The sequence below is a fragment of the Nipponia nippon genome, unplaced genomic scaffold (genome assembly GCF_047370975.1).
Source record: "Nipponia nippon isolate SJK-2023a ecotype South Korea unplaced genomic scaffold, ASM4737097v1 scaffold_5, whole genome shotgun sequence".
In the NCBI taxonomy this organism is placed as follows: domain Eukaryota; kingdom Metazoa; phylum Chordata; class Aves; order Pelecaniformes; family Threskiornithidae; genus Nipponia; species Nipponia nippon.
Genome location: NW_028262369.1, coordinates 67,783,261 through 67,855,349, shown reverse-complemented (window position 1 = coordinate 67,855,349; position 72,089 = coordinate 67,783,261). Strand labels below are relative to the sequence as shown.

General features: G+C 40.3%; 1 long non-coding RNA gene across 1 annotated transcript; it reads left to right on the top strand.

The window, feature by feature from the left end:
• Nucleotides 1–36,405: 36,405 nt before the first annotated feature.
• On the top strand, nucleotides 36,406–64,337 carry LOC148052302 (uncharacterized). The gene is made up of 4 exons (XR_015698938.1): nucleotides 36,406–36,479; nucleotides 46,107–46,240; nucleotides 55,577–55,695; nucleotides 63,195–64,337. It is a non-coding gene; the product is annotated as an uncharacterized LOC148052302 (long non-coding RNA).
• Nucleotides 64,338–72,089: the final 7,752 nt, after the last annotated feature.

Below are 72,089 nucleotides of genomic sequence, written 5' to 3'. Positions count from 1 at the left end.
AAGTGACATAAACAACCGTGTGGCTCAAATGTGCAATTATGTTCAATATATGCTGAGCTGACACACACGGAACATATTTTGCTGATTTTGCAGGCAATTAATAAATGCTCATGCAAAGCCGCTTGTGCAAAGAGCTGTAAATAATGCAACAGAGTCCATTTTTTGTTCAGCTTGTGCTTGCACTGAAGCACACTGCTAGTGAAGCTAAACAAAGACAATTTAACTTGTTCATTGCAAAATGTAATATAAGTGAAAGATAAAGGCCGTTCTGCTTACTAGTAGCTTACTGTTTTGCTATTTTCTCTCTCCTGCTGGGACACCTGTATATAATGTCACACTGTACTAAGAAAGTGTTAATACTGGATTGCTGGAGATTTTGAAGATTTATGTGAGTCTGGCATTTGGTCCCGATTTCTCTCGTAATGTTGCCATGATTCTGACAAAGAGAAGTTATCTGTGTTTGCACATGGAAACATTCATGTTGTTCTTTCCTACTGTGTGGTCTTTTTACTGTAAAATAAGACTATGTGTGACTGGCACTACGGTCTGCTTGTGCTGATTATAAAAGAGACAGTGTTCTTCCATTTCCTGAAATAATTTTTGAAAAGGCAGCATTCAAAAATGAATGAAGTCATGACTCACAAGGTTGAACCACAGCTACCCCATAAACCATAGCCATGTAGTATTTTGTAACAGAGGTCAGCCACAACTAAACACTTCCATACCAGTCATCTGGCGTGTTGTATCATTACAAGGAACAAATAAACACTCATACAGGCTCCTCTTTAAGCATCTGACTGTGAATATTGAGACTATCTAAACTCTGCTCCATTTCTTTAGCTGCACTGGCGTTAAGCTTGATTTTTCTAGCTGGGATGCATATTAAAGAGCTACTCTAGGTAGCAAAGGTGTCAGGAGGACACATTGCCTTCTTTTGGGGTCACTTTAATTATGCAGAGTAAAATGGGCCATCCTGATACCTCACTCCTTCTCCTTCTCCTTTTCCTTCTCCTTTTCCTTCATACACCTGTTCTGCACTGTGCTGAGGTTTAATGCTTTTCACTGCAGTGAAGAGTTTGGCAGTTTAAGGCTGCATATAATCCATTCATATGTCTCGACACACTAGTTATTCTCACCAGGCTGGTAGAGAGATAAAGAAGAGTAGCATAAAACTAGGATTGTACGTGTGTGCTACTGACATTTTCTTCCTAAAAACTCTGGAACCTTTGGGATCAACTGACCTTGAAGAAAAATCTTCCACCAGTGCCACAGCACAGTAAGTTTGCTTTGCTCTAGGCTGATAACTTCAGCTGTGTTTTCTGCATTGGCTCAGTAATGTCTATAAATCTTGCACGTTTTGCTGCTAGTGCAGGTCCAGGTGCTACTGCGGCTTTTGGTGTCACTACAGTTATTGCTGTTTCTTCGGTCCCTTTGGCACTTTGAGTTATTTCCTGAAGAACTTGAGAAGACTGATTTATGGGGCTTCTTGGCTTATGCGGAGAAACAAAGGAGGAGGAAGAAAGGGAGGAAGAAGCTGGGTTATGTGACCCAGATAGCTCTCTATGTGAAAAGAGTTAATGCAATTGCAGGAAAAACACCCTGATCCCAAGTCTTCCTTGATAATGAGAATTAAACCACAGTCCATAAATTGCCAAGATCTTCATTGTACTTTAACCTACAGAATTCTGTAGCTCTTTAGGGTGATAAAGCTGCTGCTTCTGCTATATGCCTCCTGAGCCCTGCCAGACTTGCCATCTGCAACACCACCGTCAGTGAGCAGATAATCAACAGTGTGATGTAGTGCATTGATCCCAGTAATATTAGCAGTCGTTACCATACGTAGCTGTCCTGACAGGGGGACCATCGTACATCGAGGAGTCAGTGATCCACAACACAGCCAACCCGAGTGGACCCTGGCCTGGGCTGTGCAGTGCTGTGCTGCACACGCAGTGTGACCTTCGGGCCTGTGCTGTGCCGCAGAAATCCCTCGGCCGCAGGGTAAACCCACGCAACTTACTGTAACAGAGGAGCCTGTGGCAGGTCGCGCTCGGTACCGCAATTACCCGACCTGTGTGGTCTTGCCTTTAGGAGTGCAGCAAGAAGTCATCGTGTGAACATCCTTTCTGTTTGGCAGTGGAAATAATGAATAGAGTTGTTTCCTTGTAAGAAAATCATATAATAAGTTGAATGACTGAAAGGGGAGAATCTTCTATGGACAGGATCTGCACGGTGTGCTACATGTAGATCAGAGGCCCCCTTGATGCTACACCACTCGGGGTTCCCACCATCTAAAGGGACATAAGATTATCTATGCTAATCTCTTCTTATAATGTTGGCTCTAATAAATAGCATTGTGAATTGTACTTTGCAAAACCTGAGTGACTTTCTTACTGCAATCATTTTGGACCAGCACCTGGTATTGCAGAACACCCTCACACTGTGGGATCAAGAGCAAGAAAATGGTGTTCAAATGAGATAACTTGAATATCATATATAGTTTTGTATGAACTAGTAATCTGCACCATGACTTGACACTATAAACCCTAGGTGTAGATATGTCCTGTGTATTATCAATAGCTACAAGTGAACAAGTATAATGGACTGAGCCAGGTTTTATTGAGTCCCGATTCATTAAGAGGCAGAGAGGCAGATAGGCGAAGGCAAGGAAGCAGGATAAGCCACGCAGGGTGTAATGCTCAAATTTAATACCAGGAAGCAGCTTCTGTGAAGATGAAAAGACAACATTCATCCTGACATTTCTCATGCTTTCTGGATTTTTTTTATACAGTGGCAGCCTGTGCTATCGGAGGCACAAAATGGATGGTCTGAGCAGAAAGGCTCTAACTAAAAGGGCCTCTGCTACTGCCCTGTTCTGCCCTGCTGGGTATGCACAATGTGGCATTGTATTAAACCCTCACAAAGTACCGTTGCCCTTCTAGGTTCAGGGCTTTTCTTGCAGACTTGTAAGATGGTATGCACACGAACAGTATTTGAACAATACAATTGTGCTGCTTATTACAGCAGTTATGTAAAGTAGTTTGCAGTCAAGCAATTAGACCAGGGCTGTGGACCAGATTTAAAGAATCAGTTTTGTCTCTGAATACTGAGGGGGACAGAGGAGAAACTTGTGAAGAAGGAAAATAGTGTTAAACTAATCCTAACCCAGTTTCTGGGTTCATTTTCTAATTGCCAAGTTCTTATTTGTAAAATACTTAGAAAAGTAGAAACAAAATTCAGTGTTTGATCTTCTTTCAGTCCCTGCCTTGTTTTATTTTCTCAGCACTATGGTGTGATGCTTCCTGTCTGATGGCCGGAGACAGGGATGAAAAACCTCTGATCTAGCTGTTTCTCAAACACAGCAACCACATCCAGTTCTTGAAAGTGTTTGCACTCCAATTCTGATATATTTATATCAGGAAATGGAGTCATCATATTTGTTTTGGTCATGGGCAAACTCTTTCAGCATTTTGGTGATATTTGTGTGAACACTTTCCTTAGCTTCTTTCTGTGGACCCCTACAAAGTAGTCCCTCACACTCTTAGAAGTTCACATGCCTCATACTGAAGATCAGCCCTGTAGACCTTTACCTGCCATCCTGGGTGAGCTTTCCTTTCAAGTAGTCTCTATGTCTTTTTCCATTAGGGAGGTATTCTTCTCCTTATTTTACTGAGGTATTTGCAGATATTGTGCCCCTTTGGTGGGCTGGTAGAGAAACAGGGCTTAACACGTGCTTTGGACACTGACCACACCTCTCTCTGGACACCTTTTTAAAAAAAAAAAAGATGGTAAACAGATATGGAAAGGTCAGAGGATAAAATTGTCAGTGACGTGATGATGTCACTTAGTGCTGTTGTTTTTTAGTGGGTAAAACAATACAGTGTCACCTTTAGATGCTTCTTTGATATACTAAACACCATCTTCTGTTAATTTCTGTGGGAACAAAGTGCATTCAGTATAATGTAGGTTTGGCATTGGAGTCAATGGGAATGATTTTTTTGACCTCAGTTTGCTCTGGACTGGGTCCATGGTGTCCAGCAGTGAATTTACGGTGCCATCTAAGCCCTGCAGAGTATGCATGAGTCATCTCCATGGTACTGAGGCAATCTCAGTAAATAAGAAGAGACAGCTTCCTTCTCAACAGGTGAACCAAATCCCCAAAGTAAATTTTTTTTTTTCCTAAGGAAGCAAAAGGTTAATTTGAAGTGCTCATGGCCTTCCATGAATCAACTGAAGTAATCCCATGCCTGAGTTTTAAAAGCATCCGTAAATTAGAAGGATGTAGTGTGCAGATCAAAAAGAGGGTTATCAAAGATTAATAAAAAGAGAGAGAGGAGAGAGGGAGAGAGACTCTGCTAGAAACTCTCTCATAACTCCAACTAACCTGGAGACTACAATTCACTTATTTGGGGTCCAGTTAGCACACACTGTACCATAAACCCCAGGGCAACAATACAAAAATATCAGAAGGGAGATGTATAAAAATAAGATATTTTGAGAATGTGGATAATAAAGTCTGTGAAAAATAAAATGGGGAATGAGTTGAATATAGGAGAATATATGGAGAAAAAAAAGGTAAAAATCTAAGAAAAAAGCCTCTCAGCTATTTTATCCCATTTGAACCCTGGTTATTTTTTAATGCCAGCTCTAACTGAAAGGGAAGTCATATAATGAAAAGAAGTGCCATTGGAAAAACAGGATTTTTCTGGAAAAGGCATTCATTAGGTGGAACAAAAAACTGATTTCTCAGGAAAAAAAATGGTCATGCAAAGGATAAAGGTCATATCACAGACAGAGTAGTCAAGACTCTGTGAAACCAACTTGTTTTGCGTTTTCAAATGGTGCTGGAAATTTCCCCTGGCCATATTAAAATGCAGGGGACTGTTTATGCCTCATAATTTTTAGCTATTAACTACTGTCCTTTACACCCCCCTATGCTACTATTAAACAGCGTGAATTAGTTTATACCATGCCGTCCAGGGGACTGGACAGTATTTAGGAGCTAGTGTGTAAGGCGAACAATGAATAGTGTCACAATGGAGATATTACAACAGTCCCCAGACTGGCAAGGCTTTAATCTTGCAAATTCTTGCATATGACTTGTTTGGTCCACTTGAGCAGAAGCCATGTTGTCTCATCAAGATGGAATCTTTCAGCGATAATAAAAAAAAAACAAACCAGAACCACAATTATTCTATTGAAATACTGCATTTCAATTACACTGTATGCTTGCCTCTGGTTAAAATTTTATTGAACTGAGCAATCTTTGGGAGCTCGTATTTTGCACAGTAATCTCTGTTGCCAAGCAGCAGTTGGAAGAGCAGGAGAAGATGGAGCATAAAACCAAAAGACTATGTAAAGGCAATTTCAAAACACTGCTGAAAGGTGAGAGAAATCTGATACCTAACTCATTGTTTTTTCATGGATAATTATTTATGGTTGAAAAGTGTGGGGAGAAAATATTAACATTTGAGTTGGAACAAGCATATCGAAACTTGCATCTCAGTGCCTGTAAAAGTGCCGACCTGCCAAGACTCCAGCTGCATCAGGGTCCTGGACAGATTGAGGGAGTGTCGGCAGCACTTAGCCCTCAGCTGCTACATGTAATGCCATGCCAAGGTGGAGCGGCTGTGTACTAAACATGAAATCTCTGTATTTCACATCACCACAAACAGGAGCAGAACAGTTTCATAAGAGGGAGAATAGCTGGCAAGAGGAACAGAACAAACTGCAAAGCTCTGCATATTTCATGGAGTCTCATTTTCAGTGCAAGTCCCAGTACATAATGCTCTGATGTATCATCTTATTGAGACTCTGGCTGTAACATGAGAGAGTACGTGATCTTGGGCTGTTTTATCACATACAGCAAGTGCTTTTTCAAGTGTTGGGTCTAAGCAAACAGATAAAGGGCTTGACCCTGAGAAGAGTCTTGTGTGTAAGCCCTCATTACTGGTACCCACCAGCAGCAGGAACTTGTGGTCTGTGTGCACCTGCAACACTGCAAGACCCTGGCCCATTTTCCCCTTTTATTCCAGCTTATCTGAGCTGTACTGGTTTGTCTGCTCCTCTGGGGTCGGAGCCTGTCTGTCCGTCTCCTATTACCTCTTAATTTCTCTAGAAAAGTAGATGGGCAGTATTTTAAATGCTATGTAGAACCTCTGTCTGCATAGCCTGCCCTAAACATTGTGTTTGTGTGTGTATAGGGCAAGCCAGTCAATAACCTGGTTCTGCATGTTTATCAGTCCCCCTAATAATGCTGGCATTTTGGGGCAGAGATTGCAAGGGATGCATTCAAGTCAGCAAATCTCCAGCCTAGTAGTTTTGCTTTATTTTCAGTGTATTTTGTAACTTATCACAGATGAAAACAATGCCATGATCCTTATCACTGGAAGTTCTTTCAGTGACCAAGAAAAGGATGGCTTCTCCCTCCTCCAAATCTATTAGTAAAGACCTGATCTAATGTCCGTGCAAATACGAATGAAGTGTCCTCTTGCCTAAATGAGCATTGGACTGAATCCTGAAAGGAGAGATAATCTCGTCTCAGACAGCAGTCTGTATAGGCATCTTTGCTTGTTTGCTGTTGAGCTTGCCTGCAAACTGCTAGAAAATCTGGACTGTTTAGTTCGACAGCCATAATTGTGCAGACTGAAGTAATGTTGGTGAGTCATCAGCTTGATTAGTGAATATGTATAGATTGTTTCCCTCTAATATAATGCTAATTTATTGCTGAGGCATCATATTTGATTGTTTTATGTGTTGATAATTAAAAATAGTGATTTGAATAAGAGACCTAGTGGTTCAATTAGAAAATTGTATTAGTAGCTGGGGAAAATATAAATACAATGCAGCACAATGGAGTTAACAGGTTAATTTTTAAAAATGCACTTGAATCTGTCATTTAGTTGTCCAAAACATGGTGAATAACAAATCAAAACAATTGTCCCTCATTGTTAATATCAAATAAAATTAAAGTCTAAAGCAACTTCTCATCACGGCTGTTCTGAAAGCTGTGAAACTGCTGTATTTCAACATTCCCATTCATGTTCTTTGGCTTCTAGAAATTCTTTCATTTCAGAAAACAACCAAAAACTGAAACATAAACCACTATCAACTTTGTGTTCCAAGAAAAAGCCATTTCAAAGTTTTATATCTACGTTAATTACCAGCTACCAGTTAAATAGCTAAACAGGCCAGCTCTAAATACACTGGGATTTCACTGCTGGTATTTTGAATCTGCAGTTAAATCACCCTTCACTCTGATTCCATGAGCCAACAAATATTACTCCTATTTTCTGCAGTAAGTCATGTTCCTAATTTCTTCTGAGCCTGCACTGAAGTTACATCCAGCATGGTATTAGAGGTCATGCTGTTACAGCCCAGATGTCAGAGCATGAAACAATTCCTGCTGTATTTTGGATATGATATAATAGCAAGATTCCACCTGCTGGAAAATATCTATTAGGACAGCAATGGTTCTGTTTATTCTTAGCCCAGGTTTTTAATTGTTCCTAAGCTTTTATTGATTTTTTTTCTCAGTGTTGTGTTTTGTTGCATAAATATATGCAGACCTCAATATGCATCTGGAGAGGTATTTGTTATTTATACTGCATGTGTTCACCAATCTAATTATAAAACTTCAGTCATCCAGCCAGGGAGCAGAAACAATCTTTCACCAGCTAGACGTCTATTTACACAACATGCTCCATGCATGGATAAAGCTGGGACTCTCTAAATGGGCACAGGCTGGATTATGCCTTAAAAGTACTTTGTACACCTACAGAAGATGCATAAACCATAAGCATCAGAGTTGTACGGGGATTGCTCTCCAAAACAGACCCTTCAGTCCATCCCACTTTCTTCAGACCTGATTTTGCTAGCTGAATTGTCCAACAGTTGCTGCTCATACAGCTTTTGTCCTGAAGGTAGATTTGGGATGAGAAAGGCATCTGCCAGTGCATGGGTTCTGTGGCACGTTTTGCAAAGGTAAGGATGCCAATCCCAGTGACCTAAAAATGCCCAGTATGGAAGGCTGGGGTAATATTTTCAAGGGAATGTTAATGTCATGAGAGCAGAAATGACATTGGCATGCAGTAGGATTATATCTTTTTTGAAAATGTGGCTTTTATGGTCAGATATTTAAACAACGTGTGTTTGATGCCAGGCTGCTTCTTAAAGATCTCATTTTACCTACAATTTTGCCTACGTGCCATTAAAAGTTTAGTTCTAAGGTGCCTAAAATTATGTCTGAAAATTACATATAAGTACCCTTGAGATTTTTACTCCACAAATCAAGCTAGTTTGCAAACCAGATTCTCATCTTTGGAAGTGTTAGTGGGGCCTTTTGTACAGGAAGGGCCTATTTTTGTTGCAGTTGTGATAACAATGAAATAGAAATTGAACAGGTGTGGTACAGCATAGAGAAAAGCCTTGATTTCACATCCCTAAATAGTTTCAATCAACAGGAACATTCAGCATCTTGCAGAATAATCTAATGCTTCCTAGTGCAAGTGTTGATGAATAACAGCTCACAAACTTGGAGTGACACATCTCCACTCTGATTATAATTGCCACTGACTGCCTTTGCAGAGTGAAGACCGTGTGCCTGTGTGTTTGCGCACCTGCTAAAGAAACCCAGGCTCTCGACAGTGGTGCACAGCTAAAGCTCTTCTTTAACTAAGGAGAGTTTAAATAGATCCCCATTCCACAGGCTGGAGGGCCAGTGACTGAGTGTTGCTGGGTAGGAACAAGACCCACCTGTCTTCATTGACTGCCCTAATCCTCCCTGTCTTCAACTGTAAGGATAATAGTAAGGATGCACACATAATAATTTTCTAATATGGGATAATTTAAAAATGTAAGTGAAAAACCTTAGAAACAGGCAGGCATTGTTTGCATTAATGTGTTGTTACCTTTGGAGTAGCTCTCTATCTCTAGTTAACATACATTGCATGCTTTTGTGTAGATTAATTCTCAATTTAATGTATGGTGTCTAGGTTGATGACACCTTTTTTCAATGAATAAACTAAGCACAAAGAGTTGTGCTGTTCTCCTATTCACCTTATGAACCACGTGTAAAATCGCAGTAGTCTTTATTGCTGAGTTAGCATTGGTTAAACTTCATTTTAGTTTGGGTTAAACATAGATTAGGTTAAACAGACAATCAGTCACAATCTTGGTCTAATGAATTAGCATTGAAGGTTTTTGGATTTTCAGGCATGGAGTGAAATCAAATCAGCTGAAATGAGGTTTATAGTTAGAAGAATGGCTATGGGAGGTAACAGCATAGGGCTTATTTTCTTGGAATTATTTTGATAACAAATCTGTGAAATGTACTATTTTTTTTTTTTTTTATTTCAAGCCCTGGAAAGTCTACTTTGAATCCAAAACCATGCTTGTACATTATTATCAGCTATATTAATTCTATGTTTAGAGTGAAAACCTATTTTTTATGGTGAGCTGGAATAGAGTTCAGCATGTTCTTTCATATCGTTAATAACTTTTCATTCTAACAGTTAAAGTTTCCAGTTAGGAATTTGCTTTGGGTGGAATATGAACAAAACCAGAATATTCTGAAATTAACTAAAAAAAAAAATTACAAGAGGAAGTAATTGAATCCTCAGAATGCTTCATTGCTTTGTGTCCTCCGGATTGGAATTTGTCTCTCCTTTTTAACCTTCTGCTGCATATTCTAACATAGAGTAAAAGATAGTGTTTTTAAAAGGTTAAAATAAAGGTTGTTGAAAAATAAAAACATTTACTTCTTGTAAAGTCAAAACACTACCATTCAAAAATTTTAAGAGGTTTATATCTGTCCTGAGCAAAGACTAGAAAGCAATTCACAGTAGGTGAATAATTTGAATAAGATTAGGTAGAAATTGGTTATTTTACCCAACATGACCATTCCATAGCCTGATTCAAAGGCTGTTCATTTAGCCTGGAAAGCTTGCCATGGTGGAATATATAAAGTATGCTGGATAACAGTTATTAATTTTGTTTGCTCTGGAAAAGAAAACAAGAGTAAATAATTACTCATTCTACCTTAATAAAACTAGCAATAAATCTATTAACTTCTATTTAAAAGTATACCAACAATCTTGAAAGTTCAAAGACAATCTTCTGTAAATTGTGCAAACACAACTTATCACAAGGTATTCTGCAGCTGAAATGCTGGGTCTTAGCTTACAACCATAAATCTAGAGATATCCCTTTTGTTATCATTTGCTCTTGCAACAGAAATAATTTGTTACATATTAAGCTCTAGCAAATTGCCTTGCTATCTTTGCTGTAGGATGAGTTCTTCCAAATTATGTGCACATGTAGGTTTGGAAAGGTTTACAATGATTGATGTGGTGCATTGTTTGTGCATCAATAAGCTGAGATTTCTACGTGTGATTGTTTTATAACAATTACCACAGATATTTTATGGACAGCTTTTCTTTCTGTTGTGAAATCTGGGCTGGAAAAAGAAGCAGCAGACTTTTAAACAGACCTTATGATTATGACTAAATAATCTTTTCACAGATATTTACATTTCAGCTTGCACCTGTCTCTCTCAGGAGAAACTAGTCTTTCTGGCTCTATTTTCTTTTTTTCTTTTCCAGTCTCTGGTCTCCCATTTGTATTTGCACCCCTCTTTCAGGGCAGGGGGTCACCTCGAGCAGAGAGGCCACGCAGACTTTCTGGGCTACAAAGGGGACCCATCCCGTGTTTACCCTTTGATGATGCCCTGTGGGCTTTCATACGGAATCACTCTCTCTCAGCTCCTAGCCGTGCGCTGCCAGAAATATTTAGCGTGCACACTTGTATCCTTTCTTCCAGGATACTTACTCACTTGTCACAAGACTGTCACACCCATCTCAAAGGAAAATATATGCCCTCGGGAGCAGGATTATCTCCTGAGTGAGGGAGCCCAGGTTTTGAAAGGGTGAGTCATTCCCATGCTGGCTCTGGCCACAGGATGTCAAGCTTGCTTTAGCATTTACAGGGAATGCAGATTCTTGCATAGCACCGGGCTTCACTGAAAAGGCTTGTTTTGTCTGTTTATTTTTTTATCAGCTTGCCAGCTTTAAAAGAAAGGGTTTTTTGGTCTTCTTTTTTTATGAATTCTTATAGACATATGTTGTCTCTGTGATCCTCCAAGATATTACAGTTTAGCTAGACCCTACGTTGCTGCAGGTATCCTATGCAAAGGGTCCTGGGCAGCACTGGCCCAGACACAGGTGGCCCCTCAGTTCTCCTGGAAATCAAATCTGCACTCTTAACCTGATTTCTCAAAATCAGAAGTAGATCAAAAGCCTTATACAGATAAATCTGCCTGAGCTTCAAGGGCAAAAATGTCCATTGAGTTCAGTGGGGACAGGATTAGGACCGAACGTTTGCCCATTCTGAAAACAAAATCGATGCCTGTAGGCTGGCTAGAAGAATATCACCATGTTTTGAGTGACATTGATTTTCTGCTGTGTGTACATGCAAAACCTGCATCTCTTGAGTAAGGAAGAGAGCATCATATTTATTTTATGCCTAGAGAGCAAGCCAACCTGCTGGCTCCTTAAGATGTGCATTACATTTATGCCTTCCTCTAGGAATTAATGAAACTTCAGGAATGATGATGAATGATATGGAGTGATTTATGAATGTCCATCACAGTTAGTCATTTTACTTGTTGAGGAGGTTTCCAGGGTTTATGAAGGCTGCTTTTGCAGGTTCGTTGCCTCTTATATATGAACGATAAATGTCCTGTTTCATGTTGGAAAAATGGCTTGATAAAAAAATAAAGGAAATGTCATAAGGAACATTTATAAACAACTTCAGTGTAAAGCTGTGATCTGATAATGGCCATTCAGAAAAAAGAGAAACGGCCATGCTGGAGAGAGAACAGTCCTTCAGAGAAGAGCGGTGATATATAATAAAAAACAGTGCTCATATTGTGGGTTGGAAACTTTCTGCTTGACCCTACTTGCTATAAAGCTTGATCCTTCAGTCTCTGATCTCTCACACTTGAAGTCAGTGGGAGTTTTTTGATCCTACAGTTAAGGATATTGCAGGGCTTTGCTGGAACTCATCTTTGGCTCTGTGTGTCAAATTAAGCACACATGTAAAGGGTTGTGAAGGAGTGACAACAGAGACCCCAGAGCCCACCTGAATTAAAATATTCAACAGTAAATCAGGGAGTGGAACAGCCATTGTGGTATTTGCTTTTGCTGAGAGATGGATGGCTCAATAACTTTTTTTCATACCCAGGTAAGCATTCAGGGATTGCAGTTGTGTTTGTGGTGTTATATGGGCCCCGACAAATCCAGCCATCCTCACTTCCACACAATAGATTTTACCCTAATTTAATGGGTCTGGGATTTTGATCCTTTTCTGAGAACTAATCTCAGAAAAAATGTCCTGTTGGCTAAGTTTCTAGTGATGATACCTGCCCTATCTAATTATATGTTCTGATATATATTTATATATAAAAATTATTTTCTAGACATAAGCCAAATATACTTACCCTAAATAATGTCCCAGTTTTTCCTCTGCTGTTTGGCAGGGCTGTTGGCATCACTTCTCTTTGTTACTGTGACTCTAAATCCTTTGTGAGAGTTACCACCTACCTGTGACCTGGTATGCAGATTTCCATTGACGTGCCCTGTGATCATCCTTATCTAGAAATATGTTTTGAACTGTTTGTCTAATTTACCATATTTCTGAACAACACATGGTAAATGCACCGGAGTATTAGTGCCCTCATTCAAATATGGACTGCACACATTATCACAAAACAAATATGTGAAACAGTTGAACTGTAATGAAAACACTATTCTGCCTCTCATCCCTGCTTGCTTGCTTTCAACATAGTAGGGGGTCATGGTCTGAGGTGGTCTGGGTAGCATATCTCCCTAAAATATTGTACTGATTAGCCTTGCAAAGGAGCATGAGACTTCCCGAGATACTGTTCTCTTTTTTATCATAGAGCCTTTGGCACTGTATATTAATTCTTTAACACACGAAGTTGCATAAAGGTAAATTTAGAAAGTAGCCCTGTGTTTTGAATTTCCTCTCAATCTAATGTCCTTGGGGAAATGAAACACATTTTTTAATTGTTCGGTATTTGTCTAAGGAGGGATCAGGAAGCTTTGAAAAGACTTACTGTTCAGAATGCACATCCTCAAAACACTGTTCATGGGAGGGGCAGGGCACAAGAATGGCTGATGCCTTCCCACTTCGGTGCCTCTTCTTACACAGTTCATGTCACTTCTGATACCTGAGTGGCCAAAGCACATACAGCCTGTGCACCTGCTTGATCTGGTTCTACAAAATTATGTTCTTTGTAACCTGTTTATGCAATTAACTGTTGGTATCCAAGGAAAGTTAATAAATGCCTAGTGAAGGCCTCTGTGTCCTAGTTCCTTGAACTCAGTGATTCTTGAAATATGTTTCTTTGAATTTTATGTTACTTAATGAGAATTACTTTAATAGCTAGGTCCTGCTTTCTAGCATATGGGTTTCTCAGTCCTAGGATCCATTAGAATAAGTAGAAGTGGATATTCGTAAAAGCTTACTTTTTGATTAAAACATTGTGCGAAATTGAGATATACTGTGAGTAGGATCCAATTGGATAAAACCCTTCAATAACTGTCTTTTTCTGTCATCAGACCCTATGGCTCTGTGGTTTCTGGTTTTGCTCCAAACTCTACACTGTGTATAGGGCACTAAGTCAATGAGGCTTAGAAAGGATTTTTTAGATGAAAAAGTCATCTTTAATTTCACGTATAGTGCCTGTTGATCCCCAGAACAAATATTAACTCCTCTAGGGATGCCATAGCTTTATGAGCAGAAAAGCTCTTCTAAATTACATTATATACTCACATAGTTCTTAATAAGATGGCATGAAAAGTTAGATATGAATAACAGCAGAGATCTAGGCTCTGGTGTTCATAGCAGATCTATATATTTTTAGTTTTGGTAGTGTTTATGGCTATGTGGTATTCCATGAGTTGGAGGAATGACCACCCGTAGGCAGGGAGAGCTATGAATTTCAAAGCTGTGGGGTAAGGTTCTGTGTCTTTACAGCCTAGAAAGAACCTAAATGTGATTTTGATCCATTTTGGGGTTTAGGAATCCCTGCAAAACAGGGACCTCTTTTAGGAGTCATACAGCTCACTCCAGACCCAGAAGGGGTGTAACTTGGTGTATACGGACTAAAGCAAACAAGAATGGATGTATTACTGATTTTGTAAGCAGGAACATTTCTATTAGTTTAGTTCACCAAGCATATTTTTCTACGTATATTAGAATCTTGATTTTTCTTGATATCAGGTTTACCATAATATTCCTGTCAATATTACTATATTCTGCTGAACTTAAGCCACGGCTCCCTTAAAAAGGACTTTCTTGTATGCAGGACTATGCCAAATTCACCAGAGCAAATTTGTAATGTCTGTATTTTTTGCATTTTCTTTGTTTTCTTCCATTTTGGGGGTTCTTCATCTTTAAATGAAGAAATGTTTCCCTTACTGCCGTTGAGCAACAGTCTGAATTATTGTGAAATGTGTTTTGTAAACTATTGAACAACATGAGGGGAAGCCTTATTTCTGTCTTAAGAAAACTAGTTTCGGAGATATAACAACTGCAGGTTTTATTGTAGCAATGTACAACTGACTGACTAAAGTCCTTTTCTTTTAACCTCTTCTGTCTTGCGATTTGTGATCTTTGTGACCACAAGGTCACTGGTGCTGAAATTCTGATTTCGTTCAGATAGATAATAGTGTAGGTGAATTTGTTATGTCCTCATTCACTCTCTCACATGCAAGCAGGAGATCCTATTATTGTTATTTCTTTATAGTTTTCCGTATTTGAAATAAATGTGTTCCATGCTGTCAGATGCAGACTTTATTTTTATAGAGAAAAGTATAATCAAAGCTACTGTAACTGAAAAGCACAGGGCAAGCCAACCTGCTCAGCAGCAGAAGCAAATTAAAGATGTGGTTATGTTGCCCTGTGATGCTTTTGTGAGTAGATGCCACTTGGTGAGGTTTCTCATGCAAAAGATTTACTAAACTATTTTTTAACTGTTGAATTAATATTGAATTATTTTTCAAAAGATAACATCGTATTGGTCTGAAAAGAAGGCCTAAGCTTAGAGTGTCTGCAAGAAGTTTCAATCTTAATTTATATAAGGTATATAGTAAAAAGTAACTAAAAAATATAGCCTTGGTGTGCAAGCTGGTATCATTTCACTGATGCCAAGAGAACTCTGCTAATTTGCTTTGGTTCTGAATTACAAATCTATGTATATGCCTAAAAGAAAGGTGTACACCACATGCCCTGTGCTGCATAGGCTGTGGTATGTACAGCACATACAACGTGCTACGTAGGCTGTGGTGTGTACAGCAGGCACCCTGTGAGCACACTAGCAGGCGAACTGCAAATCTCAAACTGGCAGCCTGTCCCCTGCCTGAGGGGACTTCTGGGCAGACAGGGAGGACCCAGCTGAGGCTATAGTTTGCTTTCATTCATGCTTCTTAGCAGTTTATGACAAGGTGCTGGGAAAGCCCCCCGGGAGGATTACTGTGATGACTGTGTTCTTCCATTATTCATGTCCATGCTAGGCAATCTGAGGCGTTCTCAGTAAAACTGTTTCCCAACAGTAGCAAAGCTTCTGTCTTAGGGATTTCAGGAAAAAAACAACCCAAACTCCTTTAAGGTTAGATTCTCTTTTATTACATGCACCAGGTTGCTTAAAATTACATCTTTGTTTGCCTGGCATTTAGTAAAAGCAGGCCTACAGAGCTTGCTTCATTTGGGACTCTGCCTTCTCAAGGCAATTGTTTGCAATTTTTAAGACTTAAAAGGTGAATGTAAACTCTTGTACTCTAATAGCAAGGCTTGTTCTTTTACTTTCCACATCCCTCATTTCTCAGTGATATGCCCCAAGATCTGCAATCCTGTAAAATTCATATCAGAGGTCTAAACTGCATGTACACAGGGAGACAGGAGACAAAATAGCATGCATGTGACCTACAGGCTATGCAAACTTTCTGTCAAGGGGCAGTGAGATTAAGCTGATTTAGTCAAGAAGGATCCTTTATGGTTGCTAATAGGTGCGTTTCCGGATTCATTGTGTATAACCTCCCATGGGTCAATAACGGCCATTTCTAGCTCTCATTTGTGCAAAATGCAGTTATTCATTATTGTATAACTTTTGTAAGGGGAGCAAGCTTTATTTGGGCCTCTGCTGGAAATGACAGTAGCACCATCCTCTCCCTCTATGGTTTTCCTATTACTCTGCATGTTTATTAGAAAAGCCAAGTAAGGCCTTTTCTGTAGAGGCAGGAAGATGGGTGAACCCTGCCCTGAAAGGTTTGTAATCTGAAGATCTGACTGACAAAGCATGAAAGAAAAAAGTATAACATCATATTTTCCCATCCCATATTTGGGTCCTCTTTAAAAAGAGCTTGGGCTCTAAGCATGGCAGAAAAACAATCCTGACTATCAGGACTGTCAAATGACCTCAGGGAATTTATCTGTGTTTCCATGACCACAATTTAACTGCGTCTAAGTGCAGACTGAAGGGATGTCTCTGTGTCCCTGACCTTTCCTTTGTGCTGGCATTAATGGTTGAAGGACTGTGTGGGGAACCACCTCATGGAGCCAATGTTGAAAACTATCCAGTAATTTTTTGTCAGGTCACTTTTTCAGCCAGACCACTTCCATGATCCAGCTTCCTCCATTATCACAGTGTCTGCTCTACAGATTGGGCAGCAAGTGGCCAGATGGAGTTTCCTTTTTAGTAGCAACTCATATTTAAATGAGATTAACCTGATCATGAGTACACAGCTGAAAGCCCCACATCTTACATATAGGCAGTATCCAGTATGCCGCAGGTACCAACACAGAGTAAATATTAACATGGAGATCATGGAGGTGTTTTTGGTGGGGGCGCAGGGAAGAGTATTCCTTGACTAATTTTGCATCCCAATGAAGGTCAGAGAAGCCCACCCTGGAATGGCTATCTGACTTCACCCGTGGTCCCTGGGAGTCTGGTGTCAAGGCATTGTGTGGTATTAAAGGCCCACTATGTGGAGAGATGTGCAATAACACAAGTGTAGAAAAAAACAAATTCATTCCAGTGAAGTCTGTAGCCATTGCAGCTACAGGAGTTCAGACATGTAATGCTGGTGTCCCTCAAAGCCTCGGAAACCTTTTTGTAATGGTGTTCAGTGACAAAGGTGGCCAATGCTTTTTTTTTTTTTTAAAGTTCCTGCTTTTTAAAGTCAGACCTGTTGTTTTTGGGATCCTGGGTTACGATTTTTGAACACTTACATTGGCAGCAGAGGGAAAAGACAAACTCTAATTTGATTAAAAAAAAAAATCAACTTGACTTTAGCCTCTGTAGTTCGTATTCCTGCCTGAATACAACGGCAAATCCTGAGCTACCTTCCCAACTTATTCTCCTCCTTGGCTCAGCTGTGTCGGTAACTTTGTGTTCCCACCCCTGCAACAGGAGTTTCTCCCGGCTGTGGTCTGCGTCTCTGCCTCCCTGGACTGACCCCCACCTTGCTGAAGGGCATGGGATCCTCACCGGCCATCACCCCATGGCTGACACCAGCCTCACGGACAGATGGAGGAGATCTGGTTCTTAGTCACTAGTCTAAGCTTCAGGATATTTTCCTTCATTCAGCATGATGATAAGCCGAGCAATTTATTTTCCCCCTGTATTTTTTCCCAACTGCTGTTACAGGATTTTTTTCCTGTTGTCATTAAATAGGCAACCATTAGTCAGGCAAATCTGGTGCTTCTCAAAATACCATGAAAGCTAAAGGAAAAAAGGCGTAGGAAGATATATGTAACTGTTTGTTTAGTTTATCTTTATGTCCAAAGTGACTAATTGATTTTAAGTGATGTTTTATAGAAATAGTTGATATCCAAAGCAAAAACCTCATGTAACAAATTTCAGCACAGATGGTATTTTGGTTGCAAATAAAAAAAAAAGTGGCATATAGTAAATGAGAAGTAGAGAAGGTTTCAAATCCAATATAGTAAGCCTTGAAACATGGTTGAAAAAACAACAACATTTTTATATCTTCAGAAATTAGAAAGTTGGCTTCTGGTAGAAATAACACAAAACCTGGACTTAAATGTTTAAATCTGCCAAAGTGAACTAGAGACACAGGGCAGGTGTGGGAATGAACCTTACACAGGTGAGGACAGATAGCAGGCTCTTTTCTGAGCAACAGGAGTAAACCCCTTAGTCTGTACCTAACAATATTCCTCTTATTCTCCATGTTATGGAACATTCCTCTTGAGGAACAATATTGAGACTGTGACAATGTTGATTTTCCTGGTAAAGGGAAATGTCTGGGCTGCTTTTACATCATGCAACAAAACATTTTCATGTGGTACAACCTGGTCATTTCCAATAGCAATTCTGAATTAGTACTTTAGGAATATACAGTCTTTCATGGTTCATAAGCACGAAAATACAAAACCAAAAGACAATAATAAAGCATAAATGTGTGAGTGCAAATATACTATGTATAGAAGAGGATATGACAAGGAAAAGCGGTACAGAATTAGAAATGAAGACTGTAATGGTTAAATAGGCACAACTGGGAAATCTGCATAGACAGAATGCAATTACTGCCAACTCTTGTGCAGAGAGGCTGGATAGGATTGGTCTTCATGAACGTCCTGGGCTAAAAGTAATACTGAAAGCTGAAGGTTTCCATGGCTCAAGGGGAAGACTGGGTGTGTTGTGGGAGGGGATGTCCAGTGGATGTGACTAAGAGCAAAGAAACCCCACACAGCTCCAGCAGTCCCTGGGCTGCAGATGATTGGCAGCTGAGGGACTGTTAGGGGAAGTGTCAGACTTCATGCCATAGTCTTCAGCTCTCCCCTGGCCATCTGCCTTCAGCCGCTACTGGAGACAGGTTACTGGGTTGGACAGATCTTTGGTCTGACCCAGTCTGCATGTTCTCCTGTTCAGTGACAGGAGATGAGTGTTGTGAAAGTGCTTAACAGCAAGGATACGTTTAGTGAAAAAGTTCGGTGTCCTTCTGAGAGGTGGGCAAGGTTGATGTTTCACAGAACTGGGCAGATGTGTGCAAAATATCAGGAAATCAATTGGATATTTTCATTGAATGAATTGAAAATGAATTCATTTTCAATTGAAAATTTAATAAACAAATTTTAACTTTCTTTAGTGAATAGAAGCATGTTCAGTTTTGGTCTTGGTGGGCATCTACTTTGCACACATATGTATGATTGAAAGGATTAGTTTTTGATGGAGAGAAACTAATTCAAGTTCATTGACTCTAGCTTTAACAATGATATTCCATCATAATATATTCACATTTTATACTGAGTCTCCATTAACACTATTTCTTTTACCTATTCCGCTGCTGCTGAGGGATGTATTATTTTCTGCAAGACTTTGGCAGGCACAGACAAGCATCTGCAATGGGAAATCCTTCACTTCTTGTTATCTGTAGGTTTTGTTAGCTCTTCTAAACTAAATCTCAGGACAGTCTGAGACTCACATTTCATTCTTATTCCATATGGATTCTGCAATGAAACAACAATTAAAATAGTGTCTGTAATGCTAAGGTTACTGATATCGAGAAGACAGCATTCATTTTGGTTTCAGGATCATTTACAACTTCTGTGATAATGGATCTGACATCTAAAGTAATTATTCTCCAAATAAATAATGAAACAGTAAAGCAGGGCAATTTTAACGATTTATAGGTGTCCCAAAAGACACTAATGGCAACGATTTTTTTCTTAAGAAAATGGGTTTACAGAATTTCTGCAAGATATTACACAGGATGAAGAAAGACAGCAGGGGGGTGTCCTGTGCTTTCCACTAGAAGTCTTGAACTGGCAATCAGTGCTTTTTACTGAGGTTCATACAATCTCAGCGTTTTATGAAAATGATTAAGGAAGTTGGCAATGTCCAAGCCTTTTCAAGTGACTTCTGCTACTTGCACAGACAGAAAATTTTCACCCCTTTCATTCAAGACTACACATCACTAACAGGTAACTGATTTTGGATAGTGTTGTACCTTACATTAGCTTCCCTTTGTATCTATTCAAAGAAAAGGGAAATGTTTGATTACCTTTTACATCTATAAACTTCTGAGTCTGAAGCTCCATGCTTGACAGTATATAGAGCTGTAACAGGAACTCGGGGTGAGAGTATTTGGTATTTCTGTCTACATCTGAGACAGTTACCCAGGGATCTCTCTATCACCATGGGATATCTAGTTTTTATCATTGGTAGAAGTCAGGATATGATATATCTGAGCAAATGTAAACATCTATTTTATGTTAAGATAGCCCGTGTTCTAGACGCATTTACTAGATCTCCACTGAATATAAATGAAGCCCAGGATGAGGACCTTAGATATAGATATGTATAATGGGAATGCATAAAATATGGTGAGCTGATTCATTGAAGTAAAACAACGATAAGGTTCTAAGATAACCAAGTTTTTTCTGTGAGAACAGCCATGTGGATTTTGGATTATGTGTGTAGAAGAAATGCACAGACATCTTAGGATAAATGCAATATAAAATGCACCGTTGTGTTCAAGGTTTGTGTAGTAAATTACTCATTCAGAATGCTGCAAGGTGTAATATTTGCATTCCTACCTTATTACATCAAAATTCCAGTTTCAGTCTCTGGGAAGGGGAATTTTTCTTTGTTGTAGACAGTATAGTGGTGCTCTGGGCACTGGTAAGAGGGCAGATGAGAGTAAAGACTCCATTGTTAGGATCTTTAACTTTTGTTGTCTTTTAGTACCATAGGGAACTTTCTCTAAAGTCTGCTAGCCTTTGCTTTCTTAATTTTGTTAGGTAAACCATTACTCATTAAAGATAATTAATATCAAGCAGAATGAGAGAACTCCTTTTAGTAGAACCAATGTCCTCTTGTTTAATCACGAACACTTTGCCAAGAGTTTCTTCTGAATTACAGCATCTCAGGTTTCAAATTAAATCTGACATCTAACCTAGCATTTGAGACACTAAATATATGACTTCCTCTAGAGAGAAACTGTCTGTTCAGTTAAAGTGCTTCTGCACCAGTGGTGACCTACCAGAAGAAGGAAAACTCCTTGGCAGATAGCCACATTGCAAAGCTGCTTTTTATAGCATTTGAAAAACAGAAAGTTGTTGATCCTGGGAAATGGTTTCAATCTGCTGTTAAAAATGATAAGAGCTGGCAGAGTGGCTCAAAGGTTTCCTTGTGTCATATACAGAGCCCATGTTATCTTCTGGCCATCGGAGTGAATGGTGGGAACATAACCATTGGACGCATTCCAGATAATACACCTCTGTGAAAGGGTCCAGTCCACTAAATTGTGAAATCATGAGAAGTATCTCCTGTGTGCATCACACTGCTGCCTACAGCAGAGCCTGGTTTCAAGGGTAATTTGTGGTAAGGGAAAGAAGGGGAATAAGCCCCTAAGTTCCCCAAACATTTTAACTTTCATAGCAAAATTTATGCAAAGTAATAATACTCTTACAGGCAACAAGCCCTGCCGCAAAAGTCCCAGTAAAATGCTAAGCATTGCAACATGCTGTTGAGAATTTTGCATTTATTTGTTACGTGCCAGTGACGGTCTGAATCAAAGGGACATTTGTTGCCTATAAATCATCTTCACCATGGTACTTCCCCCAGCAGAGAGCTCACAGTTAGAGATCCAGAATGTGTTAGGATGGCAAGGAAACACAAAAAAAGGGCTTTTCTAAGGCACGCAAGGAGAAATGTGTGTTTCTCCTATTAGCCAGCTCACCCCTGGTGCCATGGGGCCATCCCAGACCTACTCACACATGCTGCACATGGCACAGACAAAATTAGGATGATAATGTGTGGACTCCCACGTGCATGGGGCCTGCGTGAGATTGACCTGGCCTCCAATTCAAAGTTTTGCAAGTTAATTTGAAGCTGAAAGGCTCAATTTGCTTTTGAGGAGCTACTGTAAAAAGCAGCAGCCATGCAGATAGGCAGAGCTTTGCATTTCCAGTCTTTTTCCCTCTCACGGATGATTTATAAGCAGTTTAACTGTTAGGGGTCAGCTATTACTCCCACCTCAATTCTTTTGCAGGTAAGATCATAGTTTTGGGCTAGCAGTTTTCTCCTTTGACTTATTTTATCAGAACTGGACTGTTAATTAGAGCCAGGGTTTGGCTCCCTTTACTGTGAAATATAATTCTGTTATCAGTGCAACCACATTCTGCCCTAGGTGATTTCCACTTTGGCTTTAATCCTTTTTCCTTTTTTTTTTTTAATCCCATGAAATAAAGAGTATTTCCTTACTTGGGTAAGCTGGATAGCCCTTTGGTCTAAATAGAGTTCTTTGATTTTGAGATTTCTGATATGCTAAACCTCTGTGAAAGTTTGATAAAAGGTAACTTTGAGGCTTTTAATTAATTATGTACAAAAAATTGACAGTACTCTACTGGGAGGTGTTCCTAATAATCCATGCATGTAATATAGTGGGAACATTGTTTATAAATATAAATGAATTGGAAGGTTTGTAACCTTGGAACAAAAGAAGATGAGAAATCAAATCACGGCTGGCAACCTCACAATTAAATGTTCTAAGATTAAATGACCTACTTGAAAGCTACAATTTTATCTTTGTTTTCCAGTAAGTAGAGGAAAAATAATCCTTCTAACGGCTCCTTTAAGCTCTTACTGAGAGTGAAGCAAGGAAATGTTGGTTTTAATATTTCATACCTCCCACAAATGAAAAGACACACTCTTACAGTTCAGCCTAGCTGGAAAACACATAGTTTGTATCAGGCTGAAAGAGAGGGGAGAGAAGGGGAAAGAGAAAGAAGGTGTCAGTAAACTAGGTACAGAGGAGTGGTGAAAGGAAAGTGAAGGTCAGGGGTAAGCAAAGGAAAGGGCATCATAAAGCTGGAAAAGAAGGAAAATACAGGCTGTCGCCGGGGGAAGGGTTAAGAATATTAATAAAGCAAAATGAATCCAAAGGAATAAAGGAAAGACCAATCCACAGATCGAATTCACTTCTGTCATCATAGCATTTGGTGGATTAAGAATGCTATTATCATTGGCCTGCATGGATTAAATAAAATCCCACCTTATCATCAGTATTGCACTTAGCTTTCTTACGCTTAGCAGCAGTAGAACAGCCACCTTCTGGGAAAGGTACAGCATATCAACAGTATGGGATCAGGTCACTTATAACCACTCGTTTGCAGCTACTGCTTCAGCTCTAATCTGCTGGCATCATTAAAAGGAGCATCTGCAACCTGAAAATCACACTTCTGTCTGTTCTCATTAAGCTTAAAAAGCAGCACCTCGAGATTCTCAAAGTCAAAGAAATTGGGAAAAAATCTCCTTTTTAGTTCCTTTCTCTCAATGTCTGACGGTTTCAATGAGAGGCTCAACTTCTTCACAAGGTTACTGCAGTAACAAAGGACTATATGTGGCACAAAGTGCCTCGAGATCATTGCAGGGAGAAAATTTGACTGAGCAAACTACACTTTTCTCCCTGCTGCCCTTTGTTGCACAGAAGTAATCATTTACTGCTGCTCTGCACCAGCAGCAAATGTTTGCTAGGCTGCTCTGAGCTAGCTCAGCCCAGCTGGCCGAGGGGCAGTACCACCCCTCCTAGGCACAGCCCGGTCCCTCCACTCATACCTGGTTTCCTGGAAAGATCCTTATGCTACTTTTCATCTTTTAAAAAGGTGTTAATTTTAAAAGTCAGCAAGCTCCCTTTAGCCCTTTCTAGTCTTCATGACAGCACTTAAAGCTTGAGAGCTCTGGGATTACTTTTAAACATTAATTTCCATAGAAAAATCTAGAAAACCCTCCAAAGTTTTTCAGGCATAGAGAACAAAATACTCAAATAACACGCTGCCTCCTTCTCTCGTCACTGGCATGTGCAGCACAGCTGATACGATTTCAAAAATCCTCCAGACAGCCAAATTCCCAGGAGCCATCTTGTAGTGTTTGCTGCTGCCATTGACTGATGGAGCAGCAGAATGGGGAAAATGCTGTCCTGCTTTGCAAGAAAACCAAATAAAGAATCAAAAATAACTTGTAGCTAACACATTCATATTTGTTTTCAGTATGGCAGATGGAAATGCTCATTTAATAAATAGATGATTTTATGTTTGATTTTTAAAGTAAAGCTCTGTTCGGGATCCATCTCCTTATTTCCACAATAAGATGCAAAGCACCAGAAGTGCACAGTGAGCTGAAAACGGTAGGCACCGAGTTAGTCTCCAACCTGTCATGATTCCTTTTGCTGCTATGCCTGTTGCTCCCAAGAGATTTTTAACAGTGTGGGCATTATGGCTAATGCTTCAGGGATATGGAGAAATATCAAGGGACAGTGGGCCTTGAAGCTCTTTATGTTTACTTAACAGCTGATTGTTATTTATTGATTTGATTTTTTTTTTTTAAATAATGCAAATGTTTGAAGAAAAGTGCCTTGTTTGAGATTTCTGCTTTGGAAATCCAGAAAAAAATGTGTGTGGGCTGTTTCACGACTGTATTTTTAACCTTCACATAGGAAAACTGAGAGGCAAATTTGCACTTCAAACTATAGCTGGAACCAAACCACCCACATACAGAGATAATAAAAGATCAAAAGGCCTGTGAAATATGCTGGCGCATGTATATATGTTTAAAAAGTGCACAAAATTAAAAAATCAGGAATGTACAACTAAAGTTCTTTTTTAGCTGGTGTATTAGATACAATAAGCAAAGCACACAATTTTGGTAGTCTTTACCCCAAGCTTAGTTGAAGTGATATGGTAAAAATGAACATTTTTTGTAGTATTCAGATTGCCGAACATAAACATATCTTCTCACAGGAACAGGAATATTGAAAGGTAGAAATGTTACCCAGCCTCATTAATTCTGTTTGGCCTGAAAATTGTTGTCTTGTGCTCTGGGGAATATATTGAGATATTAAAATGAAAGTTTTGAAAATGCATAATGAAAACATTAGTACCATATTACTTGTGATCTCAAGGCTCAGCTCTGTTGTGCTGGACACAGCAGAAGCTTATTGTCGACTTCTGCCGGGGTAACGTGGCTGCAAGAGTGGTTCCATGCAAACGATTCCCTCTCATTTTGACGTGGCAGCATAATAGGGAAAACTAAACTTCTGCAGCATGGGCTGGCAGAGAGGTCGCCCGGTGCAGAGAGATCACAGGGCTGGTGGAGATATCCCTGCGCTACCTCATCTTCTTGGTCAGCCATGAAGGTTTCTGGAGAGGATGGGCCGGCACAGCTAAATATTTGGAAGTTTAGAGGCCAAAATGCTGCCCTCAGGAGAGCCCAGGGGAGATTGCTGCTGCTGCTGAAAAAGCCTCCATAAACTTTCATGCACCAATGCCGCTTTTCTCTTCTGTGGGGTCTGTGGGGTGGCAGTTTCCCTCTGGGCTGAAACCCTGGGCGTCCCGGGCTGTCAGAAACAGTGCAGTCCCGCTCTGCCCTCCTCTTGCACCAAGCAGTGCCTTCCCAGCGCAGAGCACAGCATCCCAGGGATTACTCTTTTTGGCATATGGCCACTGATGAAGTACATTGCTGAAAAAGGAAGCTTTGACCTGAGTTTCTTTTTTAACTTTCCATTTGAAAGGGTTTTATTTTATTTTACAGTGGGTAGAAGTACAGGGTATTAACATAAAGGCCAGTAGTTTTGGCAAAATCCTGTACAGTTTGCTGTGCCCCAGCGCCTGAGCTCTCATTTCGAGGTATATCTGTTATCAGACATGAAACTGGAAATACCAGCCCTCACTTGATGGGCTTTTCTTTGGTAAAGGAACAAAGATACTGAACATCTGTAGCTGATATTCATTGCTATTTTTATATCAAAGCTTCCTTATCTACTTGGCAAGTGATTCAGGGATTTTCTCTCTCTCATAGGTGCCCCTGCAACGTGTTTGTTGTAATCTCTCACATATCCTCATTACACTTTTTGCTCCACAATAATAATAATTGAAGAAGTCAGGTTGCATTAGTTCTCTTATCTTAGCCAGCTCTTTTCAGAATTCCTCCCCAAAAACTTAAATGGCCTCTTTTCCCTCAACTTCTTTGTTTCCCTTTCCTGCAAGCTTTTCTCCTTCACTCTGTGCTCACTGAATCTCTGCTGTGACCTGCACTGACTTCCCCAAAGCTTTTAACAAAATGATTAAATAAGCTATTGTGAGTTTTCATATGTGTATGCATACATAAGCATTATTCTTATATGTATAAATATACTTCTGCTTAGTTTTTAATCCTTTTCTTACTTACTGTTACTTCTTCCTCCCTCCCTACCTTTTTGTGCAAGTGGGTTTGCTTTATCTGTCCCAGCAGATGATGTGAGCTGTGATGGTCTCTTGTTAGCACTTCTGCCAATATCTACTGGCGTAGTCAGATCTATTCTGCTTTCCTGCAAAGGCCAGGTCTGATGCTTCGTTTTGGCTCTGCTGTTAAAAATTATCTCAAACGCTGATGACTTCAAACTCACAAGAAACAGAGATAGCCAGAAGCTGTGATATTTGGATTTGGACTCAGATTTGAAGTCCTGCAGAGTTTAGGCTATCTTGGATCTGCCTAGTATAATGACAAATGTTACAAGTAAAATAGGAATTTAGGTAACTCTCATTTCTAATGATCAGGAAGCTCAGAAGCATTTAGTTTGGCACCAGCTTCTTTTCTAAGAAACAACTTTATTTTCAATTGACCATTTATTGATCTTTGAGCTACTGATTAACAAATGTCAGCTTTTGTAATGAGATGGGGAACACTGCTGAAAGCCGTGCGACTCCTTTGTGAAATTTTAACGTGGTTTCTTTTAGGTCCCAAAAGAAAAAAAAAAAGAGTGATGGCATGTTTTTCTGTAATATACGACAGTATTTCCAGATGTCTCTGACATGATCTCAGAAAACATGTTACCAAAGGGGAAAACGGCACCTTTGCTGCAGTCTGACAGGTTGGGCATGTCCCCTGAATGCCAGGGTCTCCTGTGGGAGGAAGACAGGTTGTGTGGGCACAGAGGGAGCAGCAGTAGCCCTGCCTCGTCTGGATAAGTGTCCTAAAAGGTCCCTGAAACACCTCGGGATTCATTGCTCTATCATGCCATGGATACCGGGGAGTTTTGGTAAGGTGTTGATGCAAAATATTGTGGGATGGCTACAGTAGCTGCCACTCTCCTTGCCTACAGTACTGCTCTTTGAGTCACATTTTACAAGCCCAAAAGAGGATGTAAGTAATGTCGTAATCCCCACCATCCATATAAAAAGGTTGTTGTATAATAGAAAAAGAACAGCTTGTCTCCCTCCCCCAAAGACAATTCCATAATCCACCATCCCATAGGTGCCTGAGATGCCAGAAAACAACGGGGTGAGACTGCAAAGCAGCTCAGCCGGGTGCGGGAGCTCCAGGAAACCCGGAGGCAATGGAGGTGCTGCTCAGAGTATGAATTGAACATTCTTTCATCTGCTGGCATTAGAGAGACCAGCCTGCAAATGAAAAAGGCACCTTGACAGCCGTAAGCCTTTAAGTCAGTGCTTCCAATTTTCTGAAACAATTCCTCCAAAACGGAGGGTTCCTGGATTCCTTTTTATGAGCTCTGTTATCAGTTCTTACGTGGGTATGCTCCCTGCTCTTCATGAGCAGGAAAGGACGAGAATATAAGCCAAACTGCTGTTCTGAGTCTGTGCCCTTAGTGAATCAAGTTTTTACATCAGCTTTCTGCCTATTCACTTTCAGGTCTTTTTTTAAAAAAAATTATTTTGCTGGAGCTCACACTAAAATATTCTCTCCTCTGTTGCTGATGCTTTGGCATAGCCTCCAGCCTCCTGCAGTGAATTGTGTCTGATGCGGCTTCGATCCACAATGTATCTCCTATCTTGCTTCAGTTGCTCTCCATTTTCTTTTAAATGGCAAGTCAATAATCACCATTCCTGGAAGGATTTCCTTTTATATATATGCTAAAAGTATGCTTTTAACCAGGGACTTCCGACTACATGCACTGTGAAACACAGTGAAAAAGGGGATGGGGCTTGCAGGATGGTGGAAATTTTCTCCTCCTTTTCAAGCCCTGCAGGAATGTGCTGTCTTGGACGGGTAGTGCTACTTAATGCTAGACTGTATGTTGCTTTGGAGGGGTTTGCATGTGTTCTTGCATGTCTGTATGTAAAGAAAGATGCTGACCTCACTTTAGCAGATGCTAAATGGGAAGAACGCAGCCTGCTGCTTTGTTCCCTCAGTGCCAGGAGGGGCCAGAAAATGTCAAGCAGAGAAGGGAGCTGACGATCAGAGAGCCACGTCTCCCACCTTGCCAGAGCCCTGCGCCACCAACCCTTCCTCTGCTCCTGTCCTGGTCAGAGGGCTCTGCTGCATGGAGCTGCCAGCAGACCTTCTCATTCTCCTGGGAGGAACGGATCACCAGTCCTTGCTTTCCCCAAGCACTATAACTGCAGGGTTTGGGTTTTGTCTTTTTTTTTTTTTTTTTCCATATGCAACTTCCACTTTTGTGCATTAGCTGGGAGAAAATTGGATATAATATGATTTTTCTGATCTTCCTGCTATGCTTATATATGTTACCTACATTCTGACCTTCATTTCTAAACATTACCTATGTAGACTGTACCTCCATTACAGTTTTAGTAGTTGCTGCAAGATGTGTAAGCATGTAATCTCATTTAAGTCCCTGCTGCTTATCCGTGTATACTGCTTCTAAAGACACTACTGCTGTCTTTCAATGTATCAGAAAATTGCATTCATATTAAAATAGAAATTTAAATTTTGTTCTGAACACCTTTGCAGGTGTTTAAATTGGTGTTTTAAATACCAATTCAGCAAGTATTGGAAAGTCTGCCATTCCTAAACAGCATGTTATGAGAATCGTGAGCCACGTGCAGGAATTTATGGGGGGGAAGCGTGGTGTGTCTGAGTGTGTAAAATTATATGAGATAGATAGATTTTGGGCAGCTTTTTCTTTTTACTGCATGGACCCACAAATAACTTGCTACCTGTTGGTTGTCTTCAACGGTTGTACCTAGCACCTCTCTGAGTGCAAGCTGATGCTGTTGGGAGAGATAATAACAAGCTGGGACAGAGTTTACACTCCCAGGTGCAAGGCTGCCTTCAGAGGATGGAGAATTTTTATTTCCCAGGACTTTCCTGGATGGTTTCTCAACTAGGGGCATGTGTGTTTAGCAGTTAAGGTCCAGTCTCCAGATAAGGGAGAGACTCACTCCCAGAGTTTCTGTTCCCTTTGTTTGTACAAAAGGAAGAGAATAGCCAAAACAATTTATTTGAAGGATTTAGGATTATTAGTACTGTGCTGAGGTTGCTAGGCCATTTCCTTCTCATGTAAATACAAACCCTGATGGAAAATGGAAACATTGGTAAGAATGACAGATCAGACACTTAAACTGTTACTTGTTTTGGTTCATGTCCCCCTTCTCCAACAGAGAAGGAAGGGCCGTATCATGGATGTGAACAAAGTAAATGTCAAGTAATGGGAAAAAAATGAGTGAATGAATATATGTGTATATGCAGGAGAGGAAATCTTGTGCAATTTTCTTATGGCATTTCTTTGCTCTCGAGATGAATTTTAAATAATAGGAAGTAATTCCTTGGGCTTTCCATAAATGATGATTTATATCTTTTCCCCTCAAGTCAATTCCCGTGATATACAGATGAATATGTAACAATATTTGTGCAGATATGTCCACTATAAATGATTCATGGTTTATTTATTAAAAATGGATTCTTCGTGTAACCATTTTCTAAAAGTTGTTGTGGGAAAATAACGGAAGATTGGCGAGGAGGATTGTAAACACGCTCAAGCGACTTGCAGCTGAGGTGTCGAAAAATACATATATCATCCTAACTGTTGTTTGGCCTTGTGTGTTGGACAAGTAGAACACCTGTGTTTAGATAACATAGGCCTGTGATCGACTTAGAGGCACCCTATCAAACATGCTTGAGATTCCTGCCCTGCTGCGGGAAAGATCAAAGCACAGTGGAAAACTACGCCTGTGTGAATCCCTGAAATACAGGCAAAACCAGCAGGTTTGGTGATCCTCTAGCAAGGTCTGAGCTTTGCAGTGCCTGCATTCCCATTTGTGTGCCTCTGCCTGGGTGCTGCTTTGGGTATCCCCTGGTTCGAGAGGTAATGAAAATGAATTTACTCTTTGCATTTCATCCGTGGTTTTGTTGTTTTTCCTGCGTCCTGCCTGTGCTGGCTCACACATTTGGCGTAATCAGCAGAATCCAGGAACAGCTGTGCCATGGCTGGCAAAAAAGTCAGGGACTAGGGAGGCCACAACCGTGACTCCCTGTATTCCGGGATGGCCCAGTACTGAGCACTGGACCCCCGTGGCCACTTTCCTGGCTACATGGGCTCTGCTGGAAGCATGGCCTGAAATACATGATGGGGCGGTAGTTACCCCCCAGACAATTGAAACGGCTTTGCACGGATTGCCTGGGAAAGTGGCACTGGATTCTTCTCGCAAGTTAGCGGGGAAATTGGGATGGTTGTTTGTTAACAGTCTTAGAGCTCTTGACTGTGAAGTTGTTGCATTACAGAGTAAAATGAGAGAATTGGAAAAGGAAGTCGGGACTTTACAAGATGCAAAGGGGATCACGCAAGAAGTAATTACTACTTGAGCAAAGCTGTGCCATAGGCTGCAAGATACTGTAGAATGGTTGATAGCGCACGTTGCCAATAAACGGGGTGGGGAGGGAGCAAGCAGCTGTGTGGTGCTTAGTTGCTGGCTGGGGTTAAACCACGACAGCCCTTTGTGGCGCCCAATGTGGGGCATGAAGGGTGCAAGATGACAGATTTGATTGGAATGTGCTAGATTGAATTTATAGCTGTTATTGCTGTTCAGCTATTAATTGGCAAGCTCCTGCGCTTGCCATGGGGCTTGCTTGCCTTACTGTAAATTAGAGTCTTGTGCTCATTAGTGGCTGCTTTTTGCTTTTGCTGCTTGCTGTACTGCTGATCATCTTACTCTGCTGTGCCTGGGAACATTTTGGTAGCGGCAATGGCTCACGTGTTGGTTACAGGACCCAATCCGGACAGTGTAGCAGTAATGAGGAGTATCAAAATGCAGTTTTTGAGAGGAGCGCCTGCCTCACTAAAACCCTTGATTACACCTGCAGTGACAAACGCTACAGGTAATGTAGGTGCCCTAGCAAATACCTTGAGGGAAACTGGGGCTGTAATTTCAGGACCATCTGTTCAGGTCATGAATAAAGGAAAGCCGACAAAACCAGGCAGAGTTACAGCATGGGTGATGAGGAAACAAATGCGGAATGATCTCGTACAAGCCGGTGTCCCACAATCAGAAGTAAATGGGATTAATTACAACATCAGGAATGTTTTGCTGATGGCAAAAGTTAGCGCCTACGCAAAACAGCCGACCGCCCCTGGCCCCCCCGACCTCCGCGCCCACCCCCTCCTCCAAGCCGAGCGGCCAGGTCCTGCGCCTTCCCCTCGGCCTGGGCCTCCCGCTGGGAGCCCCGCTGCCTCCCGCTACAGCCCCGCCGCCGGGCGCGGCCGCCGGGGCAGCGCCAGCGGCAGCCACCGCCCCTCGCGGGGCGGCTCCGACGGGGGCGGAGCCTCAGCGGGAGGAGGCGGGCTCAGGGCCGATGGGGCGGGGCCTCGGCCGGCAGGGGCAGGGTCTCCTCGGCCTCAGCCCCGCCCACCTGCTCCTCCGGGGCGGGGCGGGCGGGCGGTGGCCACGCGGGGCCCTCCCTGGCCGGGGCGCTCCAGCCCGCGCTTGAGGGTGAAGTTGCCGAGGTCGCGGCTGGGGCCCAGGAACCGGCTCAACCCGATCTTGCTGCGAAACTTCTCGCCCGTGGGGCTCTTATGGTCGACATTTTGGAAAGCCTCCCGCCGCTTGCCCGCCGGGCCCAGGGCGGGGCACTCCGGCCAGCCCTCCGCCATCCCCTCCGGGGGGGCGCGGCAACGGCCGCCGCCGGCGCGAGGGCACCGCCGCGAGGGGAGGGGCGGGGCCGGGCCGGGCCGCAACCGTTCAGGCCAGAGGGGAAGGTCCCTGTAGTAACGCCTGAGAGCGGCGCGAGGTTCTGCGCCCCGGCTTGTGTTATCTTACGTCCTTTGTTGATACCAGATGGCCGAGTTCTTGTATTTCGGGTATCTTCGACGAATACCTGTGCCTTACCTAGAGGAGATGATAGCATCGGGGTGGTGTTATTGGTGTCGTGACTGTATCCAAAATGTGGTGCTTAACTGCCAGCGGCATCTGCACTTCACACCTAACAGCACAGGCTGGAAAGCTGGGAGAATGGGGTTTTTCTCCCTCATTGCAGGAGACGTGAACCAAATTGGATAGGGAAGATGTAGGCCACAAGATGTGAAGGCTGGATTTATCCAGTAATATTTGACTGCCTGATTTTTCACTGTGCTATGTAGCTTACAGATTAATGATCGGGAAAACAAAAAAAAAAAAAAAAAGAAATTTAACAAAACCACCCCTTTATTGCACAAACCAAATGCGTATTTTAAACTGTTGAATAGAACAGATCCCTGGAAATAGTTTGGTTGCCTTCTGCACTGCTTTTTACGTTTCTTAGCTTGACATTTTACATTTGACGTAGTCAGTGCACGAATAGGTTGCACATGTTTATTTATTTTATCCTGTGAACACAGCGACAGAGTTGACAGAAGAGCTTTCTGGTACTGACATGAAATTAGCTTGCCAAGCATTTAATTTCTTTTGGAGGCTGAATCAAGTAATCCAATTAACGACACACTCTTTAAGTAAGAACTAGCCACCAACGCCACTGATCAGTGGGGGACAAAAAAAAGCTTTGTGTATTTCTTGAAACAGTTAAACATTTTGCAGAGTAGTATGATACAAATAGCATAGCTGGTATTGGTTGCAACTGGTCACAGTCCCGTGTCTCAGGCATCACAGTGATTCCCATTATAAAAATAAATGGAAAGATAAACTGTATTTGTGTGACAACTATGATATCGCTGCCATGAGGATATGAATCTTGTTAGAAGAATGAGATGGGGACCTGGCTTGAGTTCATTAATAGGATGATGGGAAAGCAATCCTGTTCATAACATATTGCACCTATTCCTGCTTACCACTTCAATAAGTTTGTGCTGTTTGTAAGCAAATCTCCTGTTACTCTTTCATGGGATATGCCACCAGTCGTGGATGAAACAGTGTTTTACAAGAACCTTGCAGGAATCAGTGAATGTAATGCTCTGAATATCAGGAGCACAGTATTCAACTCCACAGCTAAATATAAAGGAAGGATTATCAGTGGCTCCCATCTTTGGTATTTGTTTCTATTGTTTGCCATTGTTCTTGAAGCATGTTCTTATATCTTCTTAACTTCCTTTATACTTTAAAATCAAGTGCACACACGTTTTGCCATCATTCAAGTTAGGGAAAGAAAATCACAATTTGACTTTGATAAAAGAATAACAAAATTGTAACGATTTGTCAAGCTCATAGCAATTTTTTCAAATTAATGCATAACTTAATCTGATGAGGTTAAAATACCCTAAACTATTTGGTTACAAGAGGCTGGATATTGTTCAAACTTAATCTTTTCCATTGAAACATACCCACATGCTTATTTGGAATGTTTATTGATGTCTTCAAGATGCTTAGAAAAATTTTCATTCACCAAAAACAAATTTTCTATAAAGAATGTTTTGGTTTATTTGTAAATAAATCTTGGGAAAGTTGATGAGATGCCTACATGCTATCTCAGAAAATGAAAAATGAGTCTTTGAAAATATTCAGATGTTAGTTTCACATACAAAGCTGTTTTTTGACCACTTTGCATTATGTTTTTCTGTTTTCCTTCTCTTTTACAGGGGTATTTATTAAAGATCTGCATATTATGCTTCTGTATGCAGTTAAAACTGGCTAGGTAGGTGATAACTTTAACATTCAACATTTACTTCTCACTCTTGTGTGATGCATAAGAGTCAGCTTCCCATTTTCATTAATTCTGGTTACCCAGTCATTTCCAACTGTTAATTAACTAGTGCAATCAAATAATTTCTGTAACATTATTTTACGGCATTGATCAGCATAGTTTTGAACTCGGAAGTCATACCCAGTTCTGCAGCAGCCCCTTAGATGAATGCCGAAGTAATTGGCTCCCTCAGAGATAATCCCTCTAATCACATAAATCAATAACAACATCACGAGTCCCTGTCAACAAGAACAGAGCACAGTCGGCCAAGTTAGCTCCTTGCTAGACTGAGATAGTAAAATAAATACCATCATGCAAAAAGATCCTTCTGAAACGTGTTTCTAGAAGGCAAGACCCAGGATTTTTTTGCCTCCCCCAGGTTCTGAGTACCTTTATCTTCAGGAAAAAAAAAAAGAAGCCTCAGAGGCTGACTGATCTGCTTGTACTGGTGGTGTAGCTATTCCTTACTGCAGAGCAATCTCCTGAATAGCTCTGAGCCAATACGCTCTGCAGGGTGGTGAACTCATGTTACTTGACTTAAGAGAGAGATGGGGTACTCTCTGTCAGCCTGAGGAAAGAAGTGCAGAAAAGAAAGGCTACAGAGCAGCGTCCTGTGGTTCAGAAAGCTCACGTGAGTCCCCAGACACATCTACACTGTATGATAGTGGGTGATAATAAATGCCTATGCTAGCAGGTGGGTTTGCAGCTGGGTGGGTGGACATAACATGCCCAGATCTGGAAGAAATGCTCCTCTTTCTTTTACAGTGCTTCTCTCAAGCTGAGGGTCTCCTGCAGTATTTCTGGTGCATGTGGTCCAAGCCAGGCAGTGAAACTGGGGAGCAGCCTTCCTCATTTCCTTGTCACCCTTCCCACCATGAGGGGTCAGAGCTTCGGGCAGTATTGCACATGTGGGTGATGTGGGGCTCTCTCTGGCTCTATATTACACCCTAGAGCTCTGTCCTTATAAAACATGTGAGCCTTAGATCCCTGGAGGTCTGTGAACATCTTTTTGTTTGTTTGTTTTACAACAAATAAATGAGAAAATAAAATTTATTTCTAGAATATGTAAATTTGATATTCAGCTAGAGGCTGGACTATCATAATTTTTTAGAGAATGACACATTGATAAAAACTGAAAACACTGGTAGAAATAAAGCAAAGCAGCATTAAACTCTTCCGAACTTTCTCTTCTTTTGGGTCTTGCTAATGGGCATCTTAGTCACTATGACTTATTGCTCTGTGAGTAAAATAAGTCAGGGTCATTCTCCCTCCTTCCCAGCTGTGCCTTTGGACTGAAGACGGGCTGCAGACAGCTCCTGGCCAGCCATGGGTGTGAGGACCAGAAGTCTGTGCTCTGCTCCTGGATCCTGGGCTGTCCATCAGGTGATGTCTGAAGTGAGCGGTCTTGCAAAGTATTTTGGGAAGGAGTCATTGAAAGGAGCAGGTCATTCAATTTTCAAAGGATGGTTTTGGTGACTTGTGAAGTTTCTCATTACTTCTGACAATTGGGTCATGAAGTTTTAGCTTCTTTTCTTTTAAAGGTAACAGAGGAAGAGCTAAAATATACTAAAAATTGAAGCAAAGAACAGGTCTCCAGATTCTTTGTAGGACAGGTGTTGCTGTTGTGCATGGGGCAGAATGCACTGTACTTTCATTTTTCTCATATATAATGCCTTCAGTGATGAACAGACGTTTGTCTTAAAAATATTACATTTGCTTCAGTAAAGCTGGGTGTAGCGATACCAGAAATATATACTGCAGGCTGTTGAAGAGATGCTTCATTGAAACTGGCAGTCACATTGGGAACCAGCTGTTGGCTGTAGGTAGATCATTTTAAAGTATTTTAAAGAAAGCTACAGGATAATTCTAAATTTCTATAGCACAAGCCAAGATAATTCCCTGAGTAGTCTAACCAAGAAAATTGCAGAGGTTCTTGACACAGTACTACCAGGTGTGATTCAGCTTTTGTCTGTGATCCCTTGTACTAGAGAATTAAAGGAAGTGTCATGAATTCTGAGTGTGGGTATTGTAATCGGTACGCAGAATGTGAAAGAAAAAAAATATATAGAATATGTTCGGTTACACTCTCAGGAAATAGTAAAACCTCCCTGGTTTATGTCTGCCTATAAAGGTGCTCTATTCCAGCTGGCCATCGTAATGATAAAATACATTCTGTGTGATCACGGGCAAGTTCTGGCGTGTTGAGCAAATCCCTCTGAGCCTTTACTTTATAGATACAGTTGTATTTATCTGCCTAAAAGGTTGTTCAGAGACTTTGAGGTCTTTGTATGAAACTCATTGTTGTAGAAAGTCAAAATATTATTATGCAATCTAAGAATAAAACCTAACTTTCAGCTCCCTGGGTATTACTAGCTGAGAGAACTTTACCCAGGTGAATGACATTGAGGTGATGTGAATACAATTTAGCTGCTAGAGTACACAAGCTACCAGCTTTGTGGTTTGAGAAACCAGTAAAGTGCCTGCTTCTCCTATTCCAGTCAGTTTAACATGAAAGCTGAAGCTGCTCTCTACCTTTCAGGTAAGACAACGTATATAGTGTTGTGTGTTCTGAGTAACAACTATTCACAGCATTGGCAAATAAAAATAGGGTACCCCTAATTTTGTATGAAATCTATTCCACAGTTTTTTGGCTCAATAATTAAAAACAAATTATTTGATGAATACTATGGTAGAATAAATAACAATGAAACTGTATACCGCTGATAAATATTTACACACTGAATGTGCAGTCATCACTGTCTGGTTTTCACAAGAGACTTGAACAGAACTGTAACTCTTCTATTATACTGTCATGCCAAGAACCAGGGTTGGATTGTATAAGTGCTTTAGAATTAATATTATTTAAAATATCAATAGTAGCAATTACAGATGTTAGAAAGAGGCTAAATAAAGATGATGCAAAATAAAATATAATATGAATCTGATTTTCCAGTTAGGGACTCTGCCATACTGCTTGCTCTGAGTAGCACTTTTTTGTGTTCTTGTATGCCTCTATCAGGTGTGATGCAGTCAGGAGTGCTATTGTATATATGATACTATATTTATGGATGCAGGTGCAACACAGAGCTGAAATAAATATAGGAAATTCATACCTCAAATCCCTTCTGCTTTTTAGTACAGTAGGCTGCAGCTTTGGCAGACACTCTGCAGCTGCTTGTGTATTCTTATTCACATTTCTGAAGAATTAGATTCACTAATGCAAGTATTACAGACTTTTCTTTTCCTTAAATAACACCTTGAATAGCCTCATAGCTTGTCCCCTGTTCATTCATTCCAGCTCTTGGTGACTCTGTCCCTGTAACTGCCATATTTGTACCTCATGGAAATAAAATAGTGTGACCATCCAGTACAAGTGGCTGGAGTTGCAGCTGTCTGTTGCCTGCTGTAGCAGGTTCATGGATAGGAGCGCTTCCTGAAGGATAGGGTTTCTCAAAATACTGCACATGCCAGTAAGCCTAGAGAGACAGATAAACACCTAGTTGGTAGATGGTGCTTGGTTCAAGAACTTGCTGCAGCTTACAACATTGACCACAGAATTCCCTCTGTGCTGAAACCAAGGACTCCAAGAGGCTCTTCAGCACCAAGAGTTGCCTCTCTCGTTTTTAAGAGCATCCAAAGTGTGTCCTAACAATGCTTCAATAATGACAAAACCCAAAATAATTACATGCACATCCCGTCCAGATTGTCCCACACTAACTGTGAATTCCAGAGCAGGAGAGGTGAGTGCAGTACTTCAGGGTGAAGGGAATTTTGCTTGCTTTTCTTGTTATTTGGATACAAGAATGTAAAAATACTAGTGGCCATCATTACACACTGCCTACATCTGCCCCAATAAGTCCCTGTGCTGGTTTTGGCTGGGGTAGAGTTAATTTTCTTCATAGTAGCTAGTATGGGGCTATGTTTTGGATTTGTGTTGATAATTCATGGATGTCTTAGTTATTGTTGAGCAGTGCTTACACAGAGTCAAGACCTTCTCTGTGCCTCACCCCACCCACCAGCGAGCAGGCTGGGGGTGCACAAGGAGTTGGGAGGGGACACAGCTGGGACAGCTGACCCCAACTGACCAAAGGGATATTCCACACCATATGATGTTATGCTCAGCAATAAAGTAGGGGAAAGGTTGGCCGGGGCTGGGGGGGTTGTGTTGCTCAGGAACTGGCTGGGTGTTGGGTTGGTTGGTTGTGAGAAATTGTTTCATTTGCATCACTTGTCTTTCTTGGGTTTTCTTTCTCTCTCTTTGTTATTTTCCTTTTCATTACAATTTATTTTTATTTTATTTTATTTCAATTATTAAACTGTTCTTATCTCAATACACGTGTTTTCTCCCTCTTACCCTTCCGATTCTCTTCCCCCCATCCTGCTGGGTGGGGAGTGAGCAAGCATCTGTGTGGTGCTTAGTTGCCAGCTGGGGTTAAACCACAACAGTCCCTAAAGCAAAACACTGGGTTTTTTTCTTGTTCTGTTCCAGGATCAATTCCAGTGCATAAGACTGTCCTTGATGCATAAAAATATAGGCATCCATTTTACACTACTTAAATGGCTTTCAAGGAATGAGGACAAATGAGCTATACAATTTTTAATTTTTTTTATTAAGGTGTCAGGAGCAGAAGAGCTTTTTACTTCAGAAGGAGATATCCTTAGATTATCATTAAAAAATTGTCAGTCTCACAGTGGGGCCTGCATTTACTGCCTCCCCTGATTTACTGTGAGATAGATAAGTCAGGGCAAGTTGCAGAGATTTTTTTAAATCTGACTTCTTTTTTTGGCTGATCACCTATAAAATGTCACTCCCCTGTTCTCCTACCCAATGCCTCTAGGAGAGAGAGGAAATTAGGGCTAAGCCATTTACATGGAGCGCTTTCTCTTTCCCATCCCACCTTGGTGATTGTTGGTAGGTGCAGCTGCAGAGCCCTATCAGGGAGCACCACCGACCTTGAGCATCCAGGTCCTCTGAGCACAGTTGCTCATGGTGCATGCAAGGGTGGCAGTGTTTGCTATCAAATTTGAAGATATGAGCCTCAGTGATTGTGGATTTTGAGAAAGAATTTGGGGAAATGACATCTGAAGTGGATGTATGTGAATGAAGATCAATTGATGGACAAATCTGCATGTGGGTCAGCAGATGTTAGCAGGTCATTCCTACTGCAGACTTGTATTGTTCTGGCAGTTTCTGTCCAAGTAGGACTATCTTTACCTAAATCTGAACACCCCATGTTTGCAATTCAGTTCTGTCAGTTTAAAATAAAAGTATAAAGCATACAAAGTTTCAGCCACTTTTAGCAGACTTGCAATGCTTTGTTATTGCTCTTTTGTCCCAGGACTGCAATTTCATTCTAACACAGGCAAGCGGCATTACACTGCAACCAAGAGAAATAAAAAATGACAGGTATGTGAACTCAGGGTATTTCCAGTGCTCCATTTCCAATCCTCCCCCCTCCCCCCCCCCCCCCGCTTTATTCCTCTCAAAGATAGTTTTAAAAACCAGTTATTAGTTTCAGCGTAAAATGTTTTGGATATGGGCAAGTATTATGGTTATTCTGCTACTCTTACACCAGTTGGATCCTGCACTGAATATTGCCTTAGAAACCCCATGGGTTAGATGCAGTTAGGGGAAGCACACCATTTTCCTGCCCCTTCCTCAGGAAGATAATCTCCTCAAGCCCATTTTAGGAGCACTCTGCCACTTGCTGATTCAAAACACTGTAATGACATGTTTTACAAACCTCTTAGTCAAATTTTTGGGTAAGTGTGATAGCATTTGCTAGAGCAGCTGAGAAGGTTTTCTTTGCTCCCTACCTTAAAAGTGTCAGACTTCAGTGAGACAGGGAGGGAGATGACTCCCTTCATTCCCAGAAGTTAGCCAATGTGAGACACCATCCTGGTTTCCAGCACGAGACTCAATCTTCAAAGCCTTTTCAGGAAGTCACTCAAGCTGACGGCACTGGAATGTAAGATAGTTTAAAACTTATTCCAGGTTATTTGCCCTACCAGGTTGTAGGCAGTGATTTGTATGCAGGTGTAGAAGGTCATTGCTCTGTAGATTTAATGAAATCCTGTTATTTTGCTCAATCCTAAATCAAATGAATCATCTTTTTTACTTGTCAACTTGCGGGGAGATGACCTAAATTTGAAGAGATTAAGTACTGCAAAATTTACTCCAACTAGGATCGTTCACCAAAACAGTTAGAGAATTGTTTGTTTTAAAGATGTAGTCTAAGTAAATACTAATCTTATTGTTAAAAAGCTTGTTTATTTAGATAGGCTTTCTTATAGAAGTCTAATGTTTGTACATGACTAAGACATAGTATCCTCAAAACTTAATATAAAAATAGCTCTGTGTTTTTGGAAGAATAAATTAGGAACTATGATACAGTATAATAAAAGCACATTTGCATGTGCTAATTAATTTCTACTTTATCCCATCAACATTTGGGAGTAGTGGCCTTATTAGCAGGAATGAATTTGCTTATAGTCTGAAACTAAACACTGAACAAACTCAGTGAAGGTCACCCTTTTTCCTTTCAATTATCAAGGTTAATTATAAAATTAATTAGGTCAATTTGTAACTTTGATTAGGAGAATTTACCTTCTTTCGGCTTTGACACAGAATCTGGATCTGCAGTGAAAGATTTTTGCCTTCTGTGCTAAGCTCAGTAGTTTTGTGACAACCTTCTTAAAAACATTTCCAGGTTTTTGCTACTCAGGTGACGTCAGATTATTAAACTCAAAGTGGAGACTGTGTATTTGTTTTATCTTGTCATTATCCTTTTCCTGGTCTAATTCAATAATGAAATCTGGTTTTATAAAATAGTTTAACAATTTAACAGGAAACAGATTAAAAATTAATTGGTTTGTGTTCTTTTCATGTACTGTCAGTTATAGTTACAATTATAATCTAGAGCATTGACATCAGTCATTGGTAGAATATTACCTTTATTTCTGGTTATGTTAAATAGCCTCGCTTTTTCCCATAATTATCCTAAATTTTGTTCTTTGTCTCTTATAAATAAGATGAGGAATACTTGAGGACATTTATTTTGCTTAATTTTTCTGCTGCTGTCTGGCACATACTAAAAGCGTTACTATGGCTTGATCCTGAATGACGTTAAGGCCCCAACATCATAGATGTGCGCAGGCTAAGCGCAGACATTCTCCTCAAGAACTTGCACTCTAAATAAACATGGGTTAATTGGCAAATACAAAAAGGTCTGGAGAACAAATAATTATCCCATTTACTGGTGGGTAACAGAAACTTTAATTGATTTGCCCTCTGTGACAAATCTGTGCCTGGATCAAGAATTTAATTTTAGTCTGAAATTCACTGCCTTAATGAGAAGAGCATCTTATTTCAGCTGTAATATGACCCTTTCCTGATTAAACAGACTGAGAAAGCATTAGTAGTTAACTTCTGCAACCTTCTGCCTCTTAGCAATTAACAGAGGGAAGGTAGGGAAGGCTTTCTGGGTGGCAGCAAACATTTCTCTTTTCTTTCATGGCCAAGGAATTTGAGGTCTTGGGGTTACTAAATAAAAAAATAAAAACCAATAATAATAATAATAATAAAAAAAACAAAAAACCAAACCCCGCAAACAAAAAAAACACAAAACCCAACAACAGTTCTGATGTATTGTCTGCTTAAATGTGAGAAATGAAAGTGCCAGGTCAAATAGGCGAGGATTGGTAGTGGTTTGCATCCAGATCATAAAAGGTAATTAAGGAGTTGGACTTCACTTTGTCTTTGGGGGGTGTAAAGACATGCTGAAGTGATAGCTTCTGAGGGAAATTTCTGGTTGGTTTCCATTTACTCTGATGATCCCACTTGATTTCTCTGCTCACACATTATTTCATTTCATTATTATTTCAGACATAGTCTTCCTTTACTTCTCCCTATTTTCAAAACATTTTAAATTGCCTCTAACAGCAATACATCAATAGGGCAAGTGCTAACCCTAACTGTCTCCCTCTTCTGTGCAGATCCAGTCTTCAGGGCCTGACTGATGCTTTACTGCAGTCATGGTCATCAACTTGAAAGGGGTGTGTGCCACTTCTCAATACTGTACATACAAGTCACCTCTCAGCTGGACCTTTTATGAGTATGATGATTAGCCCCCTAAATCAGAAACTAGTTCAGAGAAGAAAAATACTCTGTTCTCCTAGTGTGATTGGGAGTACCTAACCCTCCAAAACCCGACTCATCATCTACAAAGGCCTTGTCAAGCTCTACCTTGGTGAATAGCTTCTCTTGTTTAATCTGTCATATCCATTATAGGAGCACGACGGCTTTTTTTCGTTTTAGCCTGACTGACAGGCAGCTAGTATGCTCATCAACCTCAATGAATTCGGTGCTTCTATATGAAGATCCATTTGACAGCAACCATGAACCCTTTCAGCGTAACAAAAGTCACTAAAATATTTAATATTCTCCCTTAAGCAGGAGAGGCAGTCTAGAAGGCATCAACATTTCTTCTGGGCTATTTGCTTAATAGAAGATAGATCCAACTAAATATAGTTGTTTTCCTTATTTTAAGGCTATCATGGATAGGGACCTTCATTTATCCTAAATACTGTATCAGCAGTTTTTGCATTTTAAAATATGAGGTTTATATATGTACATATATATATAAAAGCAGAATTACCAAAAAAAAAAAGAAATTCAAATAGAACTCTTAATTTCCTTTTCCCCTTTTCTTTTCTCATCAGCTTTTGCCATATGCAGAGACGTTTTTTAATTAAGAGATCATTAAAGTCTTCTTCCCCACTCAAATTATCATATCTTAGCTAGTCTTTAGCTATTGAACAGTCTGTTTTTCCTCTGTCTGCTAGCTTGCTCCTTCTCATTATTTGCTGCATTCGTGTCATCACTCTGTATTTGCACTCCTGTGCCTTCCTGTGGTTTCTCAACTGTCATGTCTTCAACACATGAAAATCCAGTGGCTTCCTCCTTGTCTATTAGAAACTACATATTTCCTTTCAGTATTAGAAGCAGGAATGTAATAAAATTCAAATATTTGTTACTTCATCTGAGATGAAGACCGAATAAATACCTCCATAAGTATGCTCTTACGTTTCATTGCCCGTGGCTATGGGTAGTAATGAAAGATAAAGTAAGTTGTTTTCTTTTGTGAGCAATAGTCAAGAATGTCACGGTCACTAAAATGCAGCAAACTGACAGGTACTTGCTTGAAATTTTGTTGGGGAGTATCTCAGATCTACCTTTCTTTATACTGTGGCGACAGGCTGTATTATCTGTGCCTAAAGCTCAAGTAATCTGCAGGTGTCACCTGAGGAATTCAAGCTGAGGAGGCTACACACTGCTTTGGTCCTAATTGTTCTGCTGACCTATTTCCTTTTGCTGGTGGAGATTAGGGTACACTGGCACACCATGTAATCACAGGACTCTGTGCAGTACATGTTGCAGAAAAGAAGCTTACATTTTTCTTATAATAAGTGAAACTTGTTTAAGCATGTACACTCCTGGCTTGTCAGCTCCCTGCTGCTGTGGCTTAGCTTTTGTGCCTTGCCTTGTCCTCAGATGAGTCCTGAACTTGCCTACACACCAAGCAAATGTTTTAAGTGTTCCTTAGCAGGATGGGAAATCTATTCTAAATTGCTGTGAATCCCTCAAAAATATAGCTAAAGATGATCAAATAATAATAATTTCAGTCATTGCTTTATCCTCACATTGAGAATTTAGCAAGAGCTTTGAGGCTTGGACTATCCTTGCCAGGATGGTCACTTCTTGTCATGTTCAAAATGCTTCTGAATGGAGTAAGCAAAGCACTTCCAAAAGCATTTAAAAAAACACAGCAAAAATGAACATTTGCTGTTGTTTATGGAATTGCACTGGGTATTTTCCATTTTCCCCATCTACAGATGTAGAGTCATGATCACAGTAATACTGCTATGAATCAAATATATGCGTATTGACAAGAGAAGGGGAACCTCCAGCATCAATTTACAGTGACCAAAACTGGGAACAGATTGGGGTTTGACTGGGAGTGAAGATAAACCAGATGGCTTTGTTTAGCCGTGGCTGGACACCACCGTATGCCTCTGTGGCATTGCTCACTCTGCAAACATGACTGAGTTAATGTGTGGGGGGGTTGTATGACCAATAGTACATTGGACAACACTGTGAATGAACATATTAAGTGTATAAACCTCCCAGTCATAGTCAACTTATAATTTTTTCCTGTAAAGCCTTTGTTTTATAGTTTATTAACTCCCTGTGCCCACAGAGAGGTGCATTTGAAGGGAAAGCCACCAAGAATTACAACTGTGCAGCTAGAGTGCATTTTTTTTTTTCCATGCAAGTCAAGGTAATTTGGCAAATGGACAGTGCCTTCTCATTGAAAATTTAATCACCCTGTTCACGGGGTTGATACCTTGAGCAGAGCTAACATCTCCATTCATTTATGCTTTCATCTTGGGATGTTGTAGCTTAGTATGCAAGAACAGCAGAAATCAGTGCAGTAACTGGCAATTATCACAATATTTATTGTGCTTCATGTGAACAAGACTGACTTATATGGGCTGCAAGTGGCCTGAAGGAATAACCTACTAAATTTCCTTTCCCTCAATGCAAAGTCTGGATCAATGTAGCAGACAAAAGGAGCTCTGCAACCCCAGTATCCTGCGTTCGTTCTATAGGCAGCTTGAAGCTCAAGTTTGCTTTGAGGTACCAAAGAGCTGGTAGCAGATACTGCACTAGAACATCAGTCTTCTATAAATTCAGACAGCTGTTTCCTCTTTTAATGGATTTCACTGAGAAATGATGACCCATGAGCTCAGAAGTAGTGATGAAGATTTTCTCTGTGAAATGAATATTCTCTGTTCTTTTGAATATGTATTTTAAAGTCAGAAGCTAATAGGAAGCTTTACTGTGTTTTCCCTAAATTATCATGTCTTAACCTGTAAGAATTTTTTTCCATGTGAGATACATTGCAAAAATACAGATATTTGCATGACATTCGGTGTCCGTTTTACTATCCCCTCTTGGCTGGCTGCCTTGAGCTGCTTTTCTTTATGACTACTAGAAGGTTTTGACCTTTTATCACTTTACTCCCAGTCTAAGAACTTTTTTTTGTTTTCAGCTCAGACTAATTGTGTGAATATGGCTTTCCATCCACTTTTATCAAAAGACTGAGCCCTGCATCTCCTCAGGGCTGGGACAGCAGCAGATCAGCAACACGAGCGATCTGTCCAGGATGGTAGGATGCACCTACCACTCCTCATGCCCTCATCCTTGAACTCGGTGAAAGGGAGACTAGAAAACTCCACTAATACCCAACTACAGCTTGTTAGGTTTTGGGCATTTTGTTTGTTTTGTTTCTTGTTTTAAAAAGCAAAACAAAGCAACACAACCTTGTTTGAGGGAGCATCAGAAATCAAATGCAGAATGCTTGTCAATTAGCTTCCCTTGGAGCAATACACAGTGATTTGTTTGTTTATTGGTATCATGCTAGTTTTGAGGAATCTTAACCAAGATGATGGCCTCATTTTTCTGTACCAACACATTCAAGAAAGCAAGTTATATTGCATATACAGTAGACTGACAAAACATGAGTGAAAAGAAGCCTGGACAACCTGAGTCTATGGGTGGGAGAGGGGAAGGTGAAGTGCCAAACCCAAAGTCACCCTGAGCCTGTGGAAAGCTGGCTATAAGTGTAATCTAGACATGATGGTCAGACCAGTCTGTGCATCTGTTCACAAGTTCGGGGGATAAAAATTAATGTACTTAATCTAAAGACCATGAGCTTTCATCTGTTAAGGAGAACCAGATGTCTTCAATAGGAAAGAAAAACATACCCCAAAATGCTTAATGGGCACACCAAGGGAGAGGAATTAAAATGTTTCTGACTGACTCACCAGTATACTGAGAAGTTGAATTCTGCAACAGAACCCAGGACAGTTTGTGCTACTTTCTTGTAATAAAACACCATAAAGAAACAAATGGTAATTATGTGCACTTCCTTTATATGCAGCTGAGAGATACCTTTAAGTACTGTGACAGCTTGCTAATGTACCACTGTATTTGAATAAATACCTGAAGTAAATAGGTTTATGAAACCTCTCATAAACTGCCAGGTGGATAAGGGGCTATTATGAAAGTACCATAACTTGCTCACTTTTCTCTTTGTACAAGCTGTTCCTGACCAGATCTATAAGTGACTGGATGCAGAGAAGAGGCACACATGGTGTTTCAAGGAAAAGGGCACTTACTTTCATGATACGAGTTTACCTAGGCTGCACCAGAATATGAGGACCAAACACCCCAAGGTAAATACCTGTGAGTTGCAATTTAGTTTTCAGTAATTAATCTGGGACTACTAAAACTATAATCTTCCTCATCAATTTTCTTGGAGGTCATTTGGAGGCCAGTCTTAAGCAGTATCTGCTGCTAACTCAAACATCAACATCTGGAAGTCTTACCATTCAGTCTTACATTATTATGTGTTTCAGAAGATATTGCTATCAATTACAGGATAAGTTTCATAACTTAAAAAAAAAATAATCCCAGGATTAAACCTATGTCTTTTATTTGTAATGGTCTGTACTAATTCTTAGGGCAAATAGCACGCTACAGACAGACTACATTGTATTTTTCCTCCCCTTCTCTCAAAGAACCAGCACTGAATCAAGTACCTTCTGCATTTTGGGTTTTTCAGAAATTCAAGAATGATCCCCGTCTGAATCTTCTTTCCCTCCCGCCCTCTCCCCAAAATATTATAGCAGTCTTAAAATTTGATGTCTCAAAGTCTCGTTGTTTTTCTGAGAGAGTGACTATTTTCCCATTTCATGGTAGCTTACAAGGCAGATTGTTCGGAGTGGACTGCATGGGGCCAGGCACTCAACCTCAGCAGAGCGACATGGTTAGGTAGCTCTGTCAGTGACAGGGTGGCCAGAGGAGCAAGAGCCATGAGACAGTGCAGCTTCTTCACCTCCTAATGTGCCAGCTCCAAGGTCTCTTCCCATGGGACCAGTCCCAGCACTCTAAAGCTGGGACAACAGTCAAAATATTAGGCAGGTTTTCCTTCAGTTATCTGTTTTCCATTCCTCATCTGCTGATTAGACTTTATTTCCATAACATTTTGTTTTTTAAACACTTTATCCTGGCATGAGGCATTTGTTTGTTATCTAAACGATAGTGGGGCTATGGATGCTCTCAAAAGAACAGTGACCTTTAAGCATATGTACAACATCTGTAGGAAACAGCTGGAAAACATATCAGGTGTTCCTTCAAGTAAAAGTGCAATGTAGTGTTCCTGCAAAGCCTTTTTCAAACCTGTTCTCTTCACATCATCACTGCACACAGCAGTGCTATTCATTAAAAGCTGAAAAAAAAATCCTCTATTGAGCTGAATATTCTAACACAGAGAATATAAAGTTGCACAGCTTACCATAGGTGAAATTGGTAGTGCAAAAAAAAGACCAATGAACTTTTTACTACTGCTTTTAGCTTTCAAGCACTCATTTGCTAAATAGCCTCCTTTTTAACATCCATTTTTCTCCCTGCTAAATATGTGCTACTAAAATGACTCCTCCTGACTAATCATTCCTCAAGCATTTACATACATTAGCTAATTGGTTTGCAGGGGTTAAAGCGAATGGTTGGTAAACTTTAGATAATGCTGGCAAGCATTCAGAGGTTCAGATGAGTGTCCAAAATTTATCCAAACTCATCTCAGCCTCCTCTGGCTAAAACCTCAAAGACTGCACTTACAATAAGGATTGCTGTTTTCTCTTGTTTCAGGTTGGCCATAAAAGCAGCAGGTCTTTTGCTTGTGCTGCTGCCTTTCAGTTTTCCTTAAGATACTCTATATATAGACAAATGTTTCTTACATACACTTCAGATTTTAGGGGCAAACAGTCTACCTAAGTGGCTGGCAGAATGAGAAGGGATTTTGTCTCTGAGTTTAGAGCATCGTATTCTGGACTTGCTTATGCAGCTGTTACGTGGCCATGGTAAGGCCACCGTAGCTGGGCACACTGTCACTAGTTTCTGATCCCTTCAGTGCAGCTGCTCCAAGAGCATCCACTTTGTGCTGGTGCCTGGGCTTATAGCTTTTTTCTTGCAGGGTGCAACTCATGACACACATGACCCCTGCATGGAGACTAAAACAAACCAGTCTTGGGCAAGGGGAAAGGTCTATGGGTCTGGACAAAAGAACAAGCCCAGCCCTCTCCAGCCCATTTCCTGTGGTACATTCCTTCGGCTGGGCTGAATAACCAATAAGTTGTTCAAAATAATGCTTTGTTTTCTAAGGCAATCCTCTCTTCTTGCCTTACGAGGGCTTGCTTTAACCTTGGCTGGTATTACAGTAAACCCAAGCCCTGTTTCCTAACTACAAAGGCATTTCTCTGCTCTCTAGGGCTTTTTGTGTGCTCCCTGCCCTTCTGTTTTTCTCGGCCGTTGGGACCACTGTGGGTGAGCGGCCCTCTCTCCCCCTTCGTGGAGGGCAGCCTCCGATGCGGCCAGAGCTGTGGCCGGGCTGCCTGGCTCCTGGACGGATGAATGGGTTTGCTGAGGGCCACAAAGCACTGACATGTCCCTGAACCAGGTCTGGCTCAGCGCATCTCCCGTTGGAGCAAGGGCAGGAGAAGCTGGAGCCTGTTTGCTATGCCATGTAAACATGCCATAAAGCAGAGAGCCTGGGTCATTTACTCAACGTGTCAGACTTGCACCCTTTGCCCCTGCAGCTAAAGCGAGGGTAAAAGACAGTGAAGGATTTGACTGTCACCTTTAGAAATACATGAGCACTCTACCCTCTTCCCCTGTCCCTGAACTCTGGGATTGTATTTCATCACTATCTGAGTGATCATAGAAAGTTTAACCTGCAAAATTATGCGCTGTAAATGACAATCATTTTCCTCTCAAGGTGAAAGACTTGGAGACGAAGAGAAAGAGGGAGAAAGAGAGCTCCAGTTTCCATGGCAACCCTATGAAACTTATACGCCATAGGAAAATGTCATTTTCCAAAAAAGACAAAACTTCATGGACAAGTGGTACAGTACATCAGAAAAGGAAATTGCAGTTTTAAAATGAAAAGCTCATTTGCATTTATGGTTTTGAGTTTCATTTTCTAGTTACAAGACCCAATTGTAGACAATTTAGTGGAGAAAATTATATTCAACATTTCAGGTGAATAATGTAGATTAAGATCAAGTTCAGCCAGAAGTTCGTTGTGACAGACTCAGGTTCGGAGAACAGGGGGGTGGATGGATTCTGCTTTAGCTGGGTTAATGCTGCTGCGTCAGAGAAATTGGCTGGCATTTTACACCCTCTAATAGACCTTGCAAAGTCAGGATCTGTGCCTAACTGTTGAGATTCCTGCCACAGCTTGCAATTTCAGCATGTAAAGTTATACCTTCTAGATTCCATGTTACCTTTGATACCATCAATCACCATCCGTTGTAAGCCACATTGCATAGGAGAGCGTTTTATGATGAGCATTAGCGTCGTAATATAGCAAAGAGCATTGTTAATGAAGCGTGGAAAAAGAATAAATTCAGCTAATGGGTATATGTGTCAAATTTCAATTAGGGATATGTTGGAAAGTGAAAGAGAGAGACGAGCATACAAATTAAACCTTTGACCTTCAGAGTAAAGGAAGAAAAACGTGAGAGAAAAGGGGGATGTTCAGAGATGTTTTCCTTGTTGAATGCTGAAAAGTCTGAGCAGAAACTCTGAAGTACTCTTTTCTCTTTAATTACCACTATATAAGGAGTGACTCAAAAAAAAAAAAAAAAAAAAAAGCCAGTTTGATTCAGCTGGTTTATTGACAGCTATATTACCGTTTGTTCTATTTACTGCATGGGGGAGATATAAAGATTGCAAGCATTTTATGGTGATGCAAGACAAAATCTCACCTACATGAAGCCTAGGCAGAGGATATTAAAACTTATCCTTCCCTGCCTGTGAAATGCTATTGGAAAGAACCTCCTTCTCGCTCCTTTTAGGCTTTCAAATAGGCCTTAGTTGATTCAAAGTGTGCTTTAATGCATAATCTGATGATCATGGTTTTTGAATGCAAATAAACAGTATTGGGAGGGGTTGCAGCAGGAGCACAGCTGAGCAAGTTGCAAGGTTTGGACACAGTCCAAGGCACCTGGGAATTGCTAGTTTAAGTTTGCTTCGATACTGAAGTGAGTGATGGTTCAGATATGCAGCAGTGGGTTCATACAGGTGCCATTGCACCCCTGCATGCATGTGATTTAATATCAGTTGCTCTACTAAAACAAAGTGGGTTGAATTCATCTTGAGTTTAATACGGCAAAATTGCTATTAAAGGCATGTACGTCAGGGTTTAATTTAACTCATTTGTCTGCATGACGAGTAAGGGTCTCTTTCCCAGAGCACTGTGGCTCGTGAAGAAACTAAGACCTGAACCCAGGCCAGAGTCAGCCTCCAAGAGGGAGCTGAGTCTTAAGCACCCTTGCCCTTGCAAAAGCTAATGGGCTGATGCATTTCTGACTTGTTGACTGCTAGAGAAAAGTGCTTCCCTGGATGCTTGTCTCAAGGAGTTTGGCTGCTCTCTGTACCCATAGGCCCCCATGGATGCCTGCTCACCCCTTGCCCCCAGCCCAGGGGGACACCTCAAAGTCCCTTGCCCTGGGCACAGCATCCAGGGCAAGGCATGGAGATGCCCCCTGCCTCGCGTGAGTGTAGTGGATCAGACACACCAACCAGATGTTTCACAATGCTTCTGTAATGGATGCGGGTTTGTGTTTCAGTTGTAGTCTTGGTGCAGCTCTTCTGTGTGGGGCACACCTGAGGGCAGTGCTAAGACAGACACCTCTGCGTATGCCCTGTCCGATTCAAATGCCAGGCAGCAAGTCACCACTCATTGCCAGCCTAGCAAGGAAACAAAATCCATTTGTGTTATTTCCCCCCCCAATCAATAATATCTCTAAGTACCAAAAATAATTGAACATTTGGCCAGGAGACCAACCCTCTATAGATCTCATAGTGCATTCTTGAGCTGTTGCCGTGGGTTTTCATTTCCCACAGAAGTTCATTATCATGAGGATCTCCCTTATCTTTGTTTTTCCTGCCCTAATCACAAAAGCCTCTGGGGCCTTGGTGGTGCAAGGCTTTCCTCTCATCTCCAGACATCCCTCCTGTCATATCAGGGAGGCCACGTGCTCTATGGGTGTATGCAGCCAATTTCAGATTTAAACATGGTACGGTGCCCTAGGTTGAGTCAATTTCAATGCAGGAGGCAAGATTGTACTGTTATCTGCTGTGTAGCAAAACCTTGAAAGGGACGAGGAAAAGGAATCTCTGTGTCTCAGGGACACTTCTCTTCAGTGTCAAGCAACCTCAGGCTCACCAGGGGGAGCCCATGTGGGCCTGGAAAGACCTTGGTGCCCTCTGGCCAGGTCTTTCACCTGTAATGTTTGGTTTCCATCTACAGACATAAAGCAGCTTTTTTCAATCACAACCCCTGTATGCCAAATACTGGATTTGTAGTAAGTATATGTAAATGATTGCTATCAAAAGGGTATGTTACATGGAAAATTGTGTTCCTCTTCTTCAAAAGCTTATGAAAAGACTAGAGAAATGTTGAATTTATCCTTCACTCAGAATTACTAACATTTTTCTTAGTAAATTTTTCCCTGCGACAGGTAGCTCAGAAATATTGGCATGATGATTCTTAGCATTTGATAATGGAAGTATGGAAGGCAAATTATCCTGTTAAGTCATATGATATCATTTCTGTTTCATGACTGAATGATGTATGTCCCTGTAAGTAGGTAACACAGGAGTATTTTTAAATGACAAAATTTGCTTTGACAAATCCTGCAGCCTGAAAACTTAAATAGTCATCTGGTAGTGCATATTTAAAACTCTCTTTTTCCTTCTTTTGTATTTACTTTTATTCAGTAGTTAGAAAGAAAATATTTTCAGTAGAGTAGCTTCTCTGGTATAATGAACATCTGCATGTTTATTTCAAACTATATCGATTGGTTTTAATAGCATGGATAGGTCACATTATTGGATAAATATTATAATGTGGAAGCATATTTCCAGTGTTAATATTCTCATTTACAGGTTGGAGGAGAAGGAATCTTCTGTGAACCTCCTCCAATATTTACTTTCAACTTCTGTTTAAGTGAACATTCTTGCCAGAAAACTTGCTCAATAGCATAGTCGGGGAATGCAAATACAACAGGAAGTCTACAACAGCAAATTGAATTACATTTCTTCATCAGGCAAAAGTTCATCAAGCTCTGTGTAAAATGAAGAAAGTCAGAAATTGTCCATGTAGCTGCTTTCAGGACATAGTCACAGTCAAATCAGTTTCATCAACCTCAAATATAAAAAATCAAAATCATTATATCTATTGGGATTTCATCCACCATTTTAATCAACAAGTGTCTCATTTTTAAAGTCACGGTACATTTTAGAGTTTTTATTTGCTCTAGTGCTTTTGAACCATAGGAAAAGTATAGTCATGTTTTTGAAATTTTAAGACCAATCCCACAACTAATAGAGGCTTTCTTTAAAAACAAAACCCCATATAAGCTGAGGTTCTCCAGGAACTGCCATGCTCAGATACATCTGTGGCCAGATACAGCAGGTTTGCACTGGTAAATGAGGTCCACCAGTTTCTTATCTGCCTCACATCATCACAGGACCTGGTATAAAGATGCAGCTAGCAAAGCAGGTGAGTGATCCAGCACTTTATTAACTCACAGAGTTTCTGGAGTGGCTCCTTGGGAGGTGAGTACTGCAGAGCCAGCGATGCACCAACCCCTCCATATCCCCTCTGTTCTGCCTGCATCGGTGTTCCCCAGTGGGGAATTTGTTCCTGTTTAGGCAGATTCTTTCCAAATAAATAGGTTCACGCTTCAGGTAACTCTTTTTCCTTTCCACAAGCAACAGAGATGATCAGCTGTGTGCTACAGGCTTAGTCCTGCCAGGCAAAGTGTTCACAACTACAATACTTCTTGTTAAAATCGGTGAGGGACATCTTGACCCAAAGATACATCCCGTTTCTCTCTTGCTAGTGAGGATGGAGATCTGCCCTCCCTGCCAGCTGTGGATTTCCTTGCTGATTAGAAACAATATCTAATGCAATATAAATCTGATAGTGGGGTGGTGTCACTAGACATAGGGACAGTCCTCAGTACATTAGAAGGAGGAGTTGGGTGAGTCAGAGAAGAAATTAGCCTGCTTTAATTTAGGTCTGGATACGCGCAACGCACCAAGAGTTCAGTATGCTCAGAGAGTCAAATAGATCAAATGCAGTAATTTGTTGCCAAGACAAAGGATTTAAGCACAGTGGATATGTGTTTACATTTTACGTCCCTAACCTTGCCTCTGTTGTGCCCATTTTAAAATTACATCGGTGAGAAGAGGATGAGTGTGGCTATCTTCAGGTATAAAACAGCGGGCTTAGGAAATTTAAAAGGCAGAAAAAATGAAAAGTATGAAGAGTCCTTCTGCCACTCAAGGAATTTTTCAGGACCTTTTTGCTATTTGATGCAATATGGATTTCTACAATACATTGTTAAGAGAATGTCATAAAACGTAGATTAATGATTGCATTTTCATCCTTTTGATGTGCCATTTAATGAAGCCTGTGCCCTTTCATACTTGACATCAAAAAGACAACCGCTGGAATTCTTCACGTACACATCAAATGAATTTTTGTGTTAATAGGTAAATCATCTAGGCAAAAGAATGCTGCTTTTATATCAACTGGTTTACAGTGGACTTGATATAGACTGTCTAGTACTAGTGTTTACTCACTAGATTAAAATGAAAATGTATGTGGAAGTTCGGCAGCCCCTGTCCATTCTGCTTCCCAATCCCAAATGAAAGAGAACAAGATCTTCCTTTCTGGAAGTTAGATTAAGTTTGTAATTTAAAGAATAAATGCCTAGTTGTCTCTGGTACCAGTGAAGGGTAGTAACTAAAGGTGGCGGAGTATGTTAAAGCTAATAAAAGCAGTGTTAGAGTCGGGCTTATCCATCTGCTGCCCTGGCAGCGCTAGTATTTCCATAGCCCTGAAACATGTAAAGGAGAGAAGCTGATCCTGGACACATGGGGAGAGCATCATGGACTTACATAGTCCACTGCTTCCACCCCTCTGACCTCCCAAATGAGAATTAAGCATGGTTTATTGATGAGACATGAAATAGGATGTGTTTTGTTTGTCAACATGTGGACACAACAATTTGACTCCATTAAACACATCTCATATTTGAACATTCAGTAACACTACAGTTATTCTTGTCCATTATTTGGCTATTCAGTTGGTATTTAAAAAGAACGATCATGTTCTCAATCTGTTCTGTGCAGGGAGTAGCACTGATTCGGAGAATGGCTATGCCTTAAAATACTTAATGGCTAGGCATTAAAAGACTTCATGGCTAGTGGTCACCATCAGACTGTTCACATCATAGACTGACAGGTCCAAAGCAAATCTTCATGATACCAGAAGCATACTGATTTTACTGATAATCATATCTACAGTTTCTTTGAGCCCATATGCACACTTTTAAACATGTCCAGCATACTTTTACTTATCAGCATTTGTAGCTTTCATTTTAATCAGTCCTCCTCTTTAAAAGGTCCTACTTCTAACAGTTCCAGTTTTTATGATTTTGTCTATAAAGTGAATGCAATTACTCTGAAAGAACTTAGCAAAAACCTTGTTAGGTGGTATGTTGAAAAGATGTTCAGCTTTTCATAACAGTTGATTTGCTTCTGCAGGTAACTTTTTTAAATAACAGTCACACCACAGGTATCTTGAGCAAGTTTTGACTTGCAGAAGAAATTACCTCCTAGAAAAACCAGTACGTTATCTTTCTCTGCTGTTAAAATGGTTTCATTTTTCTTGAAACATCATGAACATATTGGTGTTTCAGTTCAGACAAGTTTTGCAACTTTTATCACTGAATATGCCCTTATACTGGCACAGACAGCTGTCAGTGTTGGGAGAACATGGAGAAACTTCCTTCCTTCGAAATCTTTGTTCCCATTGCCTTCAAGCAGTGTTTTTAACTGTTGGTTAGCTACAGGTGCAAGGTCATTAAGCTTTTCATTTTTTGCCCAACTTAATGGTGTTCCTTCATGGGGCTAAGTTATTTACCATCTGGCCATTGTCTTTGACTTCTTGCCAAGTTTGCTGCCATGGAGGTATTATTCTCTGCTATTTCTATGGGCTTCAACGTGGTTTGAACAAATGTCCCAGTGGATAGCAGAGTTGCCTAAAAGTGTTAGGAATTTGTAGGAAGAAAGCTTTCTACCATATATTCCTAAAATTCACACTGTATCTTAAGACTATTCATTCAAACACAATACGGGCAAATTGCATGATGTCTCCCAAAATATAAGTTGTAACAAGTATGGACTTCGACATTCATTCCTGCACATTTCTGCATTTTATCAACCTGTTCTTCTCTGTGCCACACAGTCCTTTAGTGCTTAGATTCTAAAGACGTTTTATAAGACCTGTGGAATGATTTTTTAAAAAATAACTAATGAGAGAGAAAGCTCTGTTTTGTTTCAGGAAAAAAATTAAAATTATGATCTCCAGTCTCTCTATAATAATATGATATGCAAAAGCTCTTTTTAAATTTTTTTTTTTTTCTTGTCTCCAGTGGCAGGCTCAGCTGAAGCAGTTCTCTAAAGCAACACAGGATAGTCCTACATACTGTTTTGCAGATACACCGTTTTCCTGAACTAAGCAGAAGGTTGGCTTGCACAGAGCTGCATGCAAGTGAGTAAGCACAACCACTACTGCTGGTATACAGTTTGTTCCTGCTGTTATTCCAGGAAACATCACAAATACTTTTTTTTTTTTTTTTTTTAATATTGTGGTTATATTAATACATGCCCATTTGTCGCTGATCAATTGCTAATCTGTAACTACAGCATCAGGTCCTAAATTTAACTACTGCTTTCCCAAGGTGGTAACAGCAAGGGGGTATATGGCCAAAAAAATGTCTTTTGAACCAAGTTAGTCAATAAGGCAGATGCTTGTTTTGTTATTGCTTGGGTATATGTTGCCCAATTTTCTTAAGTCTAATTTCACCAAGTCCTCTCACCATGACAGTATACTTTTTATATATGTATATATATAAAGTTTAATGTAAGAAATTCTGAAATACTAAGCTAGAAGCCCATTCTTCTCATGGACCTTAGACTGACAGGTGGCTTTGCAAGAGTTTTTAAATATATCTTTAAAGATTTAAGAAGAGTTTTATACCAGAAGGCAAATATACAATAGCTTCCTCTGTGAAGCTTATCTTTCAATTGGCAATAAATAGTGTATGGCTCAGGGATTTTTGATATAGTTTGGCCTATTTATTCTGTTATACCTGAATGGATTACTTTAATATACTATTGAGATGAGCCCCTACTCTGGAAGGTCATTATATGCTAATGAATTATCATCTTTTCTTATCCCAGATACTGAAGCACAGCTTTCTCAGTCTGCAGTGCTATCAGTAGGGGTCAGTGGGGGAAGTGCTTCAGGCGAGGTGCCGTAATCTGTGAGGCACGGGCAGCCAGTGGACCTTTCCTTTTATCGGTGAGGCAGCTATCTCCTGGGAGGTTGCCACATCTTTATCACACAGACCACTTTAAAACATATCTTTTTCCTGTGACTTTGTACTGCTAACTTCATTGGGAAAGGTGACATTTAAAGCTTCACATCATTTTCTATGGTTTTGTTTGAGAAATTTTTCTCCTCTTCTCTGCCTCCCCCTCCCCCCCCCCTTTTTTTTTTTTTTAATAAGCATGCTATATGAATATCCTCTGGGGCAAAGCAGATTTGCGAGAAAAGCATGGGGTTGTTTTTTCTCCTGGAAGATTATCTCATGTAACAACCATATAGAACTATAATGACCTCTAATTCAAAACTTTGTTTACCCCATGTTTCACTTTCTAGGTATAAATGAATACTCAGTGAATAAGATGTCTAGCTTGAACTGAATTGAAAATTAAGGTAAATCTTGGGGAGCCAGGTCCTTGGATTGTGCATTGGTTGAAGCTTGTAATTATTCAGTGTAGGTAAAGTAGCTTTTATTCAGTATGTGTCCTGAAGAAGACAATCTGTGGTATTAAGAAATGCTAACTAATACATAATAACTGCAGGTGAATTGTATGTGAATTCCTCTTATGCAAAACTCTTCAAATGCTGGCAATAACCCAATAATTCTGATAAGTAAGCCAAAGAGCAATTACTGAGCAGTGGGATGGTTACCTACCACCCGAAGGTATAATTCTATAAGGCAAATGCACAGGGACTTTGACAACTGATAAGATGGCAATCTACACAGCAGAAAACTCTCCCCCCCTTACCACTTTACAATAATGTTACTTGTTTGATTATCATCATTAATCTTTTACATTATATGGAAAAAGTAGTTCTAGTGGAGGTAAAATACCTTAGAAATTGCCTACCTTTTTTTTTTTTTAATATGTAAAATCTCGTTGTTCTTATAGTATACTTTCATACAAAATCTTCTCTGAGAGATGAGCCACGTCCCAACTGATTCATAGGGCTCAATTTTCAAGGAGAAGGCCAAAGAAAGTTTCTGTGGGTGATCTGCCTTATGTTATTACAAGACAGAAACTGAGCTGGCTGCAGAGGTCTCGCCAAAGCTGAAATTCATCAGGTTTCTTCTGTTTTCAGTTAAGCTACTGTATCTGATTTAGGAAATAAATAGGATGGAGATAAAAAAACCCACATGTTCAGCTCATTTAGATATCACCTATAAATATAGTTAATTTTATACAGTTAAACATGGTTGTAAAGTGCCAGGAAAGTAGATGATGCATAAAACAGGCCTTCCAGAAAATAATTCTACGGTAAATTGTATTTTTGCTCATAATGAAGCTATATATAAACTACACAATGAGGCAAGTCATGCCCATGTTGAACCGTTGAGTAACATGCCAAACCTGCTATTATTACTTCATTACTCTTATTTCCTACAAATTATTCTTATTTCCTACATAATTCTATTGTTTGCCACTTCAAAAATATGTTATTTTCTGTATTAAAAAAATCATGAAGGTCAAGAAAAGTATTAATATGAGTATATACTGCACATAAACTGAATTATTTGTATTGTCCTTTTCGTCTTACAGAATAACAGCAGGATCAAGTTTTAAAGATCCATAGATGGTTACCAAAGCACACATTAGAGAATTTGTGTGATAAAAACAGAGTAGTTTGTTGTCTACATTTTAACTTCTGCTTCCTCTTTGGTGGTAGTAAGTTTTAAAAAAAGATTGAATATGGGATTTATTATCTAATCTAAGGAGGTGTGTGGATTGACATTCTCCATTTTCATTCTGTCTCATTGCATGAGAATGAATGAGATCTTAAGAAAGTGTCGCTGGAGAGGGCAAAGGGCTGGTCACTGCAACCACTTTGCAATTATTCCTGATAAGCTCTGTGCATCCTGGTAGATAGAAGCGTGATTTTCATAATGTCATGTGGCTATTCGTGTAACAAAGATTAAAGGCACATTTTAACAGACATTTGGTTTCTAAACTTGCTTATTAAAAGGAAACAATGGCTTTTTTTCCCAGGTGATATTTTAATATAATGGAAATCATCAGAACGAGCAATAATTTTTTGAGCAGGTGCTTAGCATCATTACCCTGTATTAGGAAAATGTAAAGACATTGTATATAAAAATGAATCTCTGGTGTCATGTACTCTCTAGTAAATGAAAAATAATTTCGCTCCTGTCAGTTGATCTTAACCAACATTAAATTAGTGCAAAAGAGATCAGAATCAGGCCCTGAGACTATGCAATATATTGAAGAAGAGATAGTGAAGTGTAGTATGTATCATTAAATTAATTTTGTATTTCCCCAAACTACTCTTATTGGTATCAAGTACACTGAATGTATTTTAAGCATAAATATCAAATTATGAACCTGAGTACACTTCATTTGTGTAAGCCATAAGTTAGAACTTGCTTTCACTGCTAGGAGTGGCATTAGCGAGGTATTTAAATAAAGGAAAAATGATGATAGGATTACTAAAGAAAAAAGTAGCAAAACATGCACAGCTAGAAGACCTTACATTAAGGAAATAATGTACAATAGCAACATATACTGAAAATCCTTGCTAATTGTTGTGCTTAGAACAACGTGCATTCTGTGAGGATGCATCATAAGTCTTGAAGGCCAAAACCAAATTATTTTCTTGCAAAGAAAGACAACAATCCTTAAAATCATTTTGATGTAAAAAATATAGTCATACAGAAGCTTATATTCTTAGATTTGATGTCAGTCTCAGGATGTCTGTATGAATGCTTTGATTATTACTTGCTTAATTGAATATAAATTTGTATTTGACATGTAAATAGTTGACGCGTTTAAAATTTACATTTATAAATAGTTTCTTAGTCCCACAGACTCTAACCATCTTTGAAAGATCTCTGGTCTCAAACTACTAGCCATGCAATTCATTGTTTTTCTGTGGTAGTTGGAAGCCTCAACACATTTTGCTGTTGGTTTGGTTTTTTTTTTTTATGCCTGTACTTTGTGCTCCCCAAGAAATTAATCTTAATAGAAAATGATGAAATCAATGTCCATGTGCTCTGAAATTGATGTAGATTAGAAGTTAAGGTGCTTTTTCATGTGAAAAGTTGCACCTCAGATTAGTTTAACACACAAAAAAGTTCCCCATCACCTTCTTCATCCAGAACTGCTTGGGCAAGATGGTGTTGACTGAACAACTTTTCTCTCAAAATGGGGTTTTGACTGCATATGTACGAGTGCAGCTTCACACAAGGATGTTTTTACCTTGTACTCTCGTGACAAGGTGCTAGACCAATTGCTGTAATTAGGAATTCAACACATTCTAATTTTGGACAGCAAATAGCATTCTTAGCACAAACTTTTACTTGGGGAAAGAAACCCACACACTAAGCTGTAATTCCCAGAAGTCTTTGAGAGAACATTTTAAACCTGGCAGAGCAGAGATAAATGCAAAGAAAAAAACATTTTGAAAGCATGTTTCAAGCAAAACATTTCAAAGTGCTACCAATAAAAAGCCAATACAGACTTCCATTACCACATCACTTCACAATTGTAAACCTGTGCAAATACTTTTTCTTAAACAACAACAAAAAACAACCAGCCAAACAAAAAAAAAAATCAAAAAACCCTCCTCTGAGGAGTCACTCCCCAAGCAGTCCCAATAGCAGCTGTCTGGGAGTTCAAGAGTTTAGGTGAAGAATTAAGGAAATCCTGCAACTGCTGACTCACTTCACACAAAGGTAATTGCAGATGACCTGAGCAAGGTCCCACCTTGAACAAAATGGGGAAAAGTCACAGAAATGGGCTGAGGTAGGTTCTCTTTCCCAGTGCCACATCTGGTGGGACAAAGTTAACTATCTCTTGGGTTTTAAGCCATTGGCGAAGGGAAGAAAACGCAGCACAGTATATGTACCTCTTGCTAATCAGAGGAGAGAAGGTGGTATCTGAAAAGATGAGAAAGCAAGGCTAAAAAACAACCTGGAAGGTAGACGGAGGCAAGACCTTTCATGGAAGTAGATGCTCTGACTTCTGAAAAAGAAAGTTCAGGTCCCATTTTGTCCTCAAATGCTGTGGGGCCCTGTCCAATCGCACGATCTTCCAAGGAGATCAGTCAGCAATACAGAAAGTACTAACTTGGGCAACCATAAATATTGTAAAAAGCATTGCTAGAAAGCATTTATTTTTCTTGTGTTCCCATGACTGATAGCATTATGTCCTCCAAGTCTTCTTTTGCAGGTATACACCATGACATTCAAGAATAGTAGAGAAAAGTGGCATCCTTCACACAAGATGTACTTTCCGGCTCTTCTAATTACCCTTGTAGTAAGACTTCATCCAAGTTAAAATAGCATCCCATAAGTAAGGCCATATCAACCAAGAAGTCTTTCTTCTGTTATCTTAGAAAAATGATGGATTCAAAGGTACTAGTTCAGCTAGGATACTAATCGTGTATTTTGCAATCTGCTAAGTGGTAGTCTATAACCATCAGAAGATATAGTCTTCCTCTAAACCTGGTAGGATCACAACAATACCAATGATTCTGGGACTTCTAAGGGGAGGAAAAAAGGCTGGATTCTGTAGATAAGTCTAGTTTCTGCATGCATTATCCTGAGACCCTCTGTCTTTAGGAAGATATCTTTGCGAAGGCAAAATGAAGCTGGGATTTTCCAGGCAGTCTAAAAGTGCTTGGAGATACTACTTCCATTAGCATACAAAAGCTGAAAAATTAAGAGCAAATGTGATAGGAAAATATTTCATGAATAAGATAGATAGCTGTTTGCATTGCATAGCTGCACTTGGTGTTGCTTTCCAAACGTGAGTGTCTGCACAGGGTACTGAATGTTACAAATCTGTTTGTGTAATAACAGATTCCTCCCTCTTCAATATGCAGGGAAAGCGAGGTACGAATCTCAGTTTTATGGATCTTAGGTGTTTACAACATTGAGCGCAACATCTCTAAAATCCCACTGAGACAGATCTCAATTCCTTATTTCCCCAAGTAGAAGATGCACTGTACCCGAAGTTTTTATTGTGGGAGACGTACTTAATCAGTGGGCTTGCTGGATACTATGAAAGGACTTCAGATCTAGTACTTGTTGTTGGTTGCTGCAGAAACAGGGAGAGACACCCTCTCAAAAGGGAAAACAGGGAACACTCAGGATGAAATCCCTTTGGATCTTTTGCCTCAGGGTAGAGTTTAGTACGATCACTGTTACATGAAGGCAGCTGCATAAGGTAAATTTCCTCCCAGATTTAGAACTAGCTTGATGAAGGGAATTATTGATTACTGATGAAATGCTAATACCAGGCTAAATGTAATTTATTCAAGAGGTAGCTATGCCATTAATGAACAGAAACATTACTATACCTGAAATTTACAAGAGAATGTAAAAAGAAAAGCTCATGTTCAGGATGGTTTTACAAGGTATTTGAAGATCGTTTCTAGTCAAAATAGTAGATGAAAATTCTGGGATTCCATTTTTAATATTGTGTTGTTATGAAGTCTGTATTTTGTCGGAATATAGGAAAGAATTAGCATCACAAACAGATTGTTTACTGATCAACCTGCTGCAGCTGTGGGGCTATGCAGAGCACAGCCATCCATAGAGCCCGGGGCAGGGGTTTGGGTGTGCTCCCAGCTTGGCACCAGGGAGCCCTGGAATGGGGCTGGGAACCCAAGGACAGCCCTGGGAAGCTGAGCTGTGTGGGGGGAAGTCAGCCTTGAAAGAGAGGGAAGAGCAGCTGACTTGCTGACAACGTGTTTTTTAGGGGAAATTTGCAGGTTTTGCGAGAACCACAAAACAGTCAAATGGAGCTCAAAAAGGTCGAGGAACTTGAGGCAGCAAAGACAACACTTCTCTGTGGCACTAAAACTTAGCATGGAAATTTTTGCGGATGACTGTTACCTCTCTGAAAATAAAGGCTGGTAATGAAACTGTGGCCATGGGCTTAATGATCCCAGTGTGAAAGGGCTCCTATAAAATGATTTCTCCTTTTGTTGGCTGTTTCTAACCAACACTTTGGAAACACATAAACAATTTAAAGTGACAAAGGGCTTTTTTTTTCCCCTGACCTGAATGTAATAATTGCTGCATTTAGTTTATGGTTCTCCTTTTGGGAAAAAAAAAAAAAAATTATGATGATCAGAGCAGAGGACATGTGGAGCCGAAGGAGGTAAGTGACAGATGGTCACTGAATGACCACGCAAAGTTAAAACATCAGAGATCCTGGAGAGGACTCTGGTCCAGGGAACAAGTAGCATGGCGCAGTTTCCAAAACTTAAGTAGGTACTTTTGAAACGTAATTCTAACATCACTCTGAAGTATTTTTAAAACTCCTCAATATTGTGCCTGGGGAGGGAAGCTATTTTTTTTTGTGTTGGCAGTGATTTTAGGAGTGAATTTTGGCAAGCTCAGCTGAGTTCCCTCACTGCACAGTACATGGTAATGTTCTTTATGATTATATCAAATACTATCCATTCTGTGCAGAATTAAATTTGATCTAATTTTGAAATGAATTCAAACCCCTTAATAACCAAGTGCATTCTGGAACCAAATTTTTCTTGGTAATTAGTCCACCACTCCTTGATGGTTAATTTTTTAAATTTTATACAAAACTCTTATTGCATTTTACATTACTGCTTTTCGAATGGAAAATATTTAGCAGTGCAATAAATGGGTCTTCTACGCTATTTTTTTTTTTTTTTATTAGAGGCCAAGAAACTGCAACAAGGGACCACAAAGATCTCCAAGCTCGCTCAGTGCTCTGCTCCTGAAGAAGCAGAATACCTTTCCAGTCTCCAGGGCTGAAGCTCTGGAGAGTTTTGAGAGTTAAAAGTTTCTAATCTTTTATTCTGCTTTACTTATCTGGCAATACATATTCATGAGGAAGGTCATTATAGCAGCACCCAGTAGTGTGGCTCCAGTTTCGAGCAGTGGCACTCAACGCTTAACAGCCAAACTCACAGAAGAGCATTGCAGAACTGAACACCGAGGTAGTTAGAAGAAAGCAATTTTCTGAAACCTAATGAAACCAAAAAAGTTTTCACTTACATTATTGGGCTACCAGGGGGAAAAGAGATTTCTGACTTACTTGAGCCTGTCTTCCTACAGATTTTAAAATGCCATTTTGCCTCAAGAGTGCTCTGGTGGGGTGCTGCATAATGTATTTTTCAGATGCAAGAGGAGTGCTGCACAGGGCGAGTGAGGACAGTGGGCTGAACGTCATGGATTCAAATAGACTTGTTGCTGAATTTCAGCGAAGAGTGGGCTGAAAAACAGTGCAAGGATTTGTTCTGCTACAGCTGGGGCCTGTGACTACTCAAGATCTTGATGACAGACTTGATGACACCAAAAAACTTTTGGTGTAAAACAAACCCATCACCAAGCGAGCTTTGGGTAACAATTAGATGGAGAACTGAGAATTTAGGGGAAGCTCCTGGATTCTCCCTCAGACTGCCTGAGCTCAAAGAAGCTCTGCATGTCCCGGAGTTATCCCAAACCTGTCCACTGGTCCCAAATGTGAGCACATACAAATGCAATGTTAGGGTATCCCTGCTGTAAAATATATTTCTCAAATACCTGAAAACCCAGCCACCTTTGAGTACCCTGCCTCACATCAGTCTATTTCTACTCTCAGTACAGTATAAAACTATTTTTCAAGTGAGTTATAGTTTCATGATGATAAAACTGCATGCAGATTACTTAAAGACTAATATATGCTAGCTAAAATGTTGCTAGCATTCAAATATGTATATTTGTTAATATTTCCCAAATCAAGCATTTAATTCTAATTACTGCCTATATCAATGTCAACACATTTCAATGTATATAAGTCTGCGCGTGCTTGGATGAGTGGGTGGTGGTACATATAAAACCAACATATTTGTATACTATGAACTGGATATTACTTTCTTATAAACTGTTTTGCCACAGCATTAGTTTGACTTGTTAGATTCAAGTACTTATGCATGTATGAGCAGCAAAGAATAACATAGCAAGACAAAGTGAAGCATCCCTATCCCTCAGATGAGTCTACACCTCTCTAGTCTTTGCTTGCTGACTTTGTCTCCTTTTCTCTTTCACGTTCTGCAGGTGTGACCTTGATTGCAACCCACAATGGAGGAAAGCCATTTCCACCCATTCTTATGTATTTATGCCTCAACAGGAGGAACACGCAATGCTAATGTGAGAGGCTGGTGCCATGATGCATTTTCCACAGGTGACTACAGAAGGCAGTGAAAAGAAAAAAAATCTCAAAGCAGCAGCAAGTCCCTTGTATGGAGGCTGGGGCTGCTAGGGTCTAAACAGAGATCTAACTCCCACTGCCTTTCTAGGATCTGGCAGCTTCTGGAGGAATCCTGCCTCCTGTCGGTACCCATCTCTCATTTTGGGATGAGGGGGATCAAGTCTGGGTGCTGAGTGGTTTTCCCTTTCTTTAGTGTCAGCTTTTATCTTCACTGTTCTGTGGGTTTGGCTGGCTCTGCACTGCAGTCAGGGTCCCCCACCTTTTTATTTCAGTGATTACAAGGCAAGATTGCATTGCATCCTTGTCACTGCTGTGATCCTGGAGACAGCTTCTGTACCTTCCCTGCATTTATCTGTATTATGCCCGTGATATTGATCTGAAAAATTGTTTCTTCTCCTCTGAACGTCACCTTCCCTGCTCTTGAGTCTGGGCCAAGTGACTGTCTGACACATCCCCTCTTGGCCTCCCTGCCTGTCCCCGGCATTGGCTGGCTCACTGCAGGGATAACTGAAGTGCATCTGGAGGTCTTGCACCAGCACCGTGGAGCTGTGTCCATGCTGCGAACGCCACACTTGCCCCTAGCAAACTTTAGGCTGCCAAACTCAGAGCCACCCCTTCACACACCCCCGGCGGTGCTGCCAGGCCAGGGGCGCTCCTTCAGGTCCAGCTGGCCCCATGCTGGTGTGATGCAGGGGGTGATTTTACATAATGGCTCATTCCTGCTATTTGCAGCAGTTTTGCAGCCAGAAAATGGCCTTCCCTTTCCAGTGGTTTTAAAATGGCAACTTAGTTTTAGGTTTTTTTTGACGGAAGAAGTGATTTTCCACAGCTGAGATGATAGCTTTTATCAGAATATTCTTAATATTAAACAATGATGCCATTCAATGACTTAAAACCACAACCCTCTAGAGACTATTAAAAATTCAGTAACCTTGGCAACAAAATAAAAAGCGATACTGGTTTAGTTGTTTAAAATGAGGAACATACACCCTTATGTGTGTGAACATATTGTTAACAGATTGGTTTGGGTTGTTTTTATTTTTCCTAATTGTATGGCTCAATCCTACATTTCCTCCTTTTGCTTCCTTAAACATTCCAGTATTAGAAAATACCATTTTTTCCTTCATATAAAACCTGTCATACATCACAGAACATCTGATCAGGAGAAAAAAAGTCTTCTCTCTGAAACAGAACCAGAAAGTGTCCAGAAAGTGGTGCAGGAGCCTATAGACACTCTTGCCAACTGACTATAAGCAGAAAATAAAAGTATTCACTTAGGTAATTTTTCAAGGCAAACTGAGTAGTCACTCATGATTATTTTCATATCAAATCTTTTAGAGAGGTAAAAACTTGCTCTGTTCCAATTGGTGCTTTTCAGAAGTCTAGATTTGCATTTAAAAAAGCTAAAAAGTGCATGAAGAGGTAGACAGTATGCGTTTCAGGTTAGGAATCAAGAACAGAAATATTCCCTTCAAGGCTGAGGTCTGGTATAGCTCCAGAAGCTGAGCTGTGTGTTAAGAGACAAGTTGGTGAGCTTGGACAGTGATCCTAAACATGGAAATATCTGGGAATAGCAGGAAAAGAGTGGATGGCTGTGTGCCCCAGCACCCAGCATCACCGACGCTGCTGGTGCTCTGCGCCTCCGCAGGGCTTTGCAATTGGAAATTGCTCTTATATTTGACTGCCTGAGTTTTTGTGTGTGCATTTGCTTTTGCAAATTATACCAAAGTATTCCCCTCATTTGTTTAAGGGGCTTGAGGCAGTAAGTTCAGGCCATCTAACAGCAAACTACAAAAAGTGCTGTATGTTTTCTTTTTTTAAGTTTCTGAAATAATTTATTTCCCCAAGCTAGTGACAATATGGATTTGGAGCACAGCTTTCTCAGATTTATTTAATAGAAGGTTACCATTTTTCTTCTAGCAGAAACAAGCGAGAAAAGAAAGCTATTCTCCTCTACACAATGGAAGGTAGGATTATAGAATAAACGCAAGGGAGATAAGAAAGGTGAATCAATTTAAATGACCTTTATTCAAGCTTCATTGAAACAAATGAATAAGAGGATTTATCCCCCAGAAAATAAAGTGGAAATAAGAAAATAATGACTAAATAGCAAACTAAAGGAAAAATTCTAATTATATTGAAAGAGATTTGCCAGGGTTTCTTAGTTTAAAATTAAAAATAACTAAGAGTATATTAAAACATGTATAAATTAAAGCTGAGCAAACATAATAAAACCACTTGGATAGCTAAGCTGGGAGTAGGATATAGTGCAGTGCTTGCAGCTGAGAAATGGCTTTTCCTGTTTGCACCATTAACCTTCTAAAATTTAGTCCTCCTCCCTTATGGATCAACTGTTTTAGAGATTAATTTGCTCTCTAATCCTGTGAAATCCTGTTTTTATATTTCTCACATAGGACAGGACCCTAAATATTCTGTTTCAGAGCTAGGCAGAAAAGCAAATAAGTGGGGTTCTAATGGAGTCACAAACAATAGATGTGGGGAACAAGGTTCAGAGGGTTGCATACACCCTATCATGGTGCACGGGATCCTCAGTCTGATATTTGATTGACTGGTTGTGCAAAGCACAGGCATCCCTGAGGCAAATTTCAAGTGTACAAATACCTGCTCGCCAGCCCAGGTGGGGAGCCCGTGGTGTGTGCCTGGGCGCACCAACACCTTTCGCAGCTCCTGGGCACATGCCCAGAGCCTTTGCTGCTTGCGGCCAGCTGAACACTCGTAAGCATGCTGAACATCATTTGCCTTGCAACGATGGGCAGAATTTTATGTGTGTTTTTTTCAAAAAAATATTTTTTGTATATTTAAAAAAAAAACAACCCACCTTAATTTAATAAACTGTATATGCAGTTCTTCTGGTGCAGTTCTTCTTTGTTTGTTTAGCTGAAAACTTATATCTTTGCCTCTTTTTGATATGGCAATCAACCAACCAAAACCATTAATTACATGGTGATAAATTTCTGCCAGCGCACAGATCCTAGGGTAATAGATTTAAGCAAAGTGATGGAATTTGGCAGCTTTCCTTTCCTAGCAAGATTATATGAGTTGCTCCTAAATCCATCGATCCAGTGAGACAGCAATTAGTTAATTTAATGAGAAACAAAGGATTTTAGCCTGCAGAATTTACAGTACTAACAAGACAGGTTATTATCGGAAGCTATTTCCAATAAAAACACTTCAATCAGCTAACAAGAATATTGTCCCTTGATTAAAAAAAGTGGAGCATCGTTTATCGTTATCACCACAGGGTTAGGCTAATGCTAGAAAAATATCCTATGCTTACACTGGTGTTGGCTACAGTTACAGAGTGCCTGTTTTGTTGTAAGAGTACTAATATGAATCGCTTTTGTGAACATCTTTGTAGGGTGCAACCATGTGCGTGGATGGTTTTGGTTCTTCTCGTGAATTTTTTCCCCACCAGTGAGGAAATTTCTGCTGGTGCCACACTGCCAGATAGCTGCTGGGGGCAATGCAGTGGGGAGGGGAAAAAAGACTTTTAATTGGAAAAGGCAGATTTGCTTCTCAGCAAAATGTGCCCAAGCCGTATTGGTTTCAGCTGAGGGGTTCAGCACAAGCTGAACATACAGAAAAGCTGTGTTGAACTTGCATGATATTGAAGACTGTCTTTGCCATATCTCTAAGCACAATTAATTGTTCTGAAGAGACATCCTAAGCCTGGCATTTAATTTAACTCTACAGAGACGTAGCAACTCTGCTGGTAGCAGAAACAAGCAAAGAAACCAAAACTGCTCAGCAAAAGAGCAGACCAAATAAAGCCAACCAGGAGCCAACTAAATGAAAAATGCAGCCCATGAGCCCCTGTTCATTCACTTGTGCTGTGCAGGGGCAGGTATGAAAGCATCTGAGACAGACAGACACACACACACCCCCCCCTGCCCAGATTTTGACTGTGCAAGGGACCTCTGGTAAGCAAATATATTCTGCGGAGGAGTGTCTCCTGCAGTCCCAAGAAGTCAGAGCAGTAGCCAGGAGGTATAAGGTAGTCTCCACGCTGTTTGAATTATTGGAAATACATACCAAATGACTCTGGCCTTTGCTTTTGTAGGCTGTGCTTGCAGCATGTTTTAACCATGAGCTGTGAGCAACGATGCTATGGCAAATGCTAATATTGCTCGTCTGTGGAATTGTCTCTAATTCTGGCTTTCACCACAAACTTCATGGCTCCTTCTGTGGGTGATATTGCTTATTCTCCAGCACCAGTTTTTGCAAATAGTCTGAACACTTCAGATGGCTTTAAGGAAGAAATGTGAAGATGAGAAATATTTTGTGCCAAAACTTTTCTTATAATATAAATACTTAGAGGGGCATGAACTTCCTCAGGTGTTTATTTAAAAGCATCTTCAATTTACAGCCAGCTCCAGAATCGCTGCATAATATCCCCATCATACAAGTAGTAACTCAGTTTACACATAAATATAACAAGTTTGTCTCTTGTATTTCTCTTTACTTACATGAAGTAGACATTTGAGTATAAAAATATTGTGATTAATTTGGGGAATTAGTTGCCTGAGTACTTAAACAATTCCCCTACCAGAAAAATAAAAACTATTTAACTAAAATAAGAGTCAATGTCTTCTCTGAGGATGCTTTAAAAGATTATTTAAATCTTATAAATATTTAAAGGCCTGGATAGAAGCTAATGGATTTTTAAGGAAAAGCAAAACAACAATGTGTTTATGAGAAATAGCATCTTATCTTCTACTAAACCAATTAAATAAGAGTAAATCCTATGTTGTGACTGTGTTTTGAAAATTACCTCCATTGAACTAGAGTGTATCTTTGTTGAGATACAGTTGGGCTTTTGCTGAAAATAACGTGGACATATTTCAGCTGAAACAGGTAAAGCTGATGGTATAGGAGCATGGCATGGCCTTAAAGAACCGATGTGAAGATGCACGTTTCTCATCCTTTCCTTTCTTTGCTGCAAACAAAAGGCCTTGGCCAGCATCTGATTCCCATGCTCATTTTAAATTGTGGTTTGCCTGAAGACAAAACCTTCATGGTCTAAAGAAGTAGGCATGATGTTCCTGAGAGGGTTAAAAGAGAAATTTAAATCTGATTAACTTTGTTAATAAAACTACTCCATGCAATCATTTCTTTCTCCCTGAGGCTGGTGACTGAGTGCATGCGTAAGTGCATATTTATACAAATACAAATATACACAAAGGTGAGCACATACTCAAGTATGTGGGGTGGTGTTTGGTTAGATAGGTCCTCAGATGGTGTATCTTGGCCACTTGTGAGGCACGCTCCTCAATTTCTACAAAATCTCAGCTTTCACAGAAGCAAAATGGACCCAAACACCTTCCACTTTTATCCTTTTTGGGTAAACAAACAGCTATTTCATTATGGCTCTGTGTGCTAAATGCACATTTTCCACTTGGTAATTAAGCTTGATCATGAAGACAAAAACATCATTTGCACATATTTTGAAGAGAAAATAGTAGTCTGATTTAATTTACTTCAGTACAAAGCTGATGTGCACCATGCCTAACTGAGAGGAGAAAAAAGCCCTTGTTACCATAACCCTTGAATCTGTAGAAGGTTTAAGGTGACATGAGTGGTATGGGTGGTTTTGTTTTTTTTTTAATGCTCTGCTTTATTCTTACTGAACGAGTTGACAAATGTTAAGATGAAACCTCAGCTGAAGGAGATTCTGCAGAAATACTGTCCCCTTAGCAACACCGTTACTATGCACGAGTACATAAAACCTTATTCCCCTAAAAGACTGTGTTTGAGAAGGAAATAAAATTTTATTTTATTTTTAAATAAAGATAAGGTGCTTGCAAATGTTTCACGTACCTCTAAATATACTGTAAGCACAATTTGAATAGAAGCAGGATTCATAATATAAACTCAGAATAAAGACGGTGGTACCGAAGCAGATAACTAGTGGAACCACAGATACAGATCTTCTCTGTGAAAAGCATGTTTCCACCATTATGCATTGGGAGAAACAGAGCATTTGATTTTGATTCCAGAGAAGCAGAGGTAAAGAGGACAATAGGAAAGGGCATGTGAATGGGGAAGGCTTGTGGCAGCCTAGTTATCACCTAGAAGAGGCCTAGACCCTGCAAAGAGAGATGGTTCACAAAAGACAGTCCTGCCAGAAAGCAAAGTGAATAGGAGAGGAAAATGAATCTTTTCAGTGGCCAGATGAAGGATTCACGCAGAATAATGTGCCTCTAGAAATAAATCCTTTCTCCTCTCTCAGAAGCTTACTTAGGAGCCACGGCTTACAGAGTATTAATGATTACACTGAGTTAATGAATATGTGTTGTGTTGGTACAGTTTACAATTGACTAGCAAGAAGCATCCAGCATTTTTTAAAAATTCTGCTGTATCCTCCAAACTGTTGCTAAGGAAGAATTGTATCACCGGGAATCTCTTAAGCAAATTCTTTGAATACGTTGCTTTTAGCGATTGTATATTTTCTCTTTATTGACCAAAGTGTTTGTGAATTGTTGTGCGCTGCAGTGCATGTCTGTCACCTTGCTTATAAAAATGGTTTCAGTAAGATGCATAGGGTTATATCCTTATACATTTGGTCACCAGAAACAAAGGGTTTCTTTCTGTTCCAGCACCACAAATGCACACAAAAAGCAGACTGGACTGCTGAGAACATAACTATGGGTCATCCATGCTGCGAAAATTCAGCTGATATCCTGGGAAGAGGGACCCAAGTTCTGCTGCACTCACAGGCTCTCAGACACCCCATCACCATAAAACTGGCGGGACTCTGGCACTGACTGGCTGTGCACAGCGAGTCACTTTGCTACTCAGAAATGACCATTTTGCACCCTTGCCCCCCAAGGATGCAGAGGTGCAAGCCCCAAATAGCTGTACAGTACGACCCCGGCAATGCAGTGCCTGCTGCTGCCACCCCCTGCTGAGGACATGTACTCAACAGGTATCTCCAGCTTCTGCCACATCCCGGCAGCTCAACCCCACTGCAGGGTGACAGAAGGAAGACGAAAGAGCCTTAGGGAAAATGTTTTTTTCCCCTCTAAAAAAACATTTCCAGCAGCAACCTCTCTGTAGCCTGTTTTACTTTCCCAGCTGAGCAGACCCAGCGCAGGTGCGACTCAATGGAATTCTTTTGATTTTGTACACCCACGTTCACGACGAGTCTCTCTAAACCAGCATTGTTCGCGCTTGCGACAGAGGTTACCAATTATACAGTGTGTCTTACGTGGCAACTGTTTACAAGAAAATTACATTGTTTGTATGTTTTTGCTGCAGTTAACAAATTATCTTAAATGTCAAATTGCTTGATACAGAAATAAGGGTTTACTGTATGCTTTAAAGCACTACAATTGTTGG